Below are 70522 nucleotides of genomic sequence, written 5' to 3'. Positions count from 1 at the left end.
AAGCAGCTCATCTAATGCTTATTAGAGATAGGTACGAAGCATTGCCCAGAGATTCAAAAGTAGATAAAATCCTGGTCTTAAGCTACCAAAAGTTAAAGTGTTTTAATGAACCAATTGGTAAAGAGAAAAAGGAGGGATTGTAATAAATAAAAAGGTCTTTGTTCATCAAACGAGCATCAAAGGAGATAAGAATTTGAACGGAGTAGGGAATCTCAAGATGTGGGAGGAGAAGGAGAAAGGGGGGTAAACAGCAAGTATTCTGCTTAAGAATTGTGCAGATGCAACTAGCATAGAAGACTGTGTAACTAATTATATACAAGTTAACTTTTAGGCCAAGGACCATCCGCAAGGAAGATGAGGAGCCTTCATCCTTATGACCACCAAGGGCAGAAAAAACACCCCCAGCAACCAATTGCACTGGCGAAGAGTACATCGGGAGAAAACACGTCAACCAGAAAAAAAAAAGGGACTATAAAAACAAAAAGGTCAAAGGGGGAAGGTGCGCCGTGGCAGAACAGAGACTCCCCGGCCACCCAGCGCTGTTCTTTTGCTTAATACCGCTTGCTAAATAAATTCTTGTTAATTGATTTATCTATAATTGGCCTCCCCAATTGAATTTGTCCATAACAATCCTGACTAGAGAAATGAAAAAAAATAAACTTGGTGTATTATCCAACACACATGTGCAGAGCAAGCCCCCGGCTGCTGAGTCTTAGGAGAAGGCTGAGGGAAATGCACCCACTACATCCCCTCTGCGACTCACTCGGCATCTGGTGAGGAAGTTTGGATGCCTGCAGGGGTTGCTTGTCTCCTCTGGGTGTGTTCTTCCTTCCCTCTGGGAGGGCCTTAATGGAAATTAGTTCCATTTCTCCTGCAGACCAGAGTGGCAGGGAGTCCCTGCAGGCTGGTGATACTCTGATACAAGGAAACGGGTGTGCATACAAACCACGCTGTGAAAAGCCAGTGTCCATAAGGGAGCCAGAGGAGCCCTGCATCTTTATTTGAATAAAGGGAGAGAGTCCATGGGGACATCTGCTGCTGGGGTTTCCTCTCTCAAAGTTTTGGAGGACACAGCCTCCTTTTAAACTCCTGGCCACATGCTGCCCTCTTCCTTTCCCCACTGGCTGGATTACCAGGCCAGGGGACTGCAGGGACCTTTGTACCCTCTTTTCCTTTTGCAAGGTATTAGTTCTGGTCTCCATCCAAACTGTAATAGAGAGATAATGAGATGATTTGCTCTTGCAATTAAGCGATGAATATTGTGGGTATCTTAAGAGAAGCTTTATTGATGTAGAGTTATGTTATTGTGATTTGTTGTTCTCTGCTCTCCCCACAGTCCCCTTTCCCCTTTTATAAATGAAAATTAGCCCAGCCAAATTGAAAATGAAATAATATATAATTTATTTAGGAATTAATTCTCTCTGAGCCAGCCACAAGGAAAAGGACAGTGCTGAGCCCGGGTTCGGCGCTGGGTGTGTGACAGGAAGGAGCCTCTCGGCAGAGGTTCCCCTGGACACACACACCACCCTCCTGGACCCGCCAGTTCTTTATAGGAAATTTTCTGCCCAAGGCCAGGATTTTAGTCATCTGCCTTTTCTTTCTATTCAGAGTCACACATATTCCTAAAGTTCTTTTCTCTGAGCCAGGGTTGAACAATCCAGGTCCAGGTGTGGACAGTTTTTCCTGATGAGGTTATGGGAACCGTGGCATTCAGATGTATCAGCCCGGAGGACTCCAGCGATCCCAATCTTGGGTCGCTACCAGCATGATCAGCTCCCAGGTGTTCCAGAATCGCCTTTTGGGACAGCCCATCTCCAGACCAGCCACATGTATTGGATTGTAAATGAGGCATTGTCCAAAAACAACCTGGCTCTGGTGTAACTGAGTATGTGGAGGGGGGCAGCTCTCAGTGCTGGTGTGTGTATTTTGTAATAACTAAATATTTTGTGGAACTCTGGAATTTTGGGCATTTTATTGGAATTTTTGGGGGATTTAATGGCATTCTTTGGGGATTTGGTTTTTGGTTTTTTTGGGGGTTTTTTTTTTGTGGTGGGATTTTGGGGGATTTTGTGGGGTTTTTGGGAGTTGCAAGGATTACTTTGGGTGTTGGGGGGATTTTCTTGTGGTTTTGAGTACATTTTGGGGGGGATTTGTGGGGTTTAATTGGGATTTTGTGGGCTTTTATTGGAATTCTGGGGTGTTCTAATGAGGTTTTTGTGAGATTTAATTGGGATTTTGTGAGTTTTATTGGGACTTTCAGGGGTTTAAAGGAGATTTTGGTGCCTCTCAGCCCTTCCCCACACCCTGGGACAACTGCAAAGCCCCCCCAAATTCTTCTTAAACACCCCAAAATCCCAATAAAACTCTCCAAAACCACAAAGAATCCAATAAAATCCCAGTGAAACCCACTACAATTCAAAAAAACTCCCAAAAACTTCAATAAACCCTCCAAAAAACAACATCCCCAAATCCCTAAAAAAAATCCCTCAAAATCCAATGTCCCCAAAGCCACAAAACCCTGAAAAATCCTTTAACCCTCCCAAAACCCAGTAATTCTCTCCAAAAACACAATAATTCCCCCTAAACTCCCAACAAAATCCTCCAAAGCCCAAAAACACCATCAAAATCCCCCCAAACCTCCCCAGAGCCCGCCAGACTCACTGGGGGCTGTCCTGGGTCAGGGGCACCGCCCGGTGGAACAGGAGCCACTTCAGGGGCCCTCGGAGCTTTTTGGGGAGGGGGCACCATGGGAGACCCCCAAAATCGAGGCAGGGGAACCCCTGTTGTGCTCCTCCCCCAAACCCCCAGACCCCGGCTCAGGGTGGGCCTGGGACCCCCCGGGACCCCCAAATCTCCCCAGGACCCCCTCCAGGAACTCAAACCCCCCCAGAGACCCCCAAGGTTGGCCCAGGACCCCTGAGAGCCCCCAGACCCCAATCGAGCCCAGCCCAGGATGTCCCCTGAGACCCCCCCAGACCCTTCCCAAGACCCCACCCAGGACCCTTCAAGGACCCCCCCAGACCCCTCCGAAAACCCCTCCAGGACCCCCCAGACGCCTCCCAAAACTCCCCCCGGGTCCCTCCCCAAAGGCCCCGATCCCCCCAGCCCCTCCCCAGCCCCCAGCCCCAGCCCCTGTGCGGACCCCCCTCCCCAGCGGCGCCGCCCCAGCCGCTCCCGCAGCTCCGGCCTCTCCCAGCGCCTCCCCCGCTCTGGCAGCGCCGCCCGCAGGGCCCGCCCGAGCCCGCTCCCGGCTCCCTCTGATTGGCTGCCGCGGCGCGGGGAGGCGGGCACTGCTGAGAGGAGCCGCGCGCTGATTGGTCGGTTCGGCACGGGGCGCGCCGCTATTGGCTGGGGAGCCCGCGCGCGTGGCGGAGGCGGGAAACTGTGAGGGGAGCGCGGCTGAGGAGGAGCTGAGGGGGGGCCGGGGGGAGCTGGGGGGGTTTGGGGCGGGTCTGGGGAGAAATTGGGGATTTTGGGGGGATTGACGGGAAATAGGGGTGTGCGGTGGGTTTGGGGGCAATGCGGGGGTCTGAGGGGGCTTTGGTGGGTCTGAGGGGGTTTAGGGAGCTTAGGGGGGAGCTTGAGAGGGTCTGGAGCGTTCTCAGGTGGGTTTAGGAAGATCTGAGGGGCATTGGAGGGTCTGAGGGGATTTTGGGGGCGTTGTGAGAGGAACTGGGGGGTTCTGAGGGGATCTGAGGGAATTTGGGGGTGTCTGAGGGGATTTCACAGGGTTTAGGTAGGATTCAGGTGTGTAAGGGGGATTTGGGGGGGGTCTGATAGGATTTGGGCGGTCTCAGGTGGGTCTGGGGTCAATTTGGGGTAAAGTGGGGGGATCTGAGGGTACCTGGGGGGTTTAGGTGGGTCTGGGTGGATTTGGGGCTCTGGGGGCACCTAAAGGGGTGCCAGGGGGTGAAGGGGTCGCAGCCCCCAGATGCCCCTGAAGCCCCCCTGTCCCCACAGAGGGGTCCCGGCCCTGGCGGTGCAGGACCCCCGGCCCCAGCCCAGCGTCTCCATCAACCACCTGAACCGGGACACCAAGGAGGACGGGGATGGCTGGGGGGTCCTGGGGGCTCTGAGAGTGTCCGTGCCTGTCCCCAGGGGCTCAGGCTGTCCCCTGGGTGTCCCAGAGCTGGAGAAGTCCCTCTGCGCCGTTTCCTCGCCGTTTGGGCAGATTTTGGACATTTTGGTGCGGCGCAGTCTCGGCCTGTGGGGCCAGGCCTTCCTCACCTTCAGGGAGATGAGCAGCGCCACCAACGCCCTGCGCTCCCTGCAGGGCTTCCCCTCCTGCGGCCAACCCGTGGGGAGACAGAGACTGGGGGAGTTCTGACACTGGGGAAAGAACTGGAATTCTGGGGAAAACCCGCCAAACTCTGGCCTCAGCTATCCCCAAAATCCAACTTGGAATCCCTCCAAATGCACCCCGAACACCCCAAAGCTTCCCCTTTTATGACAAGCCCGTGGTGAGACAGAAATGCTGGGGGAAAATCCTGGAATTCTCAGGGAAAAAACCCGAAATCCTGAGGGAAAAAAACCAAACCCAACCGGGATTCCCCCCAAAATCCCATCAAGAATCCCTGAAATCGAATTGGGAACACCCCCTAAATCCAACCAGGAACCTCCTAAAGCTTCCCCTTCTATGACAAGTCCATGGTGAGATCCAAATCCCTGGGAAAATCCTGACATTTTGGGAAAAAATCCTGAAATTCTGGGAGAAATCCTGAATTCCTGGGGGGAAAACTCAAAATGCAGCCTCAAATATCCCCACAGTCCAACCAGGAGCCCCCCAAAGCTTCCCCTTCTACCACAAGCCCGTGGTGAGAGAGAAATCAGAGTAGAAGTCCTGCGATTTTGGGAACAATCCTGAAATCCTGGGGAAAACTCCAAAATCCTTGGGAAAAAACCCAAATCCAGCCTCAATTATCCCTAAAATCCACCCTAAAACTCCCCAGAGCTTCCCCGTCTGGGATAAACCCGTGGTAACAGCACAATCTTCAGAAAAATACCAAAATTTTGGGAACAATCCCAAAATTCTGGGGAAAAAGCACAAAATTCAGTTGGGAACCCACCCAAAATCCTGTGGGAAACACCCAAATCCAGCCAGGAATCCCTCGGAATTCACCCTGAATCTCCCAAGCCTTCCCCTTCTACCCCACAGTGAGATCCAAATCCAGGGGAAAATCCACAGATCCTTGGGAAAACAGGAAATTTTGGGAAAAAGCCTGAAATCCAGGGAAGAAACAGAAATCCACCCCGAATCCCCTGGGAAGGACCCCAGACCCCTGTTGGAACTGCCTGAATTCCTCTGAATTCCCCCAAAATCCTGCTGGAATTTCCCAAATTCCTTCTAGGACTTGCCAAAATCCCTCAAAAACGTCCCTGATTGCTCTTGGAACTGCCCCAGATCCCTTCTGGAGCCTCCCCAAATCCCTCAGAACTCTTGAAAATCCCTTGGAAAACCCCAAAATCCTTCTTGGAACTGTCCCAAATCCCTGAGAATTCCCCCAGATCCCTCAGAAAGCCCCAGATCCTCCCCAGATCCCCTCTGAATTCCCCCAGACCCCTCAGAAAGCCCCAGGTCCCCTCTGGAACCTCTCCCAGATGCCCCCAAAATCCTCGGGAACAACCCCAAACCCCCCGAGCCGTCCCCAGCTCCCCCCGGACTGATCCCAAATCCCCCCGGAGCCAGCCCAGGTCCCCTCTGGAGCCTCCCCGAATCCCGGGAAGCCGCAGATCCCGGGAGCCGCCGGGCAGCGCCGGGAAAGCCCAAAGCCCCGCGGCAGTGCCGCATCCCGGCCGGAGCTGCCCCGGGAGCCCCGCGGGGCCGGGGCCGGGGCCGGGATGCGCCGTCCCAGCGGATCCAGCGCGCCCGGCCGGGCTCGGCCAGCGCGGCCCAGGGCAGGGAGCGCTGGTGGGGCGGGAGCGGGAGCGGAGCGCGAACGGGACCAGCGCAGAGCCAAGGGGGGAGAGGCCCCGGCCCCACAGAGAGCGGGGCCGGAGCGCGGGGCCGGGCGGGGATGGCTCGGCGATTGTTCCGGGCGATTCGGGCGCTCGGAGCGATCTGGGCGGGATTCCCGGGGTGCTTCTGTGAGGTTTGGCCGGGATTTTGAGGGAAGTTTCTGTGGGGATTTTTTGGGTGCATTTCCTCGGGCTTTGGGTGGGATGTGAAGGGACTTGGGGGCATTTTTTGTGGAATTTGGAGGGGTTTGGTGGGATTTTGGTATGGATTTTTGGAGTGGATTTGGAGTGGATTTTGGGGGGATTTTGGGGAAATTTCGGAGGGATATTTTGGGTAATTTGGTGGGATATTTTGTGTGGATTTTGTGTGATTGGGGCATTTTTGGGGGCATTTTTGTACAGATATTTTTTTTGTGGATTCTGTGGGATTTTCATGGGAATTTAGTGTGACCTTTTGAGGGATTTTCTGTGGCATTTGCGGGGGGGGGGGGGGGTGAGGGATTTCTGTGAGCCTTGGGGTGATTTTTGGGGTGAGTTTTGTGGGCTTTTGGGTGGAATTTTTGTGGAGATTTACCTGGGATTTTGTGTGGATTTTCTGGCATTTTCAAGGATTCTATGGTGGAATTTTTATGGGATTTTAATGGTATTTTTGGTAGCAATTTTTGTGAGGATTTTGAGAGATTTTTGTTGGATTTGGGGTGTTTATTTGGGGATTTTTTTGGATTTGGGTGATATTTTTGTGAGGGATTTTGGGGCATCTTTGTGAGTTTATTATTATTATTTTGGTGCGGTATTTTGTGGTTTTTCTCAGGATTTTGTTGGGATTTTGGTGTTTTCTCTTGGGATTTTGGGCAGATTTTGTGTTGTGTATCCAGAGTGACTTTGGGCAGCTCTGGGGCAGCTTTTGGGGTTTGTCTCCCGTGTCCCCCGGCTGTGGCAAAGCCCCGAAGCACATCCTGTTCCTGCCCAGCTCCCTGAGCAGCCCCAGGAGCTGATGCTCCCCCTGCTCCTCAGCCAGGGAGATCTGGGGCAATCCCGGCATTCCGGCATTCCGGCCGGGCTTTGGGGCACTGCGGGATTTTGGGGCTTGGGGGTGAGAGGCTGAGGGGGGCTTGGAGCTGGATGTTTTGGGAAAATATCGGGATTTTGGGAGTGAATGTCTGGGATTTTAGGGCGAATTTCTGGATCTTTGGAGGAAAATACCAGGATTGGGGGGGGAGGATATTCTGGATTGTTAGGGAGGAAATTTCTGGATTTTTGGTTGTGAATGTCTGGATTTTTAGGGGGGGAATTTATGAATTTTTGGGTGAGGACTTACGGATTTTTTGGGAAGGGATTTCTGGATATTTTTGAGGGGGAATGTTTCTGGATTTTTTGGAGGAAAGTTCTGGATTTTTTTTGGGGGGGGGGATTTCTGGATTGTTGGGAACGCTTCTGTATTTTTGGGGAATGTTTCTGGATGAGGAATGAGGTTAGTTTTGGATTTTTGTGGGGAGGAATATTTCTGGATTTTCTGTGGAACAGAAATTCCTATTTATGGGAATGTTCCAGGATTTTTTGGGGGAACATTTCTGAATTTCTTTGGAGAACATTTCTGAAATTCTGGGGGAATGATTCAGAGCATTTCTGAATTTGGGGAGAACATTCCCAGGTTTTTTGGGGAACATTCAGGGGTTTTTTGGGGAACATTCCTGGGTTTCTGGGATAAGATTCCCAGGTTTCTGGGGGAACATTCCTGGGTGTGTGGGGAAAGTTCCCGGGTGTTCCGGGCTCTCCTGGCCCCGTTCCCATCCCAGGTTCCCGGGGTTCCAGGAGCTGCGCTGGTGCCCGGGCGCCGCGACATCGCCTCGCTGCAGTTGGACACCGAGGTGCAGGCGGGCGCCGCCCGCGAGGCCCTGCAGGGCTCCAGCATCACCCAGAGCCACCCATGGAGATCTCCTTCACCAAAAAGTGACCCAGAACACCCCAAACCCCACCAAAATAACCCCAAACCCAAACAAAACGGGCCTGAAATACCCCAAAATCCCTAAAAATCTGCCTCAAACCCACCCCTAAATAACCAAAATGTGCCCCCAAACACTCCAAATCCCTCCAAACCACCCTGTAATCTCAGAGGAATGCCCTGAAATCCCTCCAAACCACCCCAAAATTCTTCAAAGCTGCACCAGAATACCCTAAAGCTGCCCCAAAACACCTCAAATGCCTTCAAGCTGCCCCAAAATCCCATGGAAACACCCTGCAGTCCCTCCAGACCACATAAAAATCCCATAGAAATACCCTGAAATACCTCAAAGTGCCCCAAAATCCTGTAGAAACCCCTGAAATCCCATAAACGTGCTCCCTAATCCTATAGGAACACCTGAAAATCCCTCAAAACCTCCTCTAAACACCCTAAATCCCATAAAACTGCACCCAAATCTCATTGACCTCCTGCCAAATCCCCCAGAAATACTCCAAAATCCCAGAAAACTGCCCCAAAAATGGTCCTGACCCTGCCCCAAACCCCCTGCACGCCCCCACTCCCCCAGGTAAATTCAGCTCAGCCCAGCCCAAATCCTCCCTTTTTTATCCTAAATCCTTTTTTTGTCCTACATCCTCCTTTTCTATCCCAAATCCTCATTTTTTTATGCCAAATCCTCCCTTTTTAACTCCAAAATCACTTTTAATCCCTAATGTCTTTTTGACCCTAAATCCTTCTTTTCCCAACCTAAATCCTCCTTTTCCCATGACAAATTCTCCTTTTTTCTCCCCACATCCTTTGTCTGTTCTCAAATCCCTTTTGCAATACCAAAATCTCCCCTTTCCACCCCAATTCCCCACCTCGTTCCCCTTTCCCCATCCCAAATCCCCTTTTCCCATCCCAAATCCTTCCCAGTCCATCCTAAATCCCCTTTTCCCACCCAGGATCTTTCCCCATCCTGAATCCCCCAATTCCCACCCATTCCCCTTTTTTTCCCGGTGTTGTACCCAGGGTCTTTCTGCAGACATTGCACCTGGAGCTGCCCCAAATAACCCCAAACAAACCCCAAATAACCCCAAACAAACCCCAAATAACCCCAAACAAACCCCACTGTGTCCCCCAGGGTTGGAGTGGATATGGGGGGTCATGACCCCAAACTCTGGGGACTGGGAGGATTGATCCTAAAATTTGGGGTTTAGGGGGGTTTGACACCTCGGGGTTTGGGAGTTTTTGACCCCAAACTTTGGGAATTGGGGGAGTTCGACACCCCAGGGTTTGGGATTTTGTTGTTTTTTTTTTTTTTTCCCATGATTTGGGGATCAGGGAGTTTCACCCCCAAACGTGGGATCAGGGTGGTTGGACAGCCCAGGTGTTTCAACCCCCAGGATTTGGGGTTTGAGGGTTTAGACCCAAAAATTTGGAAACTGGGGGGATTGACCAACTGATTTTGGGGGATTTAACCCCAAAGTGGGGGAGATCAGGGGGATTTGACACCCCAGGGTTTGGGATTGGGGGGGTTGACCCCAAAGTTTGGGAATTGAGGGGTTTGACCCCAAACTTTGGAGAGGAGGAGGTTTGGACAACCCAGATATTTCAAACCCCAGGAGTCGGGGATCGGGGGTTTTAACCCCAAACTTTGGGGGCTGGGGGTGTTTGACACATCACGATTTGGGGGTATTTGACTCCAGACTTTGGAAATTGGGGGTGTTGGACACACCAAATGTTTTGAACCCCAGGATTATGGGTCAGGAGGGTTTAACACCAACGTTTGGGATTTGGGGAGTGTTTGACACCCCAGGATCTGGGATTTGGGGGGTTTGATCCTAAAATTTGGGGTTTGGGGCAGGGGGGAGGTTGACATCCCAGAGTTTGGGTTTGGGGGTGTTTGACCTCTCCCCTCCCAGTGTTGGGATTTGGGGTGTTTGACTCCAGTGTTTAACCCCCCGGGTTTGGGGTCGGGGTTGGGATAGGAGCCATTCCCTGGAAACAGCGCTGGGATCGGGATCGAGAACAGGAACGGGAATGGGATCGGGATCGGGAGTGGGAGTGTAATGGGGTTGGGAATGAGATGGGGATCGGGAACTGGCCCGGGAACGGGAAGAGAAATGGGAATGGGATTGGGATCGGGAACAGGATCAGGGAACGGGATTGGGATCGGGAAGGGGAGAGACCCTGACTCAGTAATGGAGCCCACCCGCAGGGAGCGATCCTGCCCCAGTCCCGGAATGGACCCATCCCCTCAATCCCGGACCCCTCCCCAATCCCAGCCCCTCCGCAGGCGCTGACCGGACCCTCCCTCAATCCCAGCCCGCCCCAATCCGGATCGGAGCCATTCCCGGACCGGACCCTTCAATCCCTTTTTGGGGCGGCTCCTGCCGCTTCCAGCCCATTTTTGGGGCTTCCAAGCGGCTCCGGGGACCCTCCCCATTTTGGGGTGTTGGGGTGGCCCCAAGGCCGCCCCGGGGGCCGAGGGGGGATGAAAACCCCCAAACCCGGGGGGCTCCTGGGGGTCCCCAGTTCCTCCCGGCCCCGCCCCGAAGCAGATCCTGGCCAATCAGAGCGCGCGGCGTTGATGACGATTCAGTTCCCAGGCAGGAACTCGGCGCTGCTCCTGCCCGGCGATTTTCAGCCAATCAGCGCCCGGGACGGCTCTGACTCATCAGTTGCCAGGCAGAGCCCAGCGCCTCTCGCAGCACCGGCCAATCTAAACATACAATGGAACACACCTTAGTAAAACAATTCATACTACAAATATGCTAAACACGAAACCAAACACCACTATAATGTCTCATACAATTTAACCAAACGATAAACTTTAAAAACACCCTTAAACACTCTAAAAAAATTAAAGTTGTTTTAAAAAAATATAATTGCAGATGGGTGGTTTTATATGGATATTGGTTTTTGGATTGTTTGGGCCAGCTGATTTAAAAAAAAAATATTTTTATAGCAATTTAATCAGCTGAGAAGGAGCCACTCTAGAAACAGAACTGACTGAAAATGAAGGGGACATAAATCAGTAACTCTGAAAGTTTTATTCGCTATCGAATACATCCCACCACTCCAAACTGGGATCCCACTTCTCCAAATCTCCTCCCAACCCCATCTCACCCTGGCAGCTGTGGAATCAAGTGAGCTTTGTGTGGGATTGAGTTTTTTTGAGGTCAGAACATGCAATTTGAGGTGGGATTGTGCCTTTATAGGTTAAAATTCAGTTGTTTTTAGTGGGATTGAGTGGGTTTGTGGTGACAAATTCATCCCTCTTGGCTTTTGGAGTGCAAAGAGATGGAGAACATTGCCCAAAATTCCCCCAGAACCCACAAATCCTCCAGAAGTTGAGTTCATGGTGTCCAGGGAGCGTGCAGCTGCGGTGCCAGGAACAAACGAGACAGAGCTTGGTTTCACAAAGCTCCAGAATCCATTTCTTACCCCCAAAAGACAGGGCAAAGGCAGGGCTGTGGGGTTTTTAGAGAACTTGGCAGAGGGGCAGGGCAAGGAAGAAGCCTGTGAAGAGCAAGTTTGGCATCCACCTGGACCTGCAGAGACCAACCCAAGCACCTGCAGCAGCGTGTGTTACCCCCCTTTGGACAGAGGGGTGAGGAGAAACATCTCTGTCCATCTGTGAGCCCCAAAGCTCTCTGTGGGAGCTGTGAATTAAAAGGCCTTTACACACTCACTTTTCACATCTTCCCTGTCTGCTGTGTTGCAACTCTTGGCAAGATGCATTTGCCTCCTGCTTGCTGGGAGCTGCTGTGGCCCAGGGCCAGCACAGAGCTGGGCTGGGTGGGCCAGGCAGTGTGGTGGAGAGTCTTGGCTGATCTTGGTGTGTGCCTGGCCTCACAAAAGGCTTGGAAGGTTTGCCTGCCAAGGTGTCCTGCTCACTGGCTCTCCCTGTGCATCGTGGAGAGCACAAGGTAGGCATTTCTGGCAGCTGGGCATCAGCAGGCCTTCCAATGGGGGCGTGTTGTGGAGCGAGCCCAGCTGAGATACCCTGAGAGGAGCCCAGGGCTCCTTGCTCCTCTCTGCTGGCCCGTGAGCGTCTGTCTGCTCTCGGGATGGCCCTGGCTGTGTCAGGGCTGCTGCGTGGGCACGAGACAGCCGGTCCTGTCCCGCTGGGTCCCAGCAGTACCTGGCAGCCGTCCTGCATCCACGTCAGGATGCTGGCCAAGAGAGGCCCTGGAAGCTGAGCCAGCTGATTTGAAGCTTTTGCAGGTGCCAACAGGTCAAGGCCAACAGTGTTCCCTCAGGATACAGCATTCCTGAGGGGCTTCCCCCAGAGGTGCCTGATGCCACCCACTCCTTGTGGCAGCAGTTGCTTTCCTGTGGAAGGTTCTACCTTCCCCAAGAGCACAGAGGGAGCTGGAGAAAGAGCTTGCCAGACTGCTCTCCATCCTTTACCAGGAGCCCTGGGTGAGTGGAGTAGTCCCAGCTGAGCGCAGATGTGCCAATGGAAGAGCCGTGCTGTTAGAGGAAAATGCCGCGGGAGACAAGACTCATGATATCATGATCATCAAGTCTCAGTTTATTGTAACAGATTATATAGTTTATATATGTTCGTTAATTAGCTCATACATATTGCAAAAGCCAAGCTCATGATTGGTTGCTATGTGACTTGTACTATTATCTTAAAAGTATCTTTATGATCGATACATGCCTGTCCAGCTGGCCTTGCAGTTAGAACAGCTTAGTACTCCTTTGTTCTTTTCTATCTACTTCTACATACCAAGCAGTTTCAATATCCTGCTTTCTGCACATCATCTATTCTTCAGGGCCATGCGAACTTTGCAGCAGTCACGTAGCCCTCCCTATTTGGGTTAATTTTACAGTATCATGTCCCTTGTCGTTCAACCATTCCTCTGTCAGGCTCTCTTCATCTCCCCCGTTTTCCTTTTGTACAAGAAGGTGTGCATTCAGCATTTTCTGCAAAAGCTGCTGCATTAAGCCTTGCAAGCAAGTAAACACACAGGGCAAAACAAACAGAAGTATCACAATTATGCTTAGAACTATTATGCTGTATTTGATAATGTCTCTTAACTATGGTCCGATCCCCAATCCTTTTAGCTATCTTTCTAAACCTAATCTATCCTCTACCTTTAACTGTTGAGTTAGCTCGGTCAATTTTCGTATTTGCTTATGGATAGATGTAGAGTGATCAGATAAGTTCATACAGCACATTCCTTCAAATTCTTCACAACTATGACCTTGGGCTAGAAGAAGTAAATTAGTGGCAGCTGCTCTGTTTTGCAGAACTGCATGACAGATACTACCTATATTTGTGGCAAGCTCACTTAATATTTTAGATGAAATATTAATTTATTTTTCTGTCCAGTAGGCTAGGATTTTTAATTGTGTGAGAGCTTGCACTGAAGTAACTCGTGGGGTGAAAATGAGGTTAGTATTACAGAAGTGCACCCCACTTCATATTTCTCATGTTCTTGATTGTTCTGTTTAACATGAAAGGAACAAATTTAATTCTAAATACAAACTATATTTATGATAAACTTAATGTTATGCTTTTGATTATCTAATTGATTGTCCCTCTTTTTCTTTTGCCATTGAAAAGCAATGGCAAAATGAACAGAAAAATCACAGGCATTACTAAAACTTATTAAAACTTAGTAAAAAAGTCTGTAACATAATTAAAAATATACAATCTTTTGTGGGTGAAACACAAATCTTTGCACAATCCACTTTTGCTGTTCATCCTCTGATTTACTTGTGGAGAGATTAGTGTTTTCTTGAAATTGATAAGTTTAACATTCTTCACTGAAATTTATCCAGATTCTGTACCTGCTAAAACACAAACAAACTCAACACTCCCCACAGGGACTGGAGGGTCCTCTCTCAATTCTGTTTCTTAAAATTTGCATGAAGAAATGGAAATATCAACATCTTTATAATAAACATGAAAAAACATCAAGAATAAAACAATGCATATAGTAAAGAAACTAATAACAAATAAAAATCAATCAGATAATACACAATTAATATTACATATAAAATCACAGTTACCAAGTGCTACACTATCAAATTGTCATCCCAGAGTCTGCAGCAGCTGATAAACCTTAAAACATCAGAGATTTGGATAAAACATGTCCGGATCATGTTTCTCCAAAACTCCCTTTGAGGCTCAGCTGCCCTACAAGGTCAAATTGTCAAGCCAAAAGGACTTGAATACTTTTTGATGCAGAAAACACCTGGGTCAATCACACCATCCATGTAGAGCCAGAGCTTGGCCAGAGCTCAAACTCTAATTGGAGGATATGTTTGAACACATTATAAAACAAAAGTCTTAGAAATAACAGTTATAAGTAAAAAACCTTATTATTAAAAATTTATCAAACTATTAAATAATTGAACCTGTTTAAAATCTCTTTCAAGACAAAAATTCTCTAAATATAACAAACTCTTTCTTCAGAAATCTGAAAATTTGAAGTCTGAAATCTTGAACTAAAATTTGGATAATGAATTTTTAAAGGAAGATGAATTGCAGCTGCATAAAAGATTGGATAAAGAAAACACATGAGTAGTTAAAAAATCAAAAACACAGGATCCTGAAAAAACATTTTGTAATCAATCACCTAAAGAGACAATAAAACATATGAAAACTGACTGTAAATACTATAACAACACCTTAATACCTTAATACCTTAATAATAATTCTTATCACAAAAATCAGACAACTCACATTTTATGATTAACTTATTAATAAGAAATGTTTAAAATAGTTTAAGCAAATCCTTTTAAAGCACTCATATAACATTAGTAACAATCACTACTTATCATTACTTACAAAAACTTAACAATCACTATTTATCGTATTATCTATAAAACTTAAAAATCACTATTACTTATATTATTATCTATAAAAACCCAAAGACAGAGATTACAAACTCAATACTAAAATTCCATCAGGTGACATTTTCTCAACTCTTTGTTTGCAGAGACATTTTTGGTAATTAAATCATTACTAACATTTCTATCTTTATACAGTGATTTTTATCTATATCATATTTGAAATAATATTGATTCACATAATGTTCATCCTTCTTGTTATCTTGGAAAACACTCGGTCCTGCTGTACTTTTTCATTACGTCTTCTGACTCTTGTAAGAAATTGGGAAGATGCTGTTGAAATTTTTGCTGTAGTGTTGCGATCCCGCCACCGGTGGCGCTGCTGCTCTCGGCGTTGTCGCTGCCATGGCAACCAGGACTGTGCCGCCATCTCCGCCGCCATTGCTGGGCGCTGCGGGGAGATGAGGGGCGGCGCCGCCTCGCTCCCGTCCTTGTTGTGTCACCTTGTGGATGGGAGAAGAGACACCCCCGCCACGGCCGCGCCCCGCCTGCTCCGGCTCCAGCGCGGCTGAGCCCCAGGAACGCCCCTCTCCCCCCTTGCGCTGCTGCTCGGCAGCAAGGAGCCTTCCGTCTCTCGGCTGATGTCCGCTCCGCCCCGGGCTCGCCTCCGGCTCGGTGCTGGCCGGCCCCGCTCTGTCTGGCCCCGCGCCCGCTCCGTTCTACCTGATTCCCGTTCACAAAAAGTGAATTTGGGATCCCAGTCCCGTTGCCATAAAGCAATTTGGATCTCAATTTCCAGCACCTCAATGCTACTAGTGTCTATGGGAGGTACAGGCATTTCAGAAGCAGAGATGGGAATGGGAAAATTTGTGAGAACCGGAGGGTTTGGCTCACTGGAGAGAAGCGAGGGTTTACATTCCTTATTTTTCTCCAGAGCTGTCCGTATCACTTCCACCGCCCTCTTTTCTGCCTGACACATTAACAATTCGTTATCAACCACTCTCCAAAGTTTACTCATTTTCTTGCCCGGTTTATCCTCATCTAACACTAATTCCCACAACTTATCCCTATATCTTCTCCATTCTGAAAGTTCATGAACACTATGGGGGTTAACGAAAAAGCCGTAAGACTCAGCATGATGCAATAGCGAAGGGAGATCCTTATCTAAGTCAATCCCCCTAATCTGCCTTTTTCTAAGAGAAGCACTAAATAAATCATATGCTGCTTGCCTTTCCATGATTACGTCGGTACCGTTGCTGGCTCCTTCAGGCTTCGGCAGCACGTATCGGCTGAGCTCGCCGCTGCGGTCACTCAGGGCGCGGAGCAGAGCGTTTCGCCTCTTCTCTTTATTTTCGCCGTCCTTCCAGCCGCAGGACCCGCACTCCAACGCAGCACCTCTCTCGCCTTAGGCTCGGATCAGGTCCCTGCTTTCGGGAGCCAGTTGTTGGAGGGAAATGCCGCGGGAGACAAGACTCATGCTATCATGATCATCAAGTCTCAGTTTATTGTAACAGATTACATAGTTTATATATGTTCGTTAATTAGCTCATACATATTGCAAAAGCCAAGCTCATGATTGGTTGCTATGTGACTTGTACTATTATCTTAAAAGTATCTTTATAATCGATACATGCCTGTCCGGCTGGCCTTGCAGTTAGAACAGCTTAGTACTTCTTTGTTCTTCTCTATCTACTTCTACATACCAAGCAGTTTCAATATCCTGCTTTCTGCACATCATCTACTCTTCAGGGCCATGCGAACTTTGCAGCAGTCACGTAGCCCTCCCTATTTGGGTTAATTTTACAGTATCATGTCCCTTGTCGTTCAACCATTCCTCTGTCAGGCTCTCTTCATCAATTAGATAATCAAAAGCATAACATTAAGTTTATCATAAATATAGTTTGTATTTAGAATTAAATTTGTTCCTTTCATGTTAAACAGAACAATCAAGAACATGAGAAATATGAAGTGGGGTGCACTTCTGTAATACTAACCTCATTTTCACCCCACGAGTTACTTCAGTGCAAGCTCTCACACAATTAAAAATCCTAGCCTACTGGACAGAAAAATAAATTAATATTTCATCTAAAATATTAAGTGAGCTTGCCACAAATATAGGTAGTATCTGTCATGCAGTTCTGCAAAACAGAGCAGCTGCCACTAATTTACTTCTTCTAGCCCAAGGTCATAGTTGTGAAGAATTTGAAGGAATGTGCTGTATGAACTTATCTGATCACTCTACATCTATCCATAAGCAAATACGAAAATTGACCGAGCTAACTCAACAGTTAAAGGTAGAGGATAGATTAGGTTTAAAAAGATAGCTAAAAGGATTGGGGATCGGACCATAGTTAAGAGACATTATCAAATACGGCATAATAGTTCTAAGCATAATTGTGATACTTCTGTTTGTTTTGCCCTGTGTGTTTACTTGCTTGCAAGGCTTAATGCAGCAGCTTTTGCAGAAAATGCTGAATGCACACCTTCTTGTACAAAAGGAAAACGGGGGAGATGAAGAGAGCCTGACAGAGGAATGGTTGAACGACAAGGGACATGATACTGTAAAATTAACCCAAATAGGGAGGGCTACGTGACTGCTGCAAAGTTCGCATGGCCCTGAAGAATAGATGATGTGCAGAAAGCAGGATATTGAAACTGCTTGGTATGTAGAAGTAGATAGAAAAGAACAAAGGAGTACTAAGCTGTTCTAACTGCAAGGCCAGCTGGACAGGCATGTATCGATTATAAAGATACTTTTAAGATAATAGTACAAGTCACATAGCAACCAATCATGAGCTTGGCTTTTGCAATATGTATGAGCTAATTAACGAACATATATAAACTATGTAATCTGTTACAATAAACTGAGACTTGATGATCATGATATCATGAGTCTTGTCTCCCGCGGCATTTTCCTCTAACACCGTGCCAATGGAAGGCTTGGTGGGAAGGATGATCCAGGATCCATAGGCCTGGCAGCCTGAGCTTGCTGCTGGGGAAGGCCTTGGAGCAGATCCTCCTGAGTGCCATCCCATGGCATGTCAGGGAACCAGGGCATCTGTGGGAGGGTGGGAAAGGGACCGGGACAGGGACAGGGACAGGGACAGGGACCGGGACAGGGACAGGAACAGGGACAGGGACAGGGACAGGGACAGGGACAGGGACAGGGACAGGGACAGGGACAGGGACAGGAACAGCTGGGGGTCCTGGCGGGATGTTGAGGGCTTCTGTGTGGTGTTTGCAGGCTGTTGGTGTTGGAGGTGTGTTGGAGAATGAGTTGTCTGGGAGGTGAGAGGTCTAGGCTGGAATCTGAGTCAGTTTGAAGGCAGCATCTGTGGTTTGGCACAGCTTTGCTTATAGGGCCCAGAAAGAATATCTGTGACTGCTTTTGGTCATGGTCCTGATTCTGCTGCAAGGAACAAGAGGGGAGAGCTGTACTTTATTGGCCACTTAGATCTCTATTGCGGGGCACGGTTAACCATTTTGCCATCTACTCATTGTTGCCAGCAGTTGCTCCAGGTGTTTCTGCCAACAGCCCCTGCAGGCAGGAGCACAGTCCCCAGTGCCCCTGGGCTTTGGCTCCCTCTGGCACAGAAGCCCCCAGGGGCACAGGTCTCTGGGGCAGGAGACAGCACCAGCCCTGCCAGGGCTCGGGGGGGTGGCAGGTCTGCTTGGGCAGGGACTCTGCCTCACCTGCTGGTGTCAGCGCTCCCCGGGCCCCAGGGCTCAGAGCAGCATTCCTGCCCTGGCCCACACGTTCCTTGTCTGTGCCACACTTGCGGGTTTGGGATGGCCATGAGCCGGGATGTGTCCCAAGGAGGCCGTGCCAGCTTCTGTGGAAGGCCCTGTGCCCTTCCCAGCACGGCTGCGTCGGCAGCCCTGGGGGCTCCTTCTGCTGCCCTGAGCCCGCAGAGCAGGGCAGCGTTTGCTGATGGTTTGAGCCCTTCCTAAAGATCCTGTTGGGCTGTCTCAGACACTTGAGGCCAGGGATTCCTTCCAACCTGGGCCACTTTGGGTGGGCAGGGGGCAGCCCCAGCGCAGGGGCAGTGTGTGCAAGGGCCCTTTGTGACACATGCAGCATGGAATGGAGCCCGGCGTCCAAGGGCCCTTGCTGACACGGTGCAGCATGGAATGGAGCCCGGTGTCCAAGGGCCCTTTGTGACACATGCTGACATAGGAGCTGGAAGTGGCAAGAGCACGCCACAGTGCTCAGAGCAGGCGAAGGGACAGGACGGGACAGAGCGGTGCCGTGAGGAGTCCCCGCACAGCGCGCTCGTTCCTGTCCGACCCGGAGCTTTTCTGAGGCATTATTCCTGCAGCTGACCTCGAGGCCAGACCACAGGACTCAGTAACCTGCGGCCTTCCAAGACTTCAATTCTGCAGGTGCCCTTGAGGGCAGAGCGTGGGACTTGGTACCCCAGAGTTTTCCAAGGCATCTCTCCTGAGGGTAGCCAGAAATCCAGTCAGTGACATGGGGCAGGGAGCCCTGAGAGTGCCCAAGCTGACCTGGATGGAGGAGGAAGAAGGTGACCCTGCAGCTGCCCCAGCACAGGAGACTGAAGAGGTGGTGCTGTTCCATCCACCACAGAAGGGTGAGTGGCAGAGCAAGGCTGCAAGGCCGGTGCCTTCAGCCAGCTTGGCCCAATCCCATCCCATCCCATCCCATCCCATCCCATCCCATCCCGTCACATCCCATCCCGTCACATCCCATACTCTGGTGACATGTCCATGGACAGGACGGAAGAGGGGCCCGGGCAGTGTTGCCTTCATGGGAGGCAAGGGCGACCTGGTTGCAAGGAACAGCACGGCAGCCCAGTCTCCCCTGGTCCACTCGGGCTAACGACACACGCAGGCACCAGTGTGGTGGACGGTCGAAAAGCCTTTATTATCTTATCTCATGGGTTTAAATAGTCTTGGGGGACTCTGCTACGTCACGGGGGGTTGGCAGGGTCTCTAGGGTTAGTCAGGAGTGGAAAACTACTGGGTTAGGTGTGGTTACATTCTTTGGGGTAATGGATAACATGTTGCAGGGTGAGAGGGGGATGGGGGTCTTTCTTTCTGTCACATCCCGAAATCTTCCGTTCGCCTGTCCCTAGCTACTACATCTCTCCCCTCCTTTTTATAAATAAAATGAGGTAGTTGTAGATATAGGCACTGGAGTGAGGTACAAACTTGTAACTTGGTAAGGAAAAAAGGGGTTTGGTAAACCTGAGTAATTCTCGCAAGGTGAGTTTCGAAGGCTTTTGCAACTGACTGTGTTCGCAGTTTTTGGTTTACAGCATTTGTTGCTGTCCCACGAACAGAATGTTCGCCCGTTCTAGACGGGCCTGAACAAACGAGACTAGCTTGTTTAGCAGGCATGGTCTTATGGTAACAGCTAAAAGCAGTATTGCCAGTGGACCTACCAGGGCGGAAATTAAAGTGGTGAGCTAAGGTGATTGATTGAACCAGGATTCGAACTAGCTCTGCTGGGTTTCCCTGTCTCTCTTTCTCTGAGCCAGTCTATCTTGGAGTTCTGCCATGGAGTTTTTAACGACTCCTGTATGATCTGTATAAAAGCAGCATTCCTCTTTTAAAGCTGCACACAGTCCTTCTTGTTGCATGAACAAGAGGTCTAGTCCTCGCTTATTCTGTAAAATTATTTCTGAAAGCAAAGAGACTGATTTTTCTAGATAGGAGATGGATTTCTTGATCTTCTACAGGTCTTCGTTGATGGTCATTTGTAGCTGAGAGAGTCCGTGCTGTTGGGTTGCGATGGCTGAGACACTCGTGGCTGTGCTAGCTGCTCTCAGGCCGAGCAGCATTGCGATAGTTATACCTGTGATTATTTCTCTTTTGTGGAGTTTGTCAGGTTCTTTGAAAAGGTGGTACACTTCTTTATCTGAGTGGTACAGGACCTTAGGAACAATCAGAACTTGGACACAGAAGTCGATAGAGTCATTAAATTTGGCAAGGAACACACAAGGACTCACTCCGGATCGCTGGCAAACCCACATTCTAGATGCGGATGGGACCACCTACTTATTGGTCTTTCTGTTGGGCTTGACAACTTTAGTGCAGAAGTTGCTTTTTTGCTTTGCTAAAGTTGCATTGCCAAAACATTTGCCCTGTCCTGTGATTTGACTCAGGGTGATTCTTCTGCGGGGAGTGTCCCATCTGCACTGGTGGGGGGCATCGGCTGTGGAGTAACTGAAGGGGGTGTTTAAAGCAATGCCTTCGTAGAAAGGGGGTTTAACATTATAACAAAGCTAACAGGAGTTAGTCAGGTTCGGTTTGGTTTCGTTTAGGGTTAGAAAGGTAGCTTTTAGTATACGAAAGTTTGGGTTTGGATCGGACTTGGCTGTGCAGCTTATCTGGAAGGCATCTGTATGGCTAGCCGGGGTGTCGGTGACTTTTGGGGCCAAGGTTTTGGGGTGGGTTGTGTTTTTTTCTTTTTTGTATGAAGCGTTATAGCTACTAATTGGGTGCTTTTCCAAGCTCGGGACGGCTTTTTCACTCCGTTCACTGGGGGGACTTCTTTGCATTGCCAGTGTCGGGGCTACAGTGCTTGGGGAAAAATCGAGCAGTGTGCTCCTGTGTCTGCCTAAAACTGAAGCCCTATGACGTGGGGGTCCTGACTGCCATAAAGGCAGCACGTCCCCCACACCTTCGGGGACTCTTTTCCTATTTTCATGGCCAGGGCTACCCAGGGGTCCCGTTCTGGGGCGTCTCTTGCTGACTCTGCGGCACGGGCGCTGCTTGCGGTGGTAGTGGGTACGAAGGTACCGCAGGCTGTGTTGTGAAATTTGCTGGTGAGGGTACGAAGCTGGCTGCCTCCTGTGGGGGTATGGGGTATAAGGGCACCCCGTCTCACTGGGGGTTGGCATAGATGGGCTGCCTTGCATTCGCGGCGGGAGGAGGCTGAGTGCAGCCCGCACTCCCCTTCTCTCTCCTGTTTCCCTGGGGCTGGGACCTGCAGTCTTTGGTGAGGTGCCCCTTCTTCCCGCAGCCCCAACAGGCTCTTCTCGGGCGTGTTTGGGGTGGAGGCGCCGCGGCGGGCTGCCATGCCGGCTGGGGACCATTCAGCGCAGGCTATTTTTATTTCTCCCCAGTCGGTAAACTGGGCTGGTTCGTATTGTGGCTGCTTTTCCGTGCGGCTTAAAGCTTTACTCGGTTTTGTTTTAAATTGCGTTGGCTCTGTTTCCTCCGTCTCAGAGTCCCAGCCGGCTTCCGTCAGCTCTTCTGAGCTGCCGGAGCTGCTGTCGGACTCCGAGTCGGAAGTCGAATGCCAGCAAACTTCCGGGGCTCGGTGCCGTTTTGTGCGGCTCCGACCCCGCTCCTCCCCCCGGGGGTGGCACTGCTGCCGCCCCCGGGCTCGCCCTGCCTCCTGCAGGGGGGGGTTTCTCCCTTACATGGTAGTGGCTTCAGGCGCGGCTGCCAATTGGCTCCGAGCCCTCTGCCGCTCTCCTCCTCTTTCTCCCGCACACGCACATTACAAAACTCCGCGCCTCTGGGCTCTTCGAGCCAAGACTGCCCACGCCCCGCCCCTCCCCTTGGCTGCCGGTGCCATTTTCAAAGGGATACGGGGGCGGCATGGGTAGGATCTCCTCCCGATCCACGGCCTCCGCGCCTCTGGCTTCCCCCGCCAGCCTCCGCCAACAGAACCCCGCGCGCCGCTGCACTTCTGGCAGCGGGCCAGCGACCAGCGGCGGTGGGGCGGATGGCGAAGCCGCGGATTTTTGGGAAGGTTCTGTGGGGGGATTTGAACTCTGGTCCGGGGAGGGGGGGTGATGCGCTGGGCCCCCCCGGATCCCCGCTCCCGCGCGGATTACCCTCAGGGGCGGTTTGCGTTGCCGCTCCTACGCCTAGCTTGGGTGTAACTAATAAACACGTACGCGCTGCTCTCCATGTCTCTTGCTCTTCTATTGCTTTGCGTAGGGCTTTCTCGACTTTGCCCCATGCCTTAAGGCATTTGCCGCTGCCTGAGGATTTCATGTCCTCGGCCAGCAAGGCTGTGCATTTTTCCCATATTTCTGGATGCAAAACCTCCACAGGGCGTTCAATTGCCCCAAGCTCAAGCAGCCTTGCTATAGCAAGATAAAAGTCTTTGGGCTTAGACTCAATTCCCCATTGCTTATGAACCTCACTTACGACCCTGGCGATGGCGTCTATGACGATCGTGGGTCCGGGGACGTCTCCCCCGCCGAGAACACGGTTTCACCGGTTTGGCCGCTGCTCTTGTCCAGGTGACACCCGCTACCCGAGCGAATTTTTCCCGGGTTTCGGCACCAGATATCTTCCCTTCATGGGAGGCAAGGGCGACCTGGTTGCAAGGAACAGCACGGCAGCCCAGTCTCCCCTGGTCCACTCGGGCTAACGACACACGCAGGACACCAATGTGGTGGACGGTCGAAAAGCCTTTATTATCTTATCTCATGGGTTTAAATAGTCTTCAGGGACTCTGCTACATCGGGGGGGTTGGCAGGGTCTCTAGGGTTAGTCAGGAGTGGAAAACTACTGGGTTAGGTGTGGTTACATTCTTTGGGGTAATGGATAACATGTTGCAGGGTGAGAGGGGGATGGGGGTCTTTCTTTCTGTCACATCCCGAAATCTTCCGTTCGCCTGTCCCTATCTACTACAGGGCAGACACCCCGCAGTGGCCGTGCTCCATCCACCTGGGGCATCCCGGGGCTGTCCCTGCCTGGGCAGCGCAGGGCTGGGCTGTGTTCTCCGGCCTCTCCCGCAGCCCCTCAGCTCGGGCTGCACTCGCTCTTTGCCAGGTGCAGCCCTGGACCAGACACAAGAGCAGGAACCCGCCCTTGGCCGCTTCCACAGAACAGCGCAGGTACCTGCAGCCATCCCCACCTGCGCTGGGCCTGCTGGCACTGCTCAGCCCAGCAGCACACCTGCAGCACTCCATGGCTTCTTGCCCTTCTCCTACAGCTCGTTTGCAAATTCATCCAGAGAATTTGGCAGGATGAGACCAGCGCCATGGGCCCTGGGCTCAGAGCATACTCAGAGCTCCTGGGACATGAGACCAGTGCCACCCTGCTGGATTTGCTTGTGCAGAGGGGTGTTTCCAGAGCAGAGCAAGTAGGCAGCTGTGGCCAGGCTTCAATTCCCCCATGAGTCACACAGCTTCCCAAGCCACAGTGCTGGGCCCTGTGAGCCTTTGAGGCCATCGCAGTGCGGTGGGAAGGGAAGCACTTCTCTGGGGACACTGGGAACACTGCTCCCTCTGGCAGCTTTCGAAGTCTCCCTGTGCCTTCTCCAGGAGCCCACCATGGTGAGGTACATCCACCAGTGGCTCATGGCCAATGATTCTGTGGAGCACAGGCTGGACAACGCCCTGCTGTATCTCACAGAAGCACAGCCAAATGATGAGGTAATGACACTCCTGCGTGTGGCCCCATTGTGTGACAGGTATGGGGCCCACCTGCCCAGAGGGCTCAGGGCTCCCCAGCCCATCAGCCTGCACAGCCTGTCCCAGGTGTCTGACCAACAGAGAGTCCCAGGGCCCTCTGGCTGCTCCCTTTCCCAGCCCTGGCATGTCAGCCCCGATCTTGCTACCATGCTCCCTCGCTGCCCCTCAGGGGCCTGTCCCCACAGGGCTGGGCTGCCTGAGTGCAGCTGGAGAGGGGCAGTGGGCAAAGGCAGAGCCGTCAGTCAACCCAGGCCCCTAGAGATGCCCAGGCCACGGTGTGTGTCTGAGATCCCCTGAGACGGAGCTCTAACCCCGCAGAGCTGCTTTGACCATGTGGAAGAGCATCATGTGCACGCCCTGGACTGCAGAGCTGGCACAGCAGATACTCCTGGATGTGCTGGGGAGCTGGCCAGAGCACAGCACGTGCACCTCCGATGGGGACAAAAAAGGTGTCTTTACTCTGGCTGTGAGTTTCTGCCTTTGCTTTCCCCAAGGCCACCTCTCAAGCAGTTCTCCATCCTCCTTCCCCCACTGCATCTCCCTGCCTCAGGCACTGGCCTGAAACCTGGCCTCGGGGCAGCTCCAGGGCCACCAGGCCCGGTGCTCCCCCTGCGTCTCTCCGGGCCTCTCCCTGCCACGCTCGGGCTCTGCCACATGGACACCTCAGCACTGAGTGCTGTCTCAGGGGGCTTTGTCCTTTGCAGGCAACTGTGGTGATATGGAAGATCCTCCAGGAGCCCTGTGTCCCAGATATAGTGATGGAGCATTTCCCACAGTTATTTTTGCATCTGCTCTTCCAAGTGTTCTTCAGCACCAAAGAGATGCCAGAGGAGGTCGATACCTTCTGGAAGGGATGCCAGGAAGAACACGGCCTTGCCACCAGCCCCAAATAGTGCTCCATCCCAGTCCTTCTGTCCCTGCCACACAGCCAGGGCAGAAGCCAGTGTTCCCAGTGTGACCCGGGCTTTGCTCTGCACTCAGGTTTGCAGTGAGGACCCTGAAGTCCCTGCTGTGCCAAATGGACTATGAGGATGTGGTGGTGTCAATGGAACGCAAGCGTGGCTGGGACACACTGCTCTGTGCTGACACCCACCATTATGCCGTGGGTCTGCTGGCCAGGTGAGACCCCCTTCTCCCCATTGCTCCCGGCATTTGTGCTCTGTGTATGGGGTATCCCACTCAGTCCCCGTGGCTGTGGGCCAGAGGGACGAGGGACGGCCAAGCAGACTGGGAAAGGCTGGGAGAGGAGGGTGCCCAGTAGCAGCCACATCTCCAAGGGCCCAGGTCCCCCTGCAGGGTGGGGGGTAAAGACAAGAACTCCGTCAGTCTGGCCTGGGAGGGGCTTCCCCCCACCCTGGCTCAGGGTCATAGTGTCATAGGAGCAGGCCCCCAGCCGGGTAATCATTATTACTGACTCCATGTATTGCAGAAGTCTGATCAATAATTAACTTTTTTTAGGAAACCCATTGTTCTTATAGATAGTTATGATATAGGTAGATTTAATTGGTTTTCTAGTCTAAATACTATCACCATTAGATAATTAAGAAAGCACCCTTTGGTAGACAAATCTCCATAACATATACCACATGTTCAAAATACCAGTTTCAGCATGTTAAGATAAGAATGTTTTTTCTTTCTTTCGTCTGATCTTCTCAGACTTTCTCAGGCGATGCCTGGGAAAGTTGTCTGTTTCTCTCTGAGGCCAGAGAGCTGCTGCCACATCTTAGTGCCATTTTCCTCCTTGCAGAGAGATGTGCAATGAATCCACCTGCTTGTGCAAAATCATCTCATGCTGTCTCCTTGAGTTTCTCAGCAAAGAGATGCTGTACTGGCACTTCCCTGCCCTGGCATTCCTTGTGGAGGTGAGTCTGAAGGCCAGCGCTGCCTCCCAGCTCTCTGCCCTCTCGCAGCCTCAGCTGCCTGGGACGGTGCCCACGCCCTGTGCTGCTGCCTGGTCCCCGCCCTGTGCGGTTCTGGGCTCCTGCCGGCCGGGTCCCCTGTCACTGCCCTGTGCCTTTCAGGTCCTGCATTGCCTGGACTTGAGAGCATGCAGTGACAGCATCATGGATCTCTTGTCGAGGCACTTGCTGAGTGAGCGCACAGAGATGCGCCGCCAGGTTCTGAGGGCCCTCCTCTTGCTCAGGGATAATCCCTCGCTGGTAAGGAGGGGCAGCAGCTGAAGCCGTGCAGGCAGCGTGGGGCTGGGGAACGCAGTCGCTGGAACTTGGCTGGGCTTCAGGCACTGGGGCAGCCGCTCCCAGCTCTCCTGCCTCCCACTTCAGCTGCCCGAGGGCTGCGGGACAGGCCTTTGGCCTCTGGGCACTGTGGCAGCAGGGTGGCCTTTCGCACACTTTTGTTCCAAACAGCCCAAAAGAATGTGGAGCCTGACCGAAAGCCTCGGGAAGCTCCTGCAGGAAAATGATAGTGATATGGTCAGGATGGCCATTGTTCTACTTAGTGATTTGTTCCTGGTTAATCACCCCCCAATACCCAGCCCCATTGCCCTGCAGCTGGCTAAGGTGCTCCTGCCACTCTTTGACCATGTAAGGCTCTGTGCCCTCAGCCACGGCCACTGGCTGCTGCCCAGACACTTGGTGCCCTGTGGAGATGCAGGCCTGCGCCAACGTGGGCCAGAATCAGCTGATGCCAAGGTCTTGTTTACTTCCTGTTCCAAAGGATGATATCCACGTGCAGCAGCTCTCCATGTTTGTCTTTCGAACCTTGCTGTCCGCTGTAGCAGAAGGAAAAAAGCCCCTGATGACACAAGTGTGTAAGAGCCTGCTGCCACTCTTCTTCCACTGCCATGAAGATAATTAGTGTGTGGCAGAGGTGAGGACACCTGGGCTGCTGCTGTTCCCCTGGGAGGGGGCTGGGCTGCCTCCTGCCCTGGCGCCTTGCGGGCTGCAGCCTCCTCCTGGCCCTGGCACAGGGATGCTGATCCTGGGCCCTGGGCTGTGGGGCCATTTCCGTGTCTCTACTGCTCTCCAGTCTTCTCAGGAAACCCTGCTTTGTTTGGCCAAATTTCTGAATAGGAGAGACCTTGAAAAATCTGTAAAGAAGGAGAAACTGTGGAGGTTCATTAAGATCCTGGTAAGGAGGGCCGGGAAGCTGCAGCCCCAGCCTGGAGCAGCCCCTGAGCGCGGTGCTCGGTGTGCGGGCTGGCAGCTGTGCCCCTGCCTGCTGCTGCAGCCCGAGGCCGCGCGGGCTCTGCTCCAGGCTGTGATGTCAGTGTCACATCACAGACATGTCAGTGTGACATCACAGAGATGACCGTGTGACATCACAGAGAGCTTCATGGTATCATAGAGATGTCAGTGTCACATCACAGAGAGCTGTGTGAAATCACAGAGATGTCTCTGTGACATCACAGGAGCTTGCATGACATCACAAAGATGTAAGTGTGACATCACAGACAGCTGTCTGTGTGACATCACAGACATGGCATTGTGACATCACAGAGATGTCAATGTGACATCACAGAGAGCTGTGTGACTTCACAGGGATGTCAGAGTGACATCAAAAAGATGTCTAGGTGACATCAAGTGGAGCTTGTGTGACATCACAAAGATGACCTTGTGACATGACAGAGAACAGTGTGACATGACAGAGAGTTGTGTGACATCAAAGAGATGTCCGTGTGACATCACAAAAAGCTGTGTGACATCACAGAAATGTCACTGTGACATCACAGATGTGACCGCATGACATGACAGAGAGCTGTGTGACATCAAATGGATGCCAATGTGATATCACAGTATTTTGTGTGACATCACGGATATGACAGTGTTACATCACAGAGATGTCAATGTGACATCAAAGAGAGTTGTGTGACATCAGAGAGATGCCTGTGTGACATCACAAAATACTGTGTGACATCACAGAGATGACTGTGTGACATCACAGGAGGTTGTGTGACATCACTGAGATCTCAGTGTGACATAACAGAGATGACCGTGTGACATCACAGAGAGCTGTGTGACATCACAGTGAGTCAATGTGACATCACAGAGATGTCCATGTGACATCACAGATATCTGTGTGACATCACAAATAGCTCTGTGACATCATAGAGATCTCCATGTGACATCACAGAAATGTCTCTGTGACATCACAGGAGGTTGTGTGACATCACAAAGGTGTCCATGTGACATCACAGAGAGTGGTGTGACATCACAGAGATGTCATTATGACATCACAGAGTGTGTAACATCACAGGGAAGTCAATGTGACATCACAGAGAGCTGTGTGACATCACAGAGATGTCAGTGTGACATCACAGAGATGTCATCTTGACATCACAGAGATGTCAGTGTGACATCACAGGAGGTTGTGTGACATCACAGAGATGTCAGTGTAACCTCACAGAGAGCTTTGTGACATCACAGGCTTAGTGTGAAATCACAGAGAGCTGTGCCACGTCACAAAGGTTTCAGTGTGACATCATAGAGATATCATTGTGACATCATAGGAGGTTGTATGACATCACTTAGATGACCGTGTGGCATCACAGAGAGCTGTGTGACATCACAGAGATGTCAGAGTCACCTCACACAGATGTCTTTGTGACATCAAGTGGAGATTGTGTGACATCACAAAGATGACCTTGTGACATGACAGAGAGCAGTGTGACATCACAGAGATGTCCATGTGACATCACAAAAAGCTGTGTGACATCACAGAGAGCTATGTGACATTAAAGACAGTTGTGTGACATCACAGAAATGACAGAGTGACATCAAAGAGAGTTGTGTGACATCAGAGAGATGTCTGTGTGACCTCACAAAAAGCTGTGTGACATCACAGGGATGATTGTGTGACATCAAAGAGAGTTGTGTGACATCACAGAGATGTCCGTGTGACATCACAGAGAGCTGTCTGACATTAGAGAGATGTCAGTGTGACATCACAAAAATGTCTCTGTGACATCAGAGGAGGATGTGTGAGAGCACAGCGATCACATAGAGCTTCGTGGCGTCACAGAGTTGTCTGTGTACATCACGAGATATTGTGACATCAGAAAGATGTCCCTGTGAAATCACAGAGAGCTGTGTGACATCACAGAGATGTCAGTGTGACATCACAGGAAGTTGTATGATATCACAGAAATGTTTGTGGGACATCACAGAGGGCTTTGTGACATCACATAGCTGTCACTGTGACATCACAAACAGCTATGTGACCTCACAGTTTCAGTGTGACATCACAGAGATGTCCGTATGACATCACAGAGAGGCCGAAGGCCTTTCCAAAAGCACTGGGGCAGGTGAGGCAGGAGAGCTGGGAGCAGCTGCCTCAGCTCCTGAAGCCCTGCCAGCCCAAGGGGCTGCTTTGCCCAGCGCAGCTTCAGCCACTGCCCCCTTCTCACCATCCAAGGATCCTTGGTGAGCACTGTGAGACCTCAGTCAGGCTCCACATTCTTTTGGGCTGTTTGGAACAAAAGTGTGCGAAAGGCCACCCTGCTGCCACAGGGCCCAGAGGCCACAGGCCTGTCCCGCAGCACTCGGGCAGCTGAAGTGGGAGGCAGGAGAGCTGGGAGCGGCTGCCCCAGTGCCTGAAGCCCAGCCAAGTTCCAGCGACTGCGTTCCCCAGCCCCACGCTGCCTGCACGGCTTCAGCTGCTGCCCCTCCTTACCAGCGAGGGATTATCCCTGAGCAAGAGGAGGGCCCACAGAACCTGGCGGCGCATCTCTGTGCGCTCACTCAGCAAGTGCCTCGACAAGAGATCCATGATGCTGTCACTGCATGCTCTCAAGTCCAGGCAATGCAGGACCTGAAAGGCACAGGGCAGTGACAGGGGACCCGGCCGGCAGGAGCCCAGAACTGCACAGGGCGGGGACCAGGCAGCAGCACAGGGCGTGGGCACCGTCCCAGGCAGCTGCGGCTGCGAGAGGGCAGAGAGCTGGGAGGCAGCGCCAGCCTTCAGACTCACCTCCACAAGGAATGCCAGGGCAGGGAAGTGCCAGTACAGCATCTCTTTGCTGAGAAACTCAAGGAGACATCATGAGATGCTTTTGCACAAGCAGGTGGATTCATTGCGCATCTCTCTGCAAGGAGGAAAATGGCACTAAGATGTGGCAGCAGCTCTCTGGCCTCAGAGAGAAACAGACAACTTTCCCAGGCATCGCCTGAGAAAGTCTGAGAAGATCAGAGGAAAGAATGAAAATCATTCTTATCTTAACATGCTGCAACTGGTATTGTGAACATATGGAATATGTTACGGAGATTTGTCTACCAAAGGGTGCTTTCTTAATTATCTAATGGTGATAGTATTTATACTAGAAAACCAATTAAATCTACCTATATCATAACTATCTATAAGAACAATGGGTTTCCTAATAAAGTTAATTATTAATCATACTTCTGCAATACATGGAGTCAGTGATAATGATTACCCGGCTGGTAGCCCGCTCCTACGACACTAAGACCCTGAGCCGGGGGGGGAAGCCCCTCCCAGGCCAGACTGACGCAGTTCTTGTCTTTACCCCCCACCCTGCAGGGGGACCTGGGCCCTTGGAGATGAGGCTGCTACTGGGCACCCTCCTCTCCCAGCCTTTCCCAGTCTGCTTGGCTGTCCCTCGTCCCTCTGGCCCACAGCCACGGGGACTGAGTGGGATACCCCAGACACAGAGCACAAATGCAGGGAGCAATGGGGAGAAGGGGGTCTCACCTGGCCAGCAGATCCACGGCATAATGGTGGGTGTCAGCACAGAGCAGTGTGTCCCAGCCATGCTTGCGTTTCATTGACACCACCAGATCCTCATAGTCCATTTGGCACAGCAGGGACTTCAGGGTCCTCACTGCAAACCTGAGTGCAGATCAAAGCCCGGGTCACACTGGGAACACTGGCTCCTGCCCTGGCTGTGTGGCAGGGACAGAAGGACTGGGATGGAGCACTATTTGGGGCTGGTGGCAAGGCCATGTTCTTCCTGGCATCCCTTCCAGAAGGTATCGACCTCCTCTGGCATCTCTTTGGTGCTGAAGAACACTTGGAAGAGCAGATGCAAAAATAATTGTGGGAAATGCACCATCACTATAACTGGGACACAATACTCCTGGAGGATCTTCCATATCACCACAGTTGCCTGCAAAGGACAAAGCCCCCTGAGACAGCGCTCAGTGCTGAGGTGTTCGGGTGGCAGGGCCCGAGCACGGGAGGGAGAGGCCCAGAGAGACACAGGGGGAGCACCGGGCCTGGTGGCCCTGGAGCTGCCCCGAGGCCAGGTTTCGGCCAAGTGCCTGAGGCAGGGAGACACCGTGGGGGAAGGAGGATGGAGAGCTGCTGGAGAGGTGGCCTTGGGGCCAGCAAAGGCCACTGGCAGAAACTCACAGCCAGGACAAAGACACCCATTTTGTCCCCATCGGAGGTGCACGTGCTGTGCTCTGGCCAGCTCCCCAGCACATCCAGGAGTATCTGCTGTGCCAGCTCTGCAGTCCAGGGCGTGCACATGATGCTCTTCCACATGGCCATGGCAGCTCTGCAGGGTTAGAGCTCCGTCTCAGGGGATCTCAGACACAGCACCGTGGCCTGGGCATCTCTAGGGGCCCGGGCTGACTGACGGCTCTGTCTTTTCCCACTGCCCCTCTCCAGCAGCAGTCAGACAGCCCAGCCCTGTGGGGACAGGCCCCTGAGGGGCAGCGAGGGCGCATGGTAGCAAGATCGAGGCTGACGTGCCAGGGCTGGGAAAGGGAGCAGCCAGAGGGCCCTGGGACTCTCTGTTGGTCAGACACCTGGGACAGGCTGTGCAGGCTGATGGGCTGGGGAGCCCTGAGCCCTCTGGGCAGGTGGGCCCCATACCTGTCACAGGATGGGGCCACACGCAGGAGTGTCATTACTGCGTCATTTGGCTGTGCTTCTGTGAGATACAGCAGGGCGTTGTCCAGCCTATGCTCAGCAGAATCATTGGCCATGAGCCACTGGTGGATGTACCTCACCATGGCGGGCACCTGGAGAAGGCACAGGGAGACTTGGAAAGCTGCCAGAGGGAGCAGTGTTCCCAGTGTCCCCAGAGAAGTGCTTCCCTTCCCGCCGCACTGCGATGGCCTCAAAGGCTCACAGGGGCCAGCACTGTGGCTTGGGAAGCCGTGTGACTCATGGGGGAATTGAAGCCTGGCCACAGCTGCCTACTTGCTCTGCTCTGGAAACACCCCTCTGCACAAGCAAATCCAGCAGGGTGGCACTGGTCTCATGTCCCAGGAGCTCTGAGTATGCTCTGAGCCCAGGGCCCATGGCGCTGGTCTCATCCTGCCAAATTCTCTTGATGAATTTGCAAACGAGCTGTAGGAGAAGGGCAAGAATCCACGGAGTGCTGCAGGTGTGCTGCTGGGCTGAGCAGTGCCAGCAGGCCCAGCGCAGGTGGGGATGGCTGCAGGTACCTGCGCTGTTCTGTGGAAGCGGCCAAGGGCGGGTTCCTGCTCTTGTGTCTGGTCCAGGGCTGCACCTGGCAAAGAGCGAGCGCAGCCCAAGCTGAGGGGCTGCGGGAGAGGCCGGAGAACACAGCCCAGCCCTGCGCTGCCCAGGCAGGGACAGCCCCGGGATGCCCCAGGTGGATGGAGCACGGCCACTGTGGGGTGTCTGCCCTGTAGTAGATAGGGACAGGCGAACGGAAGATTTCGGGATGTGACAGAAAGAAAGACCCCCATCCCCCTCTCACCCTGCAACATGTTATCCATTACCCCAAAGAATGTAACCACACCTAACCCAGTAGTTTTCCACTCCTGACTAACCCTAGAGACCCTGCCAACCACCCCTGACGTAGCAGAGTCCCCCAAGACTATTTAAACCCATGAGATAAGATAATAAAGGCTTTTCAACCGTCCACCATATTGGTGTCCTGCGTGTGTCGTTAGCCCGAGTGGACCAGGGGAGACTGGGCTGCCGTGCTGTTCCTTGCAACCAGGTCGCCCTTGCCTCCCATGAAGGGAAGATATCTGGTGCCGAAACCCGGGAAAAATTCGCTCGGGTAGCGGGTGTCACCTGGACAAGAGCAGCGGCCAAAACGGTGAAACCATGTTCTCGGCGGGGGAGACGTCCCCGGACCCACGATCGTCATAGACGCCATCGCCAGGGTCATAAGTGAGGTTCATAAGCAATGGGGAATTGAGTCTAAGCCCAAAGACTTTTATCTTGCTATAGCAAGGCTGCTTGAGCTTGGGGCAATTGAACGCCCTGTGGAGGTTTTGCATCCAGAAATATGGGAAAAATGCACAGCCATGCTGGCCGAGGACACGAAATCCTCAGGCAGCGGCAAATGCCTTAAGGCATGGGGCAAAGTCGAGAAAGCCCTACGCAAAGCAATAGAAGAGCAAGAGACATGGAGAGCAGCGCGTACGTGTTTATTAGTTACACCCAAGCTAGGCGTAGGAGCGGCAACGCAAACCGCCCCTGAGGGTAATCCGCCCGGGAGCGGGGATCCGGGGGGGCCCAGCGCGTCACCCCCCCTCCCCAGACCAGAGCCCAAATCCCCCCACAGAACCTTCCCAAAAATCCGCGGCTTCCCCATCCACCCCACCGCCGCCGGTCAGTGGCCCGCTGCCAGAAGTGCAGTGGCGCGCGGGGTTCTGTTGGCGGAGGCTGGCGGGGGAAGCCAGAGGCGCGGAGGCCGTGGCTCTGGAGGAGATCCTACCCACGCCACCTCCATACCCCTTTGAAAATGGCACCGGCAGCCAAGGGGAGGGGCGGGGCGCGGGCAGTCTCGGCGCGAAGAGCCCAGAGGCGCGGAGTTTTGCTAATGCGCGTGTGCGGGAGAAAGAGAAGGAGAGCGGCAGAGGGCTCGGAGCCAATTGGCAGCCGCGCCTGACGCCACTACCATGTAAGGGAGAAACCCCCCCCTGCAGGAGGCAGGGCGAGCCCGGGGGCGGCAGCAGTGCCACCCCCGGGGGGAGGAGCGGGGTCGGAGCCGCACAAAACGGCACCGAGCCCCGGAAGTGCGCTGGCATTCGACTTCCGACTCGGAGTCCGACAGCAGCTCCGGCAGCTCAGAAGAGCTGACGGAAGCCGGCTGGGACTCTGAGACGGAGGAAACAGAGCCAACGCAATTTAAAACAAAACCGAGTAAAGCTTTAAGCCGCACGGAAAAGCAGCCACAATACGAACCAGCCCAGTTTACCGACTGGGGAGAAATAAAAATAGCCTGCGCTGAATGGTCCCCAGCCGGCATGGCAGCCTGCCGCGGCGCCTCCACCCCAAACACGCCCGAGAAGAGCCTGTTGGGGCTGCGGGAAGAAGGCGCACCTCACCAAAGACTGCAGGTCCCAGCCCCAGGGAAACAGGAGAGAGAAGGGGCGTGCGGGCTGCACTCAGCCTCCTCCCGCCGCGAATGCAAGGCAGCCCATCTATGCCAACCCCCAGTGAGACGGGGTGCCCTTATACCCCATACCCCCACAGGAGGCAGCCAGCTTCGTACCCTCACCAGCAAATTTCGCAACAAAGCCTGCGGTACCTTCGTACCCACTACCACCGCAAGCAGCGCCCGTGCCGCAGAGTCAGCAAGAGATGCCCCAGAACGGGACCCCTGGGTAGCCCTGGCCATGAAAATAGGAAAAGAGCCCCCGAAGGTGTGGGGGACGTGCTGCCTTTATGGCAGTCAGGACCCCCACGTCATAGGGCTTCAGTTTTAGGCAGACACAGGAGCACACTGCTCGATTTTTCCCCAAGCACTGTAGCCACGACACTGGCAATGCAAAGAAGTCCCCCCAGTGAACGGAGTGAAAAAGCCGTCCCGAGCTTGGAAAAGCACCCAATTAGTAGCTATAACGCTTCATACAAAAAAGAAAAAAACACAACCCACCCCAAAACCTTGCCCCCAAAAGTCACCGACACCCCGGCTAGCCATACAGATGCCTTCCAGATAAGCTGCACAGCCAAGTCCGATCCAAACCCAAACTTTCGTATACTAAAAGCTACCTTTCTAACCCTAAACGAAACCAAACCGAACCTGACTAACTCCTGTTAGCTTTGTTATAATGTTAAACCCCCTTTCTACGAAGGCATTGCTTTAAACACCCCCTTCAGTTACTCCACAGCCGATGCCCCCCACCAGTGCAGATGGGACACTCCCCGCAGAAGAATCACCCTGAGTCAAATCACAGGACAGGGCAAATGTTTTGGCAATGCAACTTTAGCAAAGCAAAAAAGCAACTTCTGCACTAAAGTTGTCAAGCCCAACAGAAAGACCAATAAGTAGGTGGTCCCATCCGCATCTAGAATGTGGGTTTGCTAGCGATCCGGAGTGAGTCCTTGTGTGTTCCTTGCCAAATTTAATGACTCTATCGACTTCTGTGTCCAAGTTCTGATTGTTCCTAAGGTCCTGTACCACTCAGATAAAGAAGTGTACCACCTTTTCAAAGAACCTGAGAAACTCCACAAAAGAGAAATAATCACAGGTATAACTATCGCAATGCTGCTTGGCCTGAGAGCAGCTAGCACAGCCACGAGTTTCTCAACCATCGCAACCCAACAGCACGGACTCTCTCAGCTACAAATGACCATCAACGAAGACCTGTAGAAGATCAAGAAATCCATCTCCTATCTAGAAAAATCAGTCTCTTTGCTTTCAGAAATAATTTTACAGAATAAGCGAGGACTAGACCTCTTGTTCATGCAACAAGAAGGACTGTGTGCAGCTTTAAAAGAGGAATGCTGCTTTTATACAGATCATACAGGAGTCGTTAAAAACTCCATGGCAGAACTCCAAGATAGACTGGCTCAGAGAAAGAGAGACAGGGAAACCCAGCAGAGCTAGTTCGAATCCTGGTTCAATCAATCACCTTAGCTCACCACTTTAATTTCCGCCCTGGTAGGTCCACTGGCAATACTGCTTTTAGCTGTTACCATAAGACCATGCCTGCTAAACAAGCTAGTCTCGTTTGTTCAGGCCCGTCTAGAACGGGCGAACATTCTGTTCGTGGGACAGCAACAAATGCTGTAAACCAAAAACTGCGAACACAGTCAGTTGCAAAAGCCTTCGAAACTCACCTTGCGAGAATTACTCAGGTTTACCAAACCCCTTTTTTCCTTACCAAGTTACAAGTTTGTACCTCACTCCAGTGCCTATATCTACAACTACCTCATTTTATTTATAAAAAGGAGGGGAGAGATGTAGTAGATAGGGACAGGCGAACGGAAGATTTCGGGATGTGACAGAAAGAAAGACCCCCATCCCCCTCTCACCCTGCAACATGTTATCCATTACCCCAAAGAATGTAACCAAACCTAACCCAGTAGTTTTCCACTCCTGACTAACCCTAGAGACCCTGCCAACCCCCCGTGACGTAGCAGAGTCCCCCAAGACTATTTAAACCCATGAGATAAGATAATAAAGGCTTTTCGACCGTCCACCACATTGGTGTCCTGCGTGTGTCGTTAGCCCGAGTGGACCAGGGGAGACTGGGCTGCCGTGCTGTTCCTTGCAACCAGGTCGCCCTTGCCTCCCATGAAGGCAACACTGCCCGGGCCGCTCTTCCGTCCTGTCCATGGACATGTCACCAGAGTATGGGATGTGACGGGATGGGATGGGATGGGATGGGATGGGATGGGATGGGATGGGATGGGATGGGATGGGGCCAAGCTGGCTGAAGGCACCGGCCTTGCAGCCTGGCTCTGCCACTCACCCTCCTGTGGTGGATGGAACAGCACCACCTATTCAGTCTCCTGTGCTGGGGCAGCTGCAGGGTCACCTTCTTCCTCCTCCATCCAGGTCAGCTTGGGCACTCTCAGGGCTCCCTGCCCCATGTCACTGACTGGATTTCTGGCTACCCTCAGGAGAGATGCCTTGGAAAACTCTGGGGTACCAAGTCCCACGCTCTGCCCTCAAGGGCACCTGCAGAATTGAAGTCTCGGAAGGCCGCAGGTTACTGAGTCCTATGGTCTGGCCTCGAGGTCTGCTGCAGGAATAATGCCTCAGAAAAGCTCCGGGTCGGACAGGAACGAGCGCGCTGTGCGGGGGCTCCTCACAGCACCGCTCTGTCCCGTCCTGTCCCTTCGCCTGCTCTGAGCACTGTGGCGTGCTCTTGCCACTTCCAGCTCCTATGTCAGCATGTGTCACAAAGGGCCCTTGGACACCCGGCTCCATTCCATGCTGCACCGTGTCAGCAAGGGCCCTTGGACGCCGGGCTCCATTCCATGCTGCATGTGTCACAAAGGGCCCTTGCACACACTGCCCCTGCGCTGGGGCTGCCCCCTGCCCACCCAAAGTGGCCCAGGTTGGAAGGAATCCCTGGCCTCAAGTGTCTGAGACAGCCCAGCAGGATCTTTAGGAAGGGCTCAGACCATCAGCAAACGCTGCCCTGCTCTGCGGGCTCAGGGCAGCAGAAGGAGCCCCCAGGGCTGCCGATGCAGCCGCGCTGGGAAGGGCACAGGGCCTTCCACAGAAGCTGGCACGGCCTCCTCGGGACACATCCCGGCTCGTGGCCATCCCAAACCCGTGGGTGTAGCACGCACAAGGAACTGTGGGCCAGGGCAGGAATGCTGCTCTGAGCCCTGGGGCCCGGGGAGCGCTGACACCAGCAGGTGAGGCAGAGTCCCTGCCCAAGCAGACCTGCCACCCCCAAAGCCCTGGCAGGGCTGGTGCCGTCTCCTGCCCCAGAGACCTGTGTCCCTGGGGGCTTCTGTGCCAGAGGGAGCCAAACCCACGGGCACTGGGGGCTGTGCTCCTGCCTGCAGGGGCTGTTGGCTGGAACACCTGGAGCAACTGCTGGCAACAATGAGTAGATGGCAAAATGGTTAACCCTGCCCCGGGATAGAGATCTAAGTGGCCAATAAAGTACAGCTCTCCCCTCTTGTTCCCTGCAGCAGAATCAGGACCATGAACAGAAGCCGTCACAGATATTTTTTCTGCGTCCCATAAGCAAAGCTGTGCCAAACCACAGATGCTGCCTTCAAATGGACTCAAATTCCAGCCTAGACCTCTCACCTCCCAGACAGCTCCTTCCCCAACACACCTCCAACACCAACACCCTGCAAACACCGCACAGAAGCCCTCAACATCCTGCCAGGACCCCCAGCTGTCCCCATCCCTCCGCAGAGTTTCCCTCCCTCCCGCAGACCCCCTGGTTCCCTGACATGCCATGGGATGGCACTCAGGAGGATCTGCTCCAAGGCCTTCCCCGGCAGCAAGCTCAGGCTGCCAGGCCTATGGATCCTGGATCATCCTTCCCACCGAGCCTTCCATTGGCACGGCTCTTCCATTGGCACATCTGCGCTCAGCTGGGACTACTCTGCTCACCCAGGGCTCCTGGTAAAGGATGGAGAGCAGCCTGGCAAGCTCTTTCTCCAGCTCCCTCTGTGCTCTTGGGGAAGGCAGAACCTTCCACAGGAAAGCAACTGCTGCCACAAGGAGTGGGTGGCATCAGGCAACCCTGGGGAAGCCCCTCAGGAATGCTGTATCCTGAGGGAACACTGTTGGCCTTGACCTGTTGGCACCTGCAAAAGCTTCAAATCAGCTGGCCCAGCTTCCAGGGCCTCTCTTGGCCAGCATCCTGACGTGGATGCAGGATGGCTGCCAGGCACTGCTGGGACCCAGCGGGACAGGACCGGCTGTCTCGTGCCCACGCAGCAGCCCTGACACAGCCAGGGCCATCCCGAGAGCAGACAGACGCTCACGGGCCAGCAGAGAGGAGCAAGGAGCCCTGGGCTCCTCTCAGGGTATCTCAGCTGGGCTCGCTCCACAACACGCCCCCATTGGAAGGCCTGCTGATGCCCAGCTGCCAGAAATGCCTACCTTGTGCTCTCCAAGATGCACAGGGAGAGCCAGTGAGCAGGACACCTTGGCAGGCAAACCTTCCAAGCCTTTTGTGAGGCCAGGCACACACCAAGATCAGCCAAGACTCTCCACCACTCTGCCTGGCCCACCCAGCCCAGCTCTGTGCTGGCCCTGGGCCACAGCAGCTCCCAGCAAGCAGGAGGCAAATGCATCTTGCCAAGAGTTGCAACACAGCAGACAGGGAAGATGTGAAAAGTGAGTGTGTAAAGGCCTTTTAATTCACAGCTCCCACAGAGAGCTTTGGGGCTCATGGCTGGACAGAGATGTTTCTCCTCACCCCTCTCTCCAAAGGGGGGTAACATACGCTGCTGCAGGTGCTTGGGTTGGTCTCTGCAGGTCCAGGTGGATGCCAAACTTGCTCTTCACAGATTTCTCCCTTGCCCTGCCCCTCTGCCAAGTGCAGTGGGCCTCAAGGACTGAAAGGAGCACAGAGAGCCAAAGGGGGACACTCGCACCTGCCTCACTGGGAGCTCCCTGGAAAGCACTTTCCTTGAGACGCAAGCCCCTGTCCTCCAAATGCCTTTACTCAAATGTGCAGCTTTTCTGCTCAACACCAACACACCCTTAAGAAACGCTGGCAAGGTTGAAGGCCTTCATGTCCTTTCAGGACAGGCACTCCAGCTGTAGCTCGTATTCCCCCAAGTGCCTTTCCAGGTGGAGGTTCAGAGGTGCAGCCCCAGGCTCTCTACAAACACAAGCTGCTCACTGCCTCTTCACCTGCCTCAACTCCTGCCTGCGCTTCTGGCACCCAAACCAGGCTGTTCCTGGCCAGAGACCTGTCTTGGTTTGAAAAGACAGGAGTCTGTGAAGGAAGGCAGGAGCCTCCTGTGAAATGGAAAAGGTAAACCCGCTCCCTCCGAATTACAATTTCAAAATTAAATGGCTCTCCGGCAAAAATATGGGAATGGGAATAACAGTTCTTTACTAGGAAAAAACTAAAAAAAAAAATGTAATTAGTACAAACACAATTAGTGGTAGAGTCAGAAACCTGACACCCTGAGGAGTCAGGGTGTTGGTAATAGTCCAGTTAAATGGTGGCTGCTCCTCCTGGAGTGGCAGAAGAAATGCTGCTGAAGAGGTGATGCTGTAGAAGGGTGTAGTTTTCTCTGAAGGTCTGGTGAAAGAGTAGATGGGCCTGGTCTTCCTCTGGGGATCCAGCAGAGAAGAAGCTGCTCCTCTGGGAATCCAGCAAAGAGGCTGCCCTGATGTGCCAAAAAATGCTGAGTTTCTGCAGGTAGGAATGCTTGGCTCCTCCCTCTGGGTGAAGCATCTCACAATGGGATGATGTAACTTTACCAGTCATGCAGTGAGTCATTCAGTGGCCATTAACAGAAGATATCTCCCCGGAGGGAGACATTGTTCTTGGAAGAGATAAGAAAATTTCAACTTAACAGAAGATACCTGCCCAACCTCCAACAGATGGCAAATTGAATACATGCTTATCTTACAAGCCAGATTATCCACCCCTTATTCTATTTCCATCTGCACACCATGAAATCTTACACCCAGTTCTCACTTAAGACCAAGTCTCCCTGTGGTACACAGCGGGTCTCCCCATCTTTCTGCATTACCCACCAAGTGTAACCAGGTCCTTGAGCAAAGACAATCCCACGAATGGGTTGGTCTTTGCCTGAGGTGGGATTAATCCAAACAGTTTTCCCTCAAATACCTTTCATATGTACTACAGGGACCTTATCTCCATCTACTGTGTGTAAGGGTTCTGACTGGGCAGGACCAGCTCGACTGAAGGACCCTCGGGTGTTGACCATCCAGGTTGCTTTTGACAGGTAAATTTCCCAGTTTCTAAATGTTCCCCCACCAAGTGCTTCCAGGGTGGCCTTAAGGACTCCATTGCATCGTTCAACTTTGCCAGCACCTGGAGCATGATAGGGAATATGATATATCCATTCGATACCGTGTTCTCTGGCCCAGGTGTTGATAAGGCTGTTCTTGAAATAGGTGTTGTTGTCAGACTCAATTCTCTCAGGTGTGCCATGTCTCCACAGGATTTGCTTCTCCAAGCCCAGGATGCTGTTCCGGGCAGTGGCATGAGGCACAGGGGAGGTCTCCAGCCATCCAGTGGTGGCTTCCACCATGGTCAGCACATAGCGCTTGCCTTGGTGTGTCTGGGGCAGTGTGATATAGTCAATCTGCCAGGCCTCCCCATACTTGTACTTGGACCACCGCCCACCATACCAGAGGGGCTTCACTCTCTTGGCCTGTTTGATGGCAGCACATGTCTCACAGTCATGGATAACCTGGGAAACACTGTCCATGGATAGATCCAGCCCTCGGTCTTGTGCCCACTTGTAGGTGGCATATCTGCCCTGATGACCTGAGGCATCATGAGCCCATTGAGCCAGGAACAACTCCCGCTTAGGGTGCCAATCTAAGTCTGTCTTTGACACCTCTATTCTTGCTGCCTGATCTACCTGCTCATTGTTTTGGTGCTCCTCATTAGCCTGACTTTTGGGGACATGGGCATCTACATGACGGACTTTCACCGTCAGCTTTTCCACCCGAGAGGCAATGTCTTTCCATATATCAGCAGCCAAGATTGGCTTTCCTCTACATTGCCAGTTGGCCTTTCTCCACCTTCCCAGCCAGCCCCACAGAGCATTGGCTACCATCCACATCCGGTATAAAGGTAGAGCTTTGGCCACTTCTCCCTTTCAGCAACATCCAGGGGCAGCTGAACGGCCTTGAGTTCAGTGAGTTGGCTTGATCCACCTTCTCCTTCGGTAGCTTGTGCAACTTGTCATGTGGGGCTCTACGGCTGCTTTCCACTTCCGGTTCATCCCTATGATGCGACAGGAACCGTCAGTGAAAAGAGCGTAGCGAGTTTCCTCTGCTGGTAGTCGGTTGTATGGTGGAGCTTCTTCAGCCCGTGTCACTTCTCCCTTCTCCTCTTTTGTTAGTGAGAACAAACTTTTCACTTTCCGTCCAGTCTGTAATTATTTCCAAAATCCCAGGGTGATTTGGGGTTCCAATACAGGCATGCTGCATGATGAGAGCAATGCACTTGCTCCGTGGAGCTCTGGTGTCATGGTGGGTAGAAGGAGCCTTTGCTCTGAACATCCACCCCAGCACCGGCAGTCGGGGTGCCAGGAGGAGTTGTGCTTCCGTGCCAATCACCTCCGAGGCGGCTTGAACTCCTTCATAGGCAGCCAAGATTTCCTTCTCTGTTGGGGTGCAGTTGGCTTCAGACCCTCTGTAGCTCCAACGTCAAAATCCCAGCGGTCAGCCTCGAGTCTCATCAGGCACCTTCTGCCAAAGGCTCCAGGACAACCCATGGTTCCCGGCTGCAGAGTAGAGCACATTCTTGACCTCTGGTCCTGTCCTGACCGGGCCAAGGGCTACAGCATGAGCGATCTCCTGCTTGATCTGGGCAAAGGCTTGTTGCTGCTCAGGGCCCCAGTGGAAATCGGTCTTTTTGTGGGTAACCAGGTAGAGAGGAATCACAGTCTATCTATACTCGGGAATGTGCATTCTCAAAAAATCTATGGTACCTAGGAAAGCTTGTGTCTCCTTCTTGTTGGTTGGTGGGGAGATAGCTGTGATCTTGTTGATGACCTCAGTGGGAATCTGGCGCCTCCGTCTTGACATTTCACTCCCAGGATCTGGATCTCTTGGTCAGGTCCCTTCACTTTGCTCTTCTTGATGGCGAAGCTTCCAGCAGTATCTGGATGATCTTCCAACCTCTCTCAAACACTTCTGCCGCTGTGCTCCCCCACACAACGATGCCATTGATGTATTGTGGGTGTTCTGGGGCCTCACCCTTTTCCAGTGCAGCCTGGATCAGGCCATGGCAGATGGTGGGGCTGTGCTTCCACCCTAGGGCAGTCGGTTCCAGGTGCACTGCACACCCCACCAGGTGAAAGCAAACTGAAGACTGCATTCTGCTGCCAGAGGAATGGAGAAAAACGCGTTAGCAATGTCAGCAGGGGTGTACCACTTTGCTGCCTTGGACTCCAGCTCGTGCTGGAGTTCCAGCATGTCCAGCACAGCCGCGCTCAGCAGTGGAGTCACTTCATTCAAGTCCACAGTCAATCTCCATTCTCTGTCAGACAAGTGGGGCTCGCACAGGCCAAATGGGGCTGTTGAAGGGTGAGTGGGCCTTACTGACCACCCTTTGGCTCTCCAGCTCATGGATCATTTGGTGGATGGGGATCAAAGCATCTCGATTTGTCTGATATTGACGGTTGTGCACTGTTGAGGTGGCAATTGGCACTCGTAGCTCTTCCACCCTCAGGAGTCCTACTGCAGATGGGTTTTCTGATAGTCCAGGCAAGGTGTTCAATTGCTTAATGTCCTCTGCCTCTGCAGCAGCTATGCCAAAAGCCCACCTGAATCCCTTTGGGTCTCTGTAACAGCAGTTCTGGAGGAAGTCTATGCCCAGAATACACGGGGCCTCTGGGCTGGTCACAATGGATGTTTCTGCTGCTCCTTCCCAGTCAGGCTCACCTCGGCTCCCACCAGGGTCAATTGCTGCGATCCCCCCCGTCACCCCGGCAATGGAAACAGGTTCTGCCCCCACGTGTCCTGATGGCATTAGGGTACATTGCACACGACCAGTATCAGCTAAGGCTTCATATTTTTGTGACTCAGACATGCCAGGACATTGGACCCACACTGACCAAAAGATCCAGTTTTCCAGTGCCTCTCCCTGGCTAGAGACAGGGCCCCTCTAAACCTGGTTATTATTTCTTTCCTAGGCATACATGGTAGAGGTATTTTAAAGGTGATCTGACAAATCATACTCGGCAGCTCGGTCACGGGAGGTTGAGGCTGCCTTCACTTTACTGGAATTCGCTCAGTCAGTGTTTCCCTCCTTGAGCTGACGCGCCCGCGGTGCCAGGACAGAAATGGGTTTCCCATCCCACCTTCCCATGTCTTCCCCATGGTCACGCAGAAAGAGGTCCAGGCCAGCCCGTGGGGCGTACCCTCTCTCTCTGGCTGGGGAATGTTGGGCTCTGACTTTGGGGCCTGTGACTCGCACTGGGGCAATGTGGGAACTGTTCCTCCTCACCTCCTCCCTCATCTCCCTCATCTCCTCTTTGAGTTCCTTGCCCACAGCAGAGCCATGAGCCTGCGCTGGGCCATGGATCATACTCTCACAATTTCTCAGCTGTTGGCAGCAGAGCCCACTGTCTCTCGGCTGTTATCGGCATTAATTGTGGCAATGGAGGTGGTGTACTGAGACGGCCCCAGCCTTGCCAGACTCCACAGTATTTGCCCTGTGCACCTGACCTTGTCAGGGTCATTATCATGCTGTCCATCCCTCCCAAAGAGCACCTCCAATGCTGCCACTTCCATCAGCTGTTGGATCCCTTCCTTAAGGGTTTTCCAGCACATTCTGTGTTGGTGCTCCTTCATTCTCACCCTGTGGACAAACCTCTCTCTGACACTCATTAAAATCCGCTCCCAGAGGGAAAGGGACCCTGGCTCCCTTACAAAAATCGGATTCATACCTGAGTCCTGGGTCAAGGGTCCCAAATTCCTTGCCTCACCACCATCCAGCTGCACACCTGTACCCATGAGGTCTCAGACTTGAAGCAGTCAGGTTGTATAAGCCTCACGTCTCCGTCGTTCAATGTCCTTGTGCAGCTTATGGAGACTTTTGTACATCAGGGTTTTGGTGATAATCGCAACCTCTGGCTCCCCTGTGAGTTGTGAGGGCCTTCCCTTATCTGGGTGCTCTGATTCCATCTCAGACCTCCAGCAGTGACTGCTGCTGGCTGTGGCTGCCTTTGTGGCTCAGCTGGAACCTGGACAGATGTAACATTTGTGGGTTCCACTGCTGCCCCATCAGACTCTCCTTTTTTGGGGCAGGGGGAGAGCTTCTGACCAACTGGGGAAATGCACTCCTTCAGCATCTCCTGCATCTCCCTCACCAGACCCCCACCCAGTCTGGGTGGTTCATATCTGGGCTGGCTGTGGGGCAGGGTCAGGCTCTGGGGCAGCAGCATCCCTGGTCTCTGGGGCCGTGTCAGGTTCTGGGGTGGGTGTCAGGGTGGTTATCCAGGTTAATCTTCCCTTGTCTCTCAGTGCCAAATAGAACAGGGCTAACAGCAACACAGCCCCTGTATGATATCATTGGTATTTGGAGTGGATCTGAGCCCTTCACAAACTGGTGGGGCAGCCCCGAAGAGATGGTTAAAGGCTTGGGAGAAAATTTCCCCCGGTGTCATTTCCTCACAGTAGGTGCCATTATTAAACTAACCCCAAAAGCACACAGTTAGTGTGTGATAGCTGTGAATCCATGTGCCTGCTTCCCAGAGGAAGTTAAAAATCCATGAATTCTTCCCCTTATTCACCCATAAAACAAACCGGAGAACAGCCACAGCAGCCTTGGCTGTAGGAGCCATGTTTAGATCAGGGCTTAAAAATGGAGAAATGCAGCCACGATTCCGTGTCACCCAAACCAGGGCAGGCTGGAGCACAGGGTGCCCCCTAGCCAGGTTTCTGTAGCAGCACACAAAAATCAAAACTTGGATTACTCAAGAACTGTTATTCCCTTTTTTGTTTCTTTGCCTTCGAGCTGCACGTTGGGTGCCAAAATCTGTCTTGGTTTGCAAAGACAGGAGTCTGCTAAGGAAGGCAGGAGCCTCCCCTGAAATGGGGAAAAAAATAAATGTAGACCCCCTCCCTGTAAACTGCTATAAAGTTAAGGGGGCTCTCAGGCAAAAATATGGGAGCAGGAATAACAGTTCTTTATTAGGGAAGAAAATTAAAAGATAAAATAAACAATGCAGTGAACCAAACTCTAACAGATGGCAATTGAATACATCTTGCCTTGCAATCTAGGACACAACTTATTCAGCATGAATCACATCCATTTACCACATGCCCCTTACCCACAGATATTGCCCACCTGAGACTGACATGCCAAAACATTTTTTAAAAATTATGCATTTTTCTTCATAATTAAAATTTAATTAAATTTTAATAAATGAATTCAATTAATTAATTTTAGCTTAATAACAATTAAAATATTATTTTGCTTATGCATAAAAATATTATTCGATATTTTATTATTTCATTTTAATGCTTGTATAAAAAAATCTCTATATGTGTTTTGTAACCAAAAAATTATTGGTCATTGGTTCTAAGTAACACAATTCCCTTCATTAATTCATTGACCACTATTGCTATTGATTGGGCACTCGGGGGGCTCGGGCGGGGCTCGCTGGGGCGCGGGGGCTGATGGGAGTTGTAGGCGCGGGTACAATGCGGTGTAACGGGGCCGCGGAGCATCACGGGAGTTCCAGGCACAGCGGCAGCGGCACTCGGTGGGGCGCGGGGCATGACGGGAGATGAAGTCCCGGCTGGAACAGCGCTGCCCGTGCGCCGCGGGGTATGATGGGAGCTGTAGTCCCGGAAGTGGCTCGGACGCGGCGTTTGGGGCCCGAGAAGGCCTCGGGGGACACTTTTGCATCCAAGTTGCGACTTGAGCTCCCCGGGACTCTGGAGCACTCGTGGGGGGCTTAGGCAGATTTAACCGAGTTCCTTAGGGCGCAGGGCGCGACAGGAATTTTAGGCGCAGAACTGTGTTCTGAGGGGCTCTGGAGCCGTGGGGGATGAGAGGAGAGGAATTCCCAGAAGTGGCTGTTCCGGGGTTCTGTGGGGCTGGGAGCACTCAGGGGATCCGAGAACGCTTTTGGGGGGTCCCGATTGGGCGCTGAGGAGCACTTGGGGATCCCGGAGCGTCTGGGGGACTCTGATGGGACAGATGGGAGCGCATACTGGGGGAGGGGGGGGGGGGTGTGTCTGTGGAGCGCGGGGCATGACGGGCGTTGTAGTCCCGGCCCCAATGGGGCTCTATTGGATTGCGGGGCATGATGGGAGTTGTAGGCAAAAAGAAAAGATGGCGCAGAATCCAGGCACTGCTCCCAAAGCCATAATCCCTGGCGCTGATTGGTTGGGAGCTGTGATGGGCGGGAGCCTCGGCCAATGGGAGGCGGCGGAGGCGGGAACAGCCATTCAACCCCTCCAGTCCCTCCCAGTACAGCCCAGTTCATCCCCAGTACAGCCCCAGTGCCCCTCCAGTCCCTCCCAGCACAGCCCAGTTCATCCCCAGTACAGCCCAGTACAGCCCAGTTCATCCCCAGTACAGCCCCTGTGCCCCTCCAGTCCCTCCCAGCATAGCCCAGTTCGTCTCCAGTACAGCCCAGTACAGCCCAGTTCATCCCCTGTACCGCCCAGTACAACCCCAGTTCCCCTCCAGTCCCTCCTGAGATAAGTGGAAAATCATTTGTTCACTGTGATATACTCGCTTACCTTGGTTTGCATAAGAATGTACTGGTGTGTCTTTGAAATCCTTATTTGCTTACAAGGTGATAAGGAGGTTGAGATTAGAGTCCTGGGTGTGTGTATCTGGTCTGCTTCCTGTATCTCAAAAGAAGAGACTTAGAAGCTATCACAACGACCAGACTCAGACTACATCTGGAGAGTCACGCCTGCAAGGAGAAGGGGGGGGATAAAAGGAAGGTTGGGACAGAACATTTTTGCGCGCCGTTGGTGGAGCAGGAGACTCCCCGGCCGCCCAGCGCTGTGCTTTGCCTGCCTTACTCGCTTGCTATTTTAAATAAAATTGCTTTATTGGATTAAGACACTTCAAATTGCCGTGTCACAATTTATAACACCTCCCAACCCAGCTCAGTTCATTCCCAGGCCCTCCCAGTTCCTCCCAATGTCATCCACAGTATGCCGCAGTATTGTCCAGTCTTCCCCACAATGTCCCTAGTTTGTCCCCGTATCCCCCAGTTTCACTCCCAATTTCACTCCCAGTTTCACTCCCAGTGTGTCTGAGTGTACCCCACAGCATTCCCAGTGTTCCCCAGTATGTCCCAGTCCTCCCCAGTGTTTCCAAGGACAGTTTAATTTCTCAGGGCTGCCGTGGCAGCCAAACCCAGCAGTGGGGTCAGTGCAGTGCCCATGGCCACAGCCCCTTGCAGTGTCCAGTGCAGCTGGGGCTGATGATCCACCCTCACAGCTGGCCCAGGGCCCGTCTGGAGTGGTTTTGGTGGCACCTTGGGCTGGCACACACCTGAGGAAGGTGTCTGTTTTCATGGGGAAACTCAGGAGTTTTAGATTGCTCCAAACATAGAAAAAGGGAAAGCCTCTCTTAGGCTGGGTGCAGCCAGCTCTGCAGGCACAGCAGGTCCCAGGTGAGTGAGGACAGACAGGATGGGCTGGGGCAATGTGGAGCAAGGTTGTCCACGCTGGGCCAGAGCTCAGGGCACAGCTTCTCTGAGCAGGCCAGAGCTTCTGAGGAGAGACCCTGGCTCAATATCAATCACAGAATGCTGCAATCGCCTCTGATCTAAAGATAAATGTAATAAAATACACCCTTTAAAATAGGAATGTGTATTTCTTACAAGCACTTTAAAATCTTTCTCCACAACTCGAATAAGAAAACTTTAATGACCCCCTCAGGGCTTTTGTGTTATTTACATCAGACTCAGCCCCTGAGAGTCTTCAAAAAAACTTCTCAAAAACTCAAAGTTAAATTAAAACTCCAAAGTTTCTTGAAGTTTTAATGGGTCCCACTGAGGACACGACTCAGAAAGTGTACCAAGGTTCCAGTCAGAGCAGAACACTGGAGGCAGAGATGACAGCTGGGCACATGCAAGGGAAAGGTGTCTCTGGTGCTGAGCAAACCTGGATGTGTTTCAGGAATGCAAAGGGCCCAGGCCTGAGCCCCAGCCCCTGGCAAGGCAGATCCTGTCCCTCCCTCATTGCTCAGGGCTCTTCCCGGGATGGGCACTGGCATGTGGGGATGTGCAGTGCCAAGGGCAGGACCATGGGGCGGCCCCTGCCAGGCTGCTGAGCAGGGACAAGGAGGCACTGAGGCCCCAGGGCTGCAAGGGTCACTTGTCCCCTCGTGGCCTCAGGCCCAGGGCCAGCAGCCATGGCCAAAGGGCTGCACAGGTTGGCTCTGTCAGGGCCTTGCAGCTGCTGCACATCCCTGAGCCCTCTGCAGCCCAGGCTGTCCCACGGTGTCCCTGCCCTGCGCCTCTGTCCCTGCAGGCTGTCGTCACCCCCGGCTGCCCCACCTCGCTGGCCCTTCCTTTGCTGGCAGCTCTGCCTCCTGCTGCCCCTGCCTGGCCACACAAAGCCTTGGGCTGCTCCAGGCTCCTGCTGGGGATGTGCTGCACCACAGCCCTGCCCTGGGAGGGAAATTCCTCTCCTCATGTGTCCAGTCTGGACTTCCCCAGCTGCATTTGGGGCATAATTTCTCTCCCTGCCTGATTCCCACTATGGAGCAAAGCTCCACCATTTCTAAATCCACCCTTCAAGCCCTGCCAGGCCACTCCTGATCTGTCCTCAGTCTCTTCACAGCTGAGCCCAGGCACATCAGCCTCCATGCATGGGTCATGTTCTTGAGGCCTGCAAAACCCAGCTCGGGAGATCTCTGGGCCCTGTCCAAGGTGTTTGCAAAGGAAAACATTCTGCTCATATCACCAGAGGCCAAGGCCAGGCAGAACTGTCTGTCCTGGCAGCTTTTGTCTGGGAGCAATCCTAGGATAGATGGAATTTTGGTGGCCACATTCCAGTTCCTGCCATGGCCCCTGGACAAGAGGGTCAGTTCTTTTCTGCAGGAAGGAAGGCACAGAGCCCCAGTGCTTCTGAGGCAACTGAGATGCCACCACCAGAGGCCAAGGCCAGCCAGAGCTGGCAGGTTTTTTTCTGGCGGATACCCTTGCATACAGGAATTTTTTGAGGGGAAGTACCAATTTTGTCCATGGATGTCTGAAAAGAGGGACAGTTCTTTTCCATAAAAAGGAAAGCATGGAGCCCCAGTGGTTCATGGGCAAATGAGAAGCAGCCCTTGACATTCCAAGATCAGCCAGACCTGTCAGGTGGCCCCTGGCAGGCCAAGCCAGCCAGACCTGTTCCCTGTTCCCCTCATTCCATGGAGCCCCACAGTGTCCCAATGGTCCCCTGCTTCCAGGAGGCCCTGAGGTGTCACAATCCCCCTTAGTGACACCAGGCCCTGAAGGGTCGGAATGGTCTCTACGGTTCCACAAGGCCCCACAGAGTCATGGTGGTCTCTGGGTTCCATGGAGCCCCGCGGTGTCACCATGGCCCCAAAGTGTCACAATGGACTCCATGGTTCCACCAGGTCCTCACCGTGCCACCATGGTCTCCACAGGAAGGGAACAACCCAGCCCCAGCGTTCCAGGGGCAGATGAGCCACAGCCACCAGAGGCCAAGGGCAGCCAGATCAGATGGTGCTGGCAGATTTTGTCCTTGGATATAGGGAATTTTAGAGGTGGAATCCCAGTTTCAGACCTGGCTGCCTGGAGGAGAAGGACGCTTCTTTTCCATAGGAAGACAAGCACAGAACACCGGTGTTTCAGGGGCAGATGAAAGGTGACCATCAGAGGCCAAGAGCAGCCAGACCTCTCTGTTCTGGTATTTTGTTGTCTGAAAGCAACCCTTGGATATAGGGAATTTGGGAGGTAGAACCCCAGTTTCAGCCATTTCTGCATTGTTAAGAAGGACGGTTCTTTTCCATAGGAAGGAAAGCCCAGAGCCCCAGTGTTGCAGGGCCAGAAGCAGAGAGAGAAGGCTCCTGGGAGGCCGAGCCAGCCAGACCTGTTTGTCCTGGCAGCTTTTGTCACTGAGAAATCCTTGGACCTAGGGAATTCTGGAGGAGGATTCCAAACTTTGGCCATGGGCATCTGGTGGAGTTGGATGGTTTTTCCCATAGGAAAGAGAAGCGTGGAGCCCAGGTGTTTTGGAAGGATATGAGTGGTGGTCACCATAGACCAAGAGAGCCAGACCTGTCTCTCCTGGCACCTTTCATCTGGGGGAAATCCTTGGATATTCAGAATTTTGAAGGTGGAATCTCAGTTTTGGCTATCAGCACCTGGGCAGGAAGAAGAGTTCTTTTCATCAGAAAGGAAAGCACAAAGCCCCAGTGTTTCAAAGGAAGATAGGAATCATCTCTTTGGAGACCAAGGCCAGCCAGACTTGTCTCTTCTGGAAGCTTTCACCTGGGAGAAATCCTTGGATATAGGGAATCCTGAAGGCAGATTCCCAACTTTGGCCATGGGTGCCTGGATGTGAAAGGTGTTTTTTTCCCATAAGAAAGAAAAGCACAGGGTCCCAGTGTTTCACAGGAAGATGAGAGGTGGCCCCTGGGTGGCCAAGCCAGCCAGGTCTGTCTGTCCTGGCAGATTTCATCTGGGAACAATCTTTGCATAGAAGCAAACTAAGAAGAGGAATCCAAATTTTGGCCTTGGCACCTGGAGGAGAAGGACAGTTCTTTCCACAGGAAGGAGATCACCGAGCCCCAGTGCTCCAGGGGCAGATGAGCAGCAGCCCTGGACATGCCAAGGTCAGCTGGACCTGTCAGGTGGCCCCCAGGTGGCCCAGCCAGCCAGGCCTTGATGCCTTGAGAGGCCACCTAGAGCAGAGGCTGGACAGTGTTACAGGAGTAAAGTGGGGATTTATTAAAAAGGCCTTCAAAGGATTCACCTGGGCAGTACAAGGGCCTGGCCGAGGGTACACCCAGGATGGACGCCAGGTCACGCATTTTCACACTTTTGTAAGATTTGGTTCATTTCCATATTGGGGTTAATTGTCCAATTACACCTTCAGGTTATGCAGCCCCACCCTCGCAGTCTGATCTCCTCAATTCGCTGTTGTTTTCACTTTTTGGGCCTGAAGCTGCAGCGGTGTCCTTGGTTCTCAGGCTGGAAAAGGATTGTTTTGTCTGACTACACCATGAGGAGAACTTGCTGTCACTCTGCATGAAGTTCAGAGTTACAGATACAGGACAGAATTGGGAAAATATGGAAGCTAAAACTTAAGGCATCAGCCTGTCCCATGTTCCCTTGGTTCCATGGGGACCCACAGTGTCACAATGGCTCCTCCGGGACACTCTGGGCTGCACAGTGTCACCCTGGGCCCTTGGATCCATGGGAGTTTCACAATGGTCTCCTCTGATTCCACGAGGTCCCCACAGTGTCACAACTGATCCATGGCTCCATGAGGTTCCCCAGTGTCACCAGGGTGTCCTTGGACCTGCCTTGTCACAACTGACCCATGGCTCCATGAGGCTCCATGAGGTTCCCCAGTGTCACCATGGTCGCTGTCAGAGGCTGGATGAGATCAATGTCCCCAGACACCTTGGGCTGAGCTGTCAATCAGTCACTCTGCTGGGACAGTGCTGACCCAGCTCTGAACACCTGAGATATCAGATGTCCCAGCTGGGGGGCGGCCCACGAAGGCCCAGGGGCTTAAAACCAAGGAGCACAAGGTCAGCCCCTGGTATGGACTCTGCCTTCTCCTGGAGTTTGTGTCTCACCTACACTGGAGCCCCGGGAGCTGGGAGCCACATGTGTGTCTTTCTGTGGAGCTTCTGTCTTCCTGTCTCTCTCTCTCTTTCCTCTCCTTCTAATGCTCTTTATATGGAACAGTTTTGGGTACCTGATCAACTTCAGTGTTTAGGGATTTCCAGGCTAAATGGGCTGAGGGAATGAAGTTACTGCTGTGACAAGTGATTTAAGTTGGATTGGATTTGTATTAAACACTTTTCCAAAGTTCATTGTTCTTTTGTACTTTGCCAGTAAAATTTGGGGGTCCCGAATGGGCGCTGAGGGGCACTTGGGGGTCCGGGAAGGTCTGGGGGACACTGAAGGGACAGATGGGGGCGGTACCGAGGTTCTGTGGAGCGCGGGGCATGACGGGCGTTGTAGTCCCGGCTTTAATGGAGCTCTATGGGGCCGCAGAGCATGACGGGAGTTGTAGGCAAAAAGAAAAGATGGCGCAGGCACCAGGCACCGCCCCCAAAGCCATGATCCCTGGCGCTGATTGGTTGGAATTGTGATAGGCGGGAGCATCGGCCAATGGGAGGCAGTGGGGGCGGGAACAGCGCATTCAACCCCTCCAGTCCCTCCCAGTACAGCCCAGTACATCACCAGTACAGCCCAGTACAGCCCCAGTGCCCCTCCAGTCCCTCCCAGTGCAGCCCAGTTCATCCCCAGGACAGCCCAGTACATCAGCCATGCTCCTCCAGTCCCTCCCAGCCCAGCCCAGTTCATCCCCAGTAAAGCCCAGTACAGCCCCAGTGCCCCTCCAGTCCCTCCCAGCATAGCCCAGTTCATCCCCAGTACAGCCCAGTACAGCCCCAGTGTCTCTCCAGTCCCTCCCAGCACAGCCCAGTCCCTCCCAATACACCTGAGTTCATTCCCAGGCCCTCCCAGTTCCCCCCAGTGCCATCCATATCCCGCTCCAGTGTCCCCCAGTCTTCCCCACAGCGTTCCTGCCCATTGCGGGGCAGCGGCGCAGACGGAATGTCCTGCGGCCCAAACCTCCTGCTCCTGCCACACAGCGCCAGCCTTCTCCCCTCCTCCTCCTCTCCCAGCACGGCACAAATTCCAGCTCGGAGGAGGCTTCCCCAGAGAGGGCTCCGGCTCCTGTCTCAGCCCGAGTGTCCCTGCAGAGGAACAGGGCATCCTTCAGGCACTTCCACAAGCTCAGGGTTCCCATTTCATGGCGAATCTGGGATGCCGGGAGCGAACGCCGGGGCATGGCCGGCCCGGGGCGCTCGGGCGGCGCTCGGGGCCGCTCCTGGCCCGGGCCGAGCGCTGACAGCCGCGTCCCGCCCGCAGGGAAGGCGCAGGAGGCCCGGCAGGAGCGGCCCCGGCGGGTTCGCTGCTGGGCAGCGGCGGCTGCGGCGGCGGCTGCGCGGCCACGCGGCTCTCGGACGGCGCCCGGGGAGCGGCGGGGCCGGCGGCGGGCGCGGAGGAGGGGAAGGAGGAGGAGGAGGAGGGAGAGAAGGAGAAGGAGGAGAAGGATGGGGCTGTGCGGGGCAGGCGGCGAGCTCAGCCCGCTGCTGCCCTCGGCTCGCAGGTGGCCATCAAAAGGGTGCCAGGGAACCGCGTCCGGCGCCGGGGCGAGCTGGTGATGAGCCGGGCCAGCGGCAGAAGCCGGGCCGTGCCGGGCGGGGATGAGCCGGGGCCCGGCAGGGTGGGAGCTGCCAGGACGCCTGGAGGGAGAGCGGGCGTGGGGCCAGCGCAGGGCGCAGAGCATCCCGGGCTGGCCGAGGGGTTCCCGACCCCCGGCACGGCATCAGCCCCACTGACGGCATCGTGCTCCTCCCGCAGCCCCACGGCACCAGCGCAGCCCTGGAGATCGTGCTGCTGGACAAGGTCTCCTCTGGCTGTGCTGGTGGCATTCAGCTCCTGCAGTGGCTTCAGCTCCCCGACAGCTTTGTGCTGGTGCTGGAGCATCCGGAGCGGTGCCAGGACCTGTCGGGTTTCCTGGCGGAGCGGGGGTTCCTGCCGGAGGAGGAGGCTCGGGGGCTGCTCCTCCAGGTGCTGGAGGCCGTGCGGCGCTGCCCCAGCTGCGGGGTCCTGCACAGGGACATCAAACCAGGGAACATCCTGCTCGACCTGGCCACCGGGCAGCTGACACTGATCGACTTTGGCTGTGGCACTTTCCTCCAAGACACAGCCTACACCCAGTTTGCAGGTGAGCCCTGCCAGGGAATGCTCCTGGGCATCTCATGGCCCAGCTGAGGTGCAGCACTGGGGCTTCCCCTATTGCAGCCGGGATGGGATTAATGATGGAGCCAGGCTGATTTGAGTGGGGTGTGAGGGGGCCAACTCCCATCCCTGCTGACAGCCTTCAGCACCCACTGTGCCTTGGGCTGGGGCTAGAGCTGGGGCAGCCAGCCCTACAAAAACCCCCATGGGGGTAGCAGAGAGGGGGGTCTGACCCCGTGCCCCAGACGGTTTGGTGTGCAAGCGAGGAAGGGCTTGGACTGCTGTGCTCCCCTTGTTTGCCTTGGCTTATTAACATTTTGTGGGGCCATGCAAGCAGGAGGAGAGGGGGTTTTCTCCACTACTGGGTGAGTTTTTCTTTTGTGTGTCATGGTTGTGTCTTCCCAGGGTTTCTGCTGCCTCTTCCAGCACCAGTGGCTTCTTTTCCAACCCTGAGTCTGTACACAAGTCCCAGGTGCTTGCGAGAGGGCAGCGGTCACACTGTGTGCCACTGGGGCAGCCCCTGCATGCCCAGGGGTGCTGGGGCCAGGCTCTGGGAGCAGCAGCATCCCCCTGATGAACTGTCTGTGTTCCACAGGAACCCTGTCCTACAGCCCACCAGAGGGGATCCACCACCAACACTACCATGGCGAGGCAGCGACGATCTGGTCCCTGGGCCTCCTGCTGCACCACCTGGTCATGGGGAAGCTCCCATTCAGGAGGGGCCAGGAGATATCTGGGGCAGATCTTGTTCGCAGGACGGCTCTCTCAAGGTGGAGTCTCATTGCTGGGCACAGGGGCAAAGCCAGGGCTGGGAGACAGCAGCACCTCGTGAACATCTCACTCTGGCAGCTGCTGAGGAGGTGACACATGTCCTGCTCTCCTGCTCTCCTCCAAAACATGGAATTGATGGGGAAGTTTAGGCCCAGCTCTGGGCACACCCAGCATGGCCTGGACACAGGAACAGGGGGCAACTTCTCCAACTGACTGGTGATTGCTGGTTTCTCTCACCAGAGTGCCAGGATGTCATTAAGAGGGGTTTGTCCATGCAGTCCTTGAACAGGCCATCCTTAGAAGAGCTTTTCCATGATCCTTGGGTGCAGGGTGTTCCTCTGCCCTAGAAGATGGGAGAGATCCATGTGCACAGTTGGATCCAGGGGCCTGGCAGGTAACAGCTCCACACATCTCTTGGCACTCAGTGGCAAAGACAACCTGACAGGTTTTGTCCTGCCTGTAGCTCTGAGCAGGGGCACAGCAGAAGGGAAGACACAGCTCTTGGCTTGGAGCTGAGCTGGAGACATGGTGTGGCAAGCACTGGGGGCCACCATCCCCCTGGTTTTGCTTGCCATGGTTCATGGATGGCTGGGGCCCTGGGCAGAGCCCTGACAGCCAGGTCTGGCCCAGGGAAGGAGAAGGAGCCCCTGGAGAAGCTGTCCCAGGTGGGGCTGCTGCTGCTGGGGACAGCGAGGACAACGCCAAGGATGACAACCTCTTGCTCCACCTGGTCTCCGGCAGGCTGAAGATGGTGGACTTTGATTCTGACATCTCATTCAAAGCCAGGTTCCACAGGGAATTTGCAGATCAGTCCACACGCAGGGGGATGCTCCCAGATTTGGGCACTGCGCAGCCTGGCTGGGAACCAAAGGTTCTCCCTTTGCTGGGGCGGATGCAGCTGATCCTTCAGTCAGCTGCAGGCTGCTTTTGGCAGGGCTGGGGGCATGGGCTGGGGTGGGTACGAAATGGGAGTGGGCTCCTGGCCCTGCCAACAGCCCCCAGCACCCACCGTGCCCCGGGCTGGGGCTGGGCTGGGGCAGCCAGCCCGACACAAACAAACCCCCATGGTGGGAGCAGAGGTGGGACTCCAGACCCTGTGCAGGGGCTGCTTTGCTTTGCAGGCAAGGGAGGGCTTGGGCTGCTCCACTGCCCTTGTTTGCTTTAGGATCACCATGGGGGCAGTGCAGGGGAAGGGAGAAAGCCTGGGATTCCCCAACCATGGTGGGTTTTTCCCTGGCATGCAGGGTTTGGGCCTTCTTTAAGGCCCTGACAGAGATAAGATCTTTGACCTTTTTTCTTGTTCCCCTTTTTGACTGTAACCTATTTTCAATAATTTGACGTTTCTTTTTCTAGAGGAAGCATTCCAGATGGGGCCCAGTCTGGATCAGGACGTGCTTAGGAGCAGCTGCGGCGTGGATGGGCCGTGCCCTTGGAGAAGGCTGAGGGCATCGTTTGGGAGCAGCTTTTCTTCCAGCGTGGGATGGCGTGAGGTGGGTCCTGTCTGCTGGGGATGGTGGGATCAGAGTTCTGAGGAGATGGCAGCGAGCACAGGAGCGTCCTGCTCTGGGCAGCTGCTGAGGGCTGGAGGTGCCGTGGCTGGCTTCAGGCTGGGCACATGTCCTGCCCTCCTGCTCTGCTCCCAAAGGCAGCAGTGATGGGCAGCTCTGGGCACAGCTCTGGCACGGCCAGCATGGCCTGGGCACCGCGGGCGGCTGGGACAAGGGGACAGGAGCCTTCAGCTGACAGGGCTTTCTGGTTTCTCTCCTTGCAGCCGGGCTCTGCAGGTGCTGAGGCTGCTCTGGGCTCTGCCAGGGCCCTGCTGGAGCTCAGCACCGGGCCGCAATCAGCCAAAGGAGAAATGGGGTGCCCTGAGCACAGACTGGCTTGAGCATTTCAGCAACACAGCTCAAGTTTGCAGAGTGTACACCTCCAAGGGAAAACATGGCACCACCCAAAAAATAAACTTGTTCAATAACTTCTGAAATTAAATCAATCTAGGATGACCCGAAATGACATTTTGCAGCTTGCTCAAGCTGTACCTCAGCCCTTCTCTGACCAGTTCTCTCCCCCACCTGCCTTTTACTCCCCAGCTGCTCCCTATTTTCCCCCAGTGAGCTCCCAGCCCATTCCAGTCTCCATCACACTGTTGCCTTCCTTGGTGCCCCTCACCATGAGGAAGGCCGAGCCCCAGGCTTAGGGACTCATCCTGTCACTGGCTGAGGAGCAGCAATGTCTCAGAGGTCTGGTGGGATTTTAGTGTCATTCAGAGCTGCTCTCCAGCCCCCAGCTCTCCTCACTGCTGAGTTCCCGCTCCCTTTTCCTCATCCTTGCAGCAGGATGAGCTCTGTGAATCCCCTTGAGCCTCCCCAATCTTCCCAGCCCACGCACCAGTTTCAGATGAAGCTGCAGCTTCTCTGTCTCCTCTGGCACACCAGTGCAGTCCCCTGTGCGGGGAGCCCCAGCCCCAGAGCACAGCACTCAGCAGTGCAGTCCGGGCTGGAGCAGCTGCCCTGCAGCCCTGCCTTGGCTCTTTGTGGCAGGGAATGCTCCCTGTTTGCAGCTGTCCCTGCAGGATGGCCCCAGGGCAGAGCCCAGCCGGGCTCCCACTGCAGCCCCTGAAGCTTGGGGCAGACAGTGGTCCCAGAGCTGAGGTTCACGGGGAGCTCCTGGAGCTGTGCCTCGCACTCTGTTGCCGTGTGTCCCCGTGCAGGCTGGCTTGTACGGGGTGAATGTACCAGCCCTGGTTTGACTGACAGGGGCCGGGCCCATCACATCTCTCCCAAGGCTGCAGGCATTGCCCAGGCCAGAATCTGAAGGGGCACAGAGATCAGAGCAGTGAAATCATCCAGACTGGGTTTTCAAAGGCCCTTTAGAAGGAAGGGCTTGAGAATAAACGTGCTCTTTTTGCCACATGAACATTGGGGTGAGTGGTCTCTTTGGCTCCAACCCACTTTCCTCCCCAAGCCAATGTTACCCACTCCCTCACACGTTCCCCCCGTGCCTTCCCACTGCCTTGTCCTGTCAGAGCTTCCGCAGCCCCTCATCCCTTCGTGGTCCCGTCCCCTCAGGGTCTCCCCAGCCCGGCCAACCTGCCCGGCTGCAGCGCCGCAGCCCCACAGGAGCTCCAGAGGAGCCCCACCAAGAGGCACCTGGGAGCCCTCAGCAATCCAGCCAGCAACACACGGGCAGGAGGACACGGATGGCGCTTCCTGCCTGGGACAGGGCTTGTGGCCATCTCCAGGCACCGCTCTCACAGAGATCCCCACAGCTCCAGCCCCTGCCCATCTGCTCTGTGGGCAGCACAAAGGCTTCAGCAGAGCCACCAAAGGCCAAGGGGCTTCTGGCCATTTTCCCTGCAACCCTGCATGCCTTGGCAGGTGCCTGAGCCCAGGAACCCTTTTCTCCCTCTTCCCCTCGGCCCTGCAGAGCCTGGGCAGCCAAAGAAAGATCCTGGGAGTCTGTCTATAGCAACACATCCTATATTTATACGCTAAAGACAAACAAAAAGAAAGAAAAGAACATTTTTAAAGAAACAAAACAGTCCTGCTGGCTCGGGTGGCCCCAGCAGGCAGAGCCTCAGGGATCAGCTCTGTGCAGAGCTGCAGCAGCGCAGCCAGCCGAGCCCACACAGACGAGGCCGTCTCCCCCATGCCCTGCAGAGCCGATCACGCAGGCTGTCAAAGTGGGAATATGGAGCACTCTCTGCTTCCTGGAGGATGTACAATGCTTGACCTGCCAGGCTTGCGATGGCGACACTGTTGTCATTTTCCATGCCTTCAAGGGCTGAAAGAGAGAGGAGCAGAGCCATGGTGAGTTCCCACATCTGAGGGGACCCGAGGGGACTCTGTGCCAGGGCCATCCCAGCCGGCTCTGGCCATGGCCAGCAGGGAGCAGGGACCAGCTGGATCAGCCCGAAGCTGCTGGCCACGAATCCCCCAGGTGTCCTGAAAGCTCTGTGTGCTCTGCCCACGCCGGCCCTGGTCCGCACAGGGAGCAGAGCCCTCCGCAGCCGGGGCAGGGCTCGCAGCTCCCCCGGCAGCCCCCGCTGGCAGCCCGCTGCCCTCACTCACCCTCAGAGATGAGCTGGAGCTCTTCCTTCCTCCCCCTCAGGTGCCGTCCGGCCGTCCCTGGGAACACAGAGCCTGTCAGGCCCAGGGCACAGCTCCCTGCCAGCGGCGCCGCCAGCCCTGTGCCCACATGCCCTCCTGGCCCGGCTCGTGGCTCACCCATGAACCTGACGGCCGCCTCTCGCAGGGGCTCCTGTGGGCTCTGCAGGTAGGGCAGGGCCCGGCGCAGGTGCTCAGCCACGCTGCTGCTGTCCTCTGCCAGCTGGAGAGAGCGGCAGGAGGGAAGGGTTGGCCCCGCAGCCCCCCGGGCCGGGGCTCCATGGGCACCCGGCTGGGGCCGCAGGAGCCTGGAGCAGAGCCCGCGCGGCCTCGGGCTGCAGCAGCGGGCAGGGGCACAGCTGCCAGCCCGCACACCGAGCACCGCGCTCAGGGGCTGCTCCAGGCTGGGGCTGTGGCTTCCCGGCCCTCCTTACCAGCCACTCGGTGAAATTCCCCAGCTTCTGGTTCTTCACCAGCTGTCCAAGGTCCCTCCTCTTCAGGAACTCAGCCGCAAAAAGGAGCGTTTCCTGAGAAGCCTGGAGAGCAGCAGAGATGCGGAGATGGCCCCACAGCCCAGGGCGCAGGACCCCGTCCCTGTGCCAAGGCCAGCAGGAGCTGCAGCCTGCGAGGCGCCAGGGCAGGGCCAACCCAGCCCCTGCCAGGGGCCAGTGGCAGCTGCCGAGTCCTCACCTCTGCCACTCGCTGGTTCTCATCGTGGCAGTGCATGGAGAGTGGCAGCAGGCTCTGGCGCACGTGTGCCTTCAGGACCATTTTTTCTTCTTCTGGAAAAAAATCCAGCATCTCCCGGAAGATAAACATGCAGCACAACTGCACCTGGCTGTCCTCCTGTAGGAAAGGAAGGAAGAAAGACCTCAGCATCAGCTGCTTCAGGCCCACCTGGGCACAGCCTGTGAGTGCACAGGGCACAAAGTGTGCGGGCAGCACCCGCTGGCCGTGGCTGGAGGCGCAGAGCCTTACGTTGTCAAAGAGTGGCAGGAGCGCCTCAGCCAGCTGCAGGGCGAGGGCGCTGGTTATTGGGGCACCATTGCAGAGGAACAAAGCCCTGAGGAGAACCGTGGTCATCCTGAGCATGGTGCTGTCATCTTCCTGCAGGAGCTCCACGAGCCTTTCATGCAGGCTCCACATCCTTATGGCCATCTACTTGTGGAACACAAGTGTGTGAAACACCATCCTGCTGCCACAGGGCCCAGGGGCCAAAGGCCTGTGCCAAAGCCCTGGGGCAGCTGCAGCAGGAGGCAGGAGAGCTGGCAGCAGCTGCCCCAGTGCCCCAAGGCCAGCCAAGCCCCAGGGACTGCCTTCCCCAGCCCCACGCTGGCAGCACGGCTTCAGCCCCTGTGCTCTTCTCACCGAGACACTGGTGGTGCCGAGCGCCACGAGGCCTCGGAGTGCCAAGCGACGCCTCCCCCTGCACTCGCTCTGCAGGTGCTTTGACAAGAACTGGAGGATGCTGTCACGGCACTCACTCACGTTCAGGTGCTCCAGGATCTGAAAGGCACAGGCCGGTGACGGGGGAGCGGCCGGCGGGAGCCCAGAACCGCCCAGGGCCGGGCCCAGGCAGCAGCACAGGGCGCGGGCTCCGTCCCAGGCACTGCGGCCAAGAGAGGGCAGAGAGCCGGGAGGCAGCTCAGCGAGGAAGCGCCGGCCTTCAGGCTCACCTCCACAAGGAACGCCAGGGCGGCCAAATCCCGGCACGGCGTGTCCTTGCTGAGCAGCCCGAGCAGGTGGAATGCAATCCTGTAACACGCAGCTTCGGATGCGCGGTGCATTTCTCTGACAGGAGGAAACAGGAGCCAAAGCCCTGAGCCAGTGGGGGCAAACCTCTCCCAGGACTGCCTCACAGAGGTCTGGCCTTTCTCCACCACCCTGCAAGGGGCAGCTGAGCCCTCTGGGAGGTTGCTGCTCTTGGGCACGCTCCTCTCCCAGCCTTTTGCAGACTCCTTGGCCGTCCCTTGGTGACAAGGCCTTCTGGCCCACGGCCATGGGGACTGTGTGGGGCACCTCGGGCACAGGGCACACATGCCGGGGACAGCTGGGGAGCAGGGGGTCTCACCTGGCCAGCACGCCCACAGCACAGTGGTGGGTGTCAGCACACAGCAATGTGTCCCAGCCACGCTTGTCTTCCACGGCCACCACCACATCCTTATAGTGCATTTCGCAGAGCAGGGCCTTCAGGGTCTGCTCTGCAAAGCTGTGCACAGAGCAAAGCCCAGGTCATGCTGGGAGCACTGGCCCCTGCCCTGGGCACATGGCAGGGACAGAAGGAGAGGAATGGAGCACCTGCTGGGGCTGGTGGCAAGGCCATGTTGCTGCTGGCATCCCTTCCAGAAGGTATCGACCTCCTCTGGCACATCCAGAGTGCTGAAGAGCACTTGGAAGAGCAGATGCACAAAGAGGCCGGGGAAATTCACGGTCACTACATGTGGCACACAGGGCAGCTGGAGGATCTTCCACATCACCACGGTTGCCTGCAAAGGACAAAGCCCCCTGAGACAGGGCTCAGTGCTGAGGTGTTCATGTGGCAGAGCCCGAGCACAGGAGGGAGAGGCCCGGAGAGACACAGGGGGAGCACCGGGCCTGGTGGCCCTGGAGCTGCCCCGAGGCCAGGTTTCAGCCCAGCGCCTGAGGCAGGGAAACGCCGTGGGGAAGGGAGGATGGAGAACTGCTGGGGAGGTGGCCTTGGGGCCAGTAAAGGCAGAAACTCACAGCCAGGGCAAGGACAGCCGTGTGGTCCCCATCAGAGGTGCACGTGCTGTGCTCTGGCCAGCTCCCCAGCACATCCAGAAGCACGAGCATGGCCGGCTCTGCAGTCCTGGGCGAGCACATGATGCTCTTCCACATGGCCAGAGCAGCTCTGTGGGGTCAGAACTCTGTCTCAGAGCAGTCTGGGACTCAGCAGCATGGCCTGGGCGGCAGCGGGGAGCTGAGCTGCTCTGCCAGCCCTGCCTCTGCCCACTGCCCCTCACTGGCAGCACACAGGCAGACCAGCCCTGTGGGGACTGGCCCCTGAGGAGCAGGGGGGAAGCATGGCAGCACGCTGGGGGCTGGCAGGGGCCAGGGCTGGCAAAGGGAGCAGCCAGAGGCCCCTGGAATTCTCTGTGTCAGACACCTGGGACAGGCTGTACAGGGGGAAGGGCTGCTGAGCCCTGAGCCCTCTGGGCAGGTGGGCCCCGTACCTGTCACACAATGGGGCCACACGCAGGAGAGCCATCACAACGTCAGAGGGCTGTGCCTCTGTCAGATCCAGAAGGGGCCTGTACAGATTGTACTCAGGAAACTCATTGGCCACGAGCCACTGGTGGATGTACCTCACCATGGCCGGCACCTGGAGAAGGCAGGGGAGACTTGGAAAGCTGCCAGAGGAAGGAATGTGCCCAAGTGCCCCAGAGAAGTGCTTCCCTTGCCACCACACTGCCATGGCCTCAAAGGCTCCCAGGGAGCAGCAGGTGTGGCTTGGGAGGCCAAGCAATTGCTGGGAGGAGAAAAGCCAGGCCACAGGCTGCTTACTTGCTTTGGGCTGGAAGGACCCTCCTCCACAAGCATATCCAGCAGGGCAGCGCTGGTCTTGGTTTTGAAGATGGGAGAGTAGACTCTGCGCACAGTGCCCATGACGCTGCTCTCTTCCTCCCGAATCCTCTTCATGAATTTGCAAACCATCTGCAGCAGAGAGGCAAAAAGCCCGGGATGCTGCATGGAGTGCTCCGAGCACAGTGCTGGGCTGAGCAGTGCCAGCAGGCCCAGCCCAGGTGGGGATGGCTGCAGGTACCTGCGCTGTTCTGCGGAATCGGCCACGGGTGCGTTTCTGCTCTCGTGTGCGCTGCACGGCTGCACCTGGCAAAGAGCGAGCGCAGCCCGAGCTGAGGGGCTGCGGGAGAGGCCGGAGAACACAGCCCAGCCCTGCGCTGCCCAGGCAGGGACAGCCCCGCGACGGCCCAGGGCACGGAGCACGGCTGTGGGGTGTCTGCCCGGCCCCTATTCCATCCTGACCATGGGCATGGCCCCAGGGGATGGGATGGGATGGGATGGCATGGCATGGCATGGCATGGCATGGCATGGCATGGCATGGCATGGCATGGCATGGCATGGCATGGCATGGGGCCAAGCTAGCTGCAGGCACCAGCCCTGTGGCCCAGCTCTGCCACTCACCCTTCTGCCGTGGCTGGAACTGCTCCAGCTCTTCAGGCTGCTGTGCTGGGGCAGCTCCAGGGCCTTCTTTCTCCTCCTTCCCCCAGGCCAGCTTGGGCACGCTCGCAGGTATGCACTCTACGTCACTGCCTGGATTCATGGCTGCTTGCAGAAGGTGAAAAGGAAAAGGTCCGAGTCAGCAAGTGCTGCAGTCGTGCCTTGAGGGCACCTGCTAGAGTGAAGTCTTGGCAAGGCTACAGGACAGCAAGACCTGCACTCTGGTCCTGGGGCTCCAGCCACAAGGACAGGAGACTCCTGTCAAGGATGGTGCACAGCAAATGCCATGGTCTGCCCTCGAGGGCATCTGCAGAAGAGATGCCTCGGGAAGGCCAGGGGTCACCAAGTGCTCTGGTCTGGCCACGAGCTCACCTGCAGGAGTAATACCTCAGGAAAGCTCCGGGTCAGCCAGGAACGAGTGGCTGTGCGAGGGCTCCTCACAGCACCGCTCTCTCCCGTCCTGCCTCGTCGTGTGCACCGAGCACTGTGGAGTGTAACTGTAACTTGTAACTGCCAACACCTCTGCCAGAGCGTGTCACCAAGGGCCCTTGGAATCCCTGTCCCGTTCCATTCCACGGTGACCATGCTGCACCGTGTCACCAAGGGCCCTTGGAATCCCTGTCCCGTTCCATTCCACGGTGACCATGCTGCACCGTGTCACAAAGGGCCCTTGCATGCACTGCCACCAAGGGCCCTGGGGCCACCCCCAGCCCCCCAGAGTGGCCCAGGGTGGAAGGAATGCCTTGCCCCAGGTGTGTCAGACAGCCCAACAGGATCTTTGGGAAGGGCTCAGCCCATCAGCAAACGCTGCCCTGCTCTGCGGGCTCAGAGCAGCAGGAGCCCCCGCAGCTGCCGACGCAGCCGCGGCGGGAAGGGCACGGGGCCTCCACAGAAGCTGGCACGGCCTCCTCGGGACACGTCCCACACGGTGGCCATCCTGAGCACGGCCGTGGGACACAGACCAGGAACGTGTGGGCCAGGGCAGGAATGCTGCTCTGAGCCCTGGGGCCCGGGCAGCGCTGACAGCAGCAGGTGAGGCACAGTCCCCGCCCAATCAGAGTTCCCCCAAGCCCTGGCAGCACCGGTGCCCGTCTCCTGCCCCAGAAACCTGTGCCCCAAAAGGGCTTCTCTGCCAGAGGGCAGCCAAAGCTGGTGTGCACTGGGGGCTGTGCTCCGTCCTACAGGGGCTGTTGGTAGCAGCACCTGGAGCAACTGGGGGCAACACTTGGTGCGTGTCAGATGTTGTTGCTCCTTCCCGGAATGATTTTTTCATGGAAGGGATTAGCAGCAGCACAGAAACACCAACAGCTACTGAACTTCACAGGACAAAGAGACTCCATCGAAACACTGCCATGTTTCCTTGTGCTTTTGCATCTTTCTTGCACTCTGAAAGAAAAAGAATTGGCCCACGCCCTGCTGTTCAAATCTCCAGCTGCTGTGTGTCTTCCTGTGGCAGCTCACTGCAAACACAACTGGCTCTCTGCTCAGCTGGGCAATGGACGGCCACAAACAGGGAGGGCCCTGGTGAACATCTCTTTGGTCTCGTGGGGCAGCGAGGGCACAGGAGACAAAGACTGCTCCTCCCGAGTTCATGGGGCAACAGAGAGATTTTATTTCCCAAGCCCCCCCTTACACAGGGCATTTGAAAGACCAGGCCTGGAAGCTCTCATTGGTTTGAGCTCCACGCCCCTTCAGGTTCTGGCCCGTGAGGTGCCTTCAGTTTTGGGAGATATTTGATTGGTCAAGACCCCTGTCAATCATGGGAACACCTCACCCTTCTTTTCTGTATAAAATTCTGTGTATTGTTCTCTGTCACCCATCTGCAAGGGCCCTTTGCAAACATGGGGACAGAGGACAGCGTGCATCTAATTTACACTGGAGCTGCAGCATTCCCCTCCAGGAACTGTTAGGGGAGAACTCAGGCCACAGGCATAATTCTTCTTGGTTACAAATTGAACTTATCTCTAAAAGCAGAAAGCTATTTAACCCTGAGCCCATTTAACCCATAGAGAAAAACCCAATTTTAAAAAACAACCTTTCAGCACTTGATCCCTTGGAGAAAAACCAAACTCCCAGAAAAGCAATCTGTAAACAGAAAAACTGTTTGCAAACATGAGAAATAATTTGTAAACAAGTCAAGTCCTTCTATGAACTGTCCATGAGGCAGGTGATCATTTGTAATGCTGTCTGTGGTTTCCAGTGTCCATATTTTAGGCAGCTGCATTGTACTGTTGTAGGATTTATTGTAAAACATGAGAACAGACTCAGAGGGGAGGAGGGTGTACCCTCAATCCAACCCCTTTCCCCTTTTTTCTTTGTATAAGAAATAATAATAGGAACAGCACATGGATTTTGAATACTATTAACTTATGCAAAGTTTCATCTAGGTTTACTGATAATATTTTTCTTTACCAGCCAGGTTCACGGCAAAGTACTTGATTGGGAGATGTTTTGATAAGGGCAAGGAACTCGGTTGGGAGACATTTTCTGTATTTATATTTTATCTAGTGCAAACCATATACTTTCCCCCCTTTGTTAGAAATTAGAAATTTTTTATTGACTTTAATAAAAGCTGACTTTTCACTTTTAAAATGATGACAAGTGGCAGAATTTCAGTGAAAATCTTTGCAACTGCAATTTGCTTATGACAAATCGATGTTCTATGTGTACCCCCGTGGATCTTCTTTGAATCATACCAGTTTATCTTGAAGCAATGCAAGAATAATTACTCAAATATTAAGAAAAGACATGTTAATGCACATACTAGGACTTCTTTAAGACAATGATTTACTGAAATATGAATATCAATCTAATATCGATATCCAACTGAGATGGACAAAAACTCTCTAAGAGTTTAAAGTTAGAAAGTGTATGTTTATTGAGACAGACGGACAGTACGTGGGATAATTCCCTAATGCACACTGCAAAAATCACAGGTATTACAAAGCTTTTTTATTTGCAGAAGTCTTGAATACACAAAATATGAATGCATATTCATATCCCTGTCACTTCCTCTGCTCTGCTTCATATGCTAATTGGCAAAAAGGCAATTAAGCATGTGTGGTTCTGTTCCCTGAAATGAGTCAGGGGTCCATTTTGGGGAGGGGTCTCCAAAATGAAGAAGTAAAATAAGTCTTCCTCGTTCTGACCTTTCTGCCTTTCCCATGCATACGTGACAAATGAATCCTTGCCGTTTTCCCGTGCTTAATGGATCCCTAAAGTATGGGAAGTCTGCAACTGTTTTTGTGTCCCTGAAATCTGTTTATCACATTCTGTTTATCATGATAAGCACAGCTACCCAAGCATAAAGCTGGCAAGCAATGAGTTAATAGATCCTGGATATCTTACCTAAGATCCAGCTACTGTTAACTATGAACAAAGCCGATTTATCTACTTCCGATAAGTCAGCAACATCCAATTTAACTATCATCTTAACTTTCCTAAAATTCTTAATTCTTCAAAATTAATGTCTCACCGGGAATGGGGACAGGGAATAGGAATGGGAATGGGGACAGGGAATGGGGAATGGGAATGGAGACAGGGACTGGGAGTGGTGATAGAGACAGAGAATGGGGACAGGGACCAGGAATGGGGACAGGGAATAGGACTGGGAATGGGGACAGGGACAGGGAATATTGTCCAAGGATCAAGAATGGGGTCCAGATTGGGATGGGAGCAGGACGGGAACGGGACAGGGGGGACACGGGAACAGGCAGGGGCCAGGGGAGTATGGAAGGGGAGTAAGGAATGGGGCAGCCGCTGCAGGGGGACGAGGTGTTGGGATGGGGCACATGGGGACAGTTCCAGGGCAGGGGATCCTTGACCAGCTGCCCAGAACCTCCACCAGGGTCTCCCAGGGCAACTGGAGCCGCTCAGCCTGGGGTGCCCAAAGCCCTGAGAAACTCCCAGGTCCCTCCCAGGAACCCTCAAGTCCCTCAAACCCAGCATCCCCCACATCCCCTGCAAGACCCTCCCCATGTCCCCATCCTTGTCTTAGCTCAACATCTTTATTTTTACCTGCTTTTAAGAGTTTTGAAAGGGCAAAGAGAAATGAAAAGAAAATCCAGGCCATGGGGAGCCAGGAGGATGTTGAGCCCCCCAGCTGGGTGTCTTCCCAACATGGATCAGCAGCACCATGGGTCACCAGGGCTCTGCCCACTGGGGCACACTGGGGATCATCCAGCATGGATCCTCCTGTGGGGGATGGAGCTGGAGAAGCGCACGGAGCTCCTCCCACACTGGGGCACTCGCAGGGCTGCACTTCATGGTGCCTCTGCTGGTTTTGGGTCAAGGCTGAGCTATGTGATGAGCTCTTCCCACACCTGGGACACTCGTAGGGCCTGGGACATCACCAGGAGCGGGGCTGGGATGTGCCCTGGTGCCTGGGACATCACCAGGAGCGGGGCTGGGATGTGCTCTGGTACCTGGGACATCACCAGGAGCGGGGCTGGGATGTGCCCTGGTGCCTGGGACATCACCAGGAGCGGGGCTGGGATGTGCCCTGGTGCCTGGGACATCACCAGGAGCCGGGCTGGGATGTGCCCTGGTGCCTGGGACATCGCCTGGAGCGGGGCTGGCTCTGATGCTCTTCAGTGCCTGGGACATGACAAGGGGCGCTGCTGGCTGGGGTTTGTTTGGTGCCTGTGCAATCCCAAGGGCAGTGTCACAGCGGGGCAGCTCTCAGTGTCCCCAGCAGGTCACAGTGTCCAGGGCAGCCTGTGCCAGTGGTCACTGCGCACACGGGGCAGGCTGGGCTGGACAGGGGATGGGGCAGAAACGCTGCCCCTGGACTGGGGTCTCCCCCTGCCTCTGGGGCCCAGCCCCTGCTGGGAGCGCCTTGGGCAGGGCACGGGGCTGCTGCTGGGCCAGGGGGACAGGCCGTGCCCCCTGTCCCCTGCTGTTGGGCCAGGGGGACAGGCCGTACCCCCTGCCAGCTGCCCAGGCCCCTCTGATGCCTGTCCCATGTCCCTGTGGCTCCTGTCTCCACCATTCCCCACCACCTTCACTCCCTCCATCAAAGCCCCACTCAACCCCTTCACAGTGACCTTTGGAAAGAAAGGGTACATTGCACACGACCAGTATCAGCTAAGGCTTCATATTTTTGTGACTCTGACATGCCAGGACATTGGACCCACAGTGGCCAAAAGATCCAGTTTTCCAGTGTCTCTCCCTGGCTAGAGACAGGGCCCCTCTAAACCTGGTTATTATTTCTTTCCTAGGCATACATGGTAGAGGTATTTTAAAGGTGATCTGACAAATCATACCCGGGAGCTCGGTCATGGGAGGTTGAGGCTGCCTTCACTTTACTGGAATTCGCTCAGTCAGTGTTTCCCTCCTTGAGCTGACGCGCCCGCGGTGCCAGGACAGAAATGGGTTTCCCATCCCACCTTCCCATGTCTTCCCCATGGTCACGCAGAAAGAGCTTCAGGCCAGCCCGTGGGGCGTACCCTCTCTCTCTGGCTGGGGAATGTTGGGCTCTGACTTTGGGGCCTGTGACTCGCACTGGGGCAATGTGGGAACTGTTCCTCCTCACCTCCTCCCTCATCTCCCTCATCTCCTCTTTGAGTTCCTTGCCCACAGCAGAGCCATGAGCCTGCACTGGGCCATGGATCATACTCTCACAATTTCTCAGCTGTTGGCAGCAGAGCCCACTGTCTCTCGGCTGTTATCGGCATTAATTATGGCAATGGAGGTGGAGTACTGAGATGGCCCCAGCCTTGCCAGACTCCACAGCATTTGCCCTGTGCCCCTGACCTTGTCGGGGTCATTATCATGCTGTCCATCCCTCCCAAAGAGTACCTCCAATGCTGCCACTTCCATCAGCTGTTGGATCCCTTCCTTAAGGGTTTTCCAGCACGTTCTGTGTTGGTGCTCCTGCATTCTCACCCTGTGGACAAACCTCTCTCTGACACTCATTAATAGCAGCTCTCAGAGGGAAAGGGACCCTGGCTCCCTTACAAAAATCTGATTCATACCTGAGTCCTGGGTCAAGGGTCCCAAATTCCTTGCCTCACCACCATCCAGCTGCACACCTGTACCCATGAGGTCTCAGACTTGAAGCAGTCAGGTTGTATAAGCCTCACGTCTCCGTCGTTCAACGTCCTTGTGCAGCTTACGGAGACTTTTGTATGTCAGGGACTCGGTGATGATTGCAACCTCTGGCTCCCCTGTGAGTTGTGAGGGCCTTCCCTTATCTGGGTGCTCTGATTCCATCTCAGACCTCCAGCAGTGACTGCTGCTGGCTGTGGCTGCCTTTGTGGCTCAGCTGGAACCTGGACAGATGTAACATTTGTGGGTTCCACTGCTGCCCCATCAGACTCTCCTTTTTTGGGGCAGGGGGAGAGCTTCTGACCAACTGGGGAAATGCACTCCTTCAGCATCTCCTGCATCTCCCTCACCAGACCCCCACCCAGTCTGGGTGGTTCATATCTGGGCTGGCTGTGGGGCAGGGTCAGGCTCTGGGGCAGCAGCATCCCTGGTCTCTGGGGCCGTGTCAGGTTCTGGGGTGGGTGTCAGGGTGATTATCCAGGTTAATCTTCCCTTGTCTCTCAGTGCCAAATAGAACAGGGCTAACAGCAACACAGCCCCTGTATGATATCATTGGTATTTGGAGTGGATCTGAGCCCTTCACAAACTGGTGGGGCAGACCCAAAGAGATGGTTAAAGGCTTGGGAGAAAATTTCCCCCGGTGTCATTTCCTCACAGTAGGTGCCATTATTAAAGTAACCCCAAAAGCACACAGTCAGTGTGTGACAGCTGTGAATTCATGTGCCTGCTTCCCAGAGGAAGTTAAAAATCCATGAATTCTTCCCCTTATTCACCCATAAAATAAACCGGAGAACAGCCACAGCAGCCTTGGCTGTAGGAGCCATGTTTAGATCAGGGCCTGCAAATGGAGAAATGCAGCCACGGTTCCGTGTCACCCAAACCAGGGCAGGCTGGAGCACAGGGTGCCGCTGAACGAGGTTTCTGTAGCAGTACACAAAAATCAAAAATTGGATTACTCAAGAACTGTTATTCCCTTTTTTGTTTCTTTGCCTTCGAACTGCACGTTGGGTGTCAAAATCTGT

The 70522-nt window shown here is 54.2% G+C and overlaps 1 protein-coding gene across 1 annotated transcript; it reads left to right on the top strand.

The window, feature by feature from the left end:
* Positions 1 to 34268: 34268 nt before the first annotated feature.
* LOC146764398 (uncharacterized) lies at positions 34269 to 56140 on the top strand. Its single transcript, XM_085564723.1, has 4 exons — positions 34269 to 34318; positions 34498 to 34594; positions 53995 to 54361; positions 54781 to 56140. The coding sequence occupies exons 1-4, from the start codon at positions 34269 to 34271 to the stop codon at positions 55293 to 55295; spliced, it is 1029 nt and encodes a 342-aa protein (XP_085420849.1). The 3' UTR covers positions 55296 to 56140.
* Positions 56141 to 70522: the final 14382 nt, after the last annotated feature.

The sequence above is a fragment of the Lonchura striata genome, chromosome 34 (assembly GCF_050655825.1).
Source record: "Lonchura striata isolate lonStrDom1 chromosome 34, ASM5065582v1, whole genome shotgun sequence".
Lineage (NCBI taxonomy): Eukaryota > Metazoa > Chordata > Aves > Passeriformes > Estrildidae > Lonchura > Lonchura striata.
Note: the sequence above shows the minus strand (reverse complement) of the source record. Positions and strands in the feature narration are given on the sequence as shown.

Bases quoted from the DNA above. Each gene is read 5' to 3' on its own strand.
- LOC146764398 (XM_085564723.1), top strand. From the start codon at position 34,269: ATGGCAGCCTGCCGCGGCGCCTCCACCCCAAACACGCCCGAGAAGAGC. The intron at 34,319-34,497 runs GTTGGGGCTGCG...ATACCCCCACAG, and splicing joins AACACGCCCGAGAAGAGCCT to GAGGCAGCCAGCTTCGTACC. The intron at 34,595-53,994 runs GTCAGCAAGAGA...CTCCTCCCGCAG, and splicing joins AGCAGCGCCCGTGCCGCAGA to CCCCACGGCACCAGCGCAGC.